The following is a 72,089-nucleotide window of genomic DNA, read 5'->3' on the forward strand; positions in this document are numbered from 1 at the left end:
GTTTGTTTTGCATTTTTTTTTCAATTATATAAAAAAACTGATATGCAAACAACATTTTCTCATTATTATATGTAATTTTCATTTTGATGGAGATTAGTTGTGAATTTTGTTTATTTTGGACCTTAAACGAATCGAGTCAAAATGAAATTAATATCGCCAGGTTTGAGTTCAATTGATTAGAATTGGAAATTCAAACTCAATTAACTTTTATTGTAGGTACTCATTGTTGATACAATTGCTGTAAAACTGAATATGATGAGGCTGAGTCGCGGACTAGGTCGCTCTCTTTTAGACGTTTCGCGGCACAGCTCGGTGGTGCAAAGCTGACTATCAACCACGGCGTCCCTAGGATAAAACAGCCGGAAATACTAATCACACTGCACTGTGAAATCAGCTCTAAAACACTTTCTTTGTATTGCTCTGTGTTTCTGTGTGTTTTCAAATGAAAAATGAAGCCAGTATTTATAGGCTAAGAAAACATAGCTGCTGAGTAAACAATTAATACAGAAAATGATTTCTGATTAATGAAGGAAACAGCAACAGTCAAAAAAACGTGGAGAGGAAATCAGAGAGTCATAACAGTTATAAAAGGATTGAATAAAAATTATTAATACTTTTGTATGCAAAAAATAAAGTGCTAGCCGAACCGAACCAACCACCCACCCAACCCAACCCAGACCAGACCAGGCCAGGCCAGGCCGGCCGACCGACCGGACGGACGGCGCGCGCGCGCGTGTGTGGTAAATCGGGTAGGATGTAACTCCTAGCCCGTTCACAAAATTGGGTACCCCTTGGGGCCCAAACCCATATGAGAAAAACCAAGTTTATAAACCCAATGTATTGAGTTCTCCTAAGCAATGTGGAAAAACCACAAAACTCTCTATCTTCTCATTTCAAGTTACAAGGCACTTTTTCTTTTTCTTTTTTTTTTTTAAATTCAATATCTTTTCAACAATTCCCCACTTTGAATTTTAAAAATAGTTTCTCGAGCAATTTCTGTTAAGATTGTGCATAAACAAAGGTATCTTTCGATTTGAACCTTTGCGTAGTGAGTAAGATTCTGATTCAACAAGAGTGACTCGTAGTCTTGAACTCTATCTCGGACATCAAACCACGCACGTTCTTTTCATAAGTGTTTTTCTAAAGCCCGTGCATTTATGGCCCTGCACGTCTATCCCAGTTTAGTGAACGCTCTAGAAATTTTGCCTCAAATTTCATAGGAAGCGGCCCCACTTCCACATTCACAAAGGTGAAGCTATCAAGAGTACTCCTATAGCTAGGTACTCCACTCCATATGGAGTATAGACTTCATTAAGAGATTCTATTAACTCATCCTCTTCTCGCTTTAGGAATCATGCATTAATTTTGCATGTTCTGACTCATATCATTCATAACTTGTTATTACCCATTGAACCTATTTCTTGGGATCTCCAGTCAGTTAGGTCGGGTTACCATTATGGATGATTCATTCAATAGGCAATAGTCCCATTCCTTTTGAGGTTTTATGGACTTTCTCTCTAGCTAATCCTTTCGTCAAAGGATCTGCTAAGTTATCATCAGTGCGTACATGATCCACTCTAACAGCCCCTGTTGAGATAAATTCTCTAACAGTGCTGTGCTTACGACGTATCTGTCGTTTCTTACCATTATAATAACGGTTCTCAATTTTTGCAATAGCCGCGGTACTATCGCAATGGATCAACACAGCTGGTATCGGTCTTTCCCATAAAGGAATCTCAGCTAGCAGGCTTCTTAGCCATCCTGCTTCTTCACTAGCAGCAGCTAGTGCTATCATTTCTGACTCCATCGTAGATTGAGCCAGAATCGTCTGTTTCTTTGATTTCCAAGAAACAGCTCCACCAGCTATACTGAAAATATAGCCGCTCGTGGCTTTGGAATCATCTGACAATGTATTCCAATCTGCATCACTATACCCTTCAAGTACAGCATGATGCTTCAGATAATGTAATCCAAGATTCATTGTTCTTTTAAGGTATCTCATAACCCTTTCAATAGCATGCCAATGCTCAATACTAGGTCTACTAGTAAACCTGCACAGTAATCCTACGACATATGCAATGTCGGGTCTAGTACAATCAGTGGCATACCGAAGGCTGCCAATGATGCTCGCATATTCAGACTGTCGTACACTATCACCAGTGTTCTTAAAAAGTTTTACACTTGGATCATAAGGTGTACATGCAGGTTTACAGTCGAAGTAGTTATATTTCTTTAGAATCTTCTCAACATAGTGAGATTGATCTAAAGAAATTCCTTTTTCAGATCTAGTTATCTTTATGCCAAGAATGACATTCGCTTCACCTAGATCTTTCATATCAAAGTTGGCACTCAACATTGATTTCACAGCATTCACAACATGAATATTTGATCCAAAAATCAGCAAGTCATCTACATAAAGACATATGAAAGTGCAAAGTTCCTTTTCAGATTTGTAGTAAATACATTTGTCACTTTCATTCACTTTAAAGCCATTTGAGATGACAAGATTATCAAATTTCTCATGCCATTGCTTAGGTGCTTGTTTTAGACCATACAAAGATTTGTCTAACTTGCACACCTTCTGTTCCAGACCATGTATTACAAAACCTTCAGGTTGATCCATGTAAATTTCTTCCTCCAGTTCACCATTTAAAAAAGCAGTTTTAACATCCATTTGGTGTACGACCAAATCATATAGCGCAGCGATCGAAATCAGCACTCTAATGGATGTTATTCTAGTAACAGGTGAATAGGTATCAAAGAAATCAACGTTTTCACGTTGTCTGTAACCCTTGGCTACAAGTCGAGCTTTGTATTTGTCTACAGTACCATCAGGTTTCAATTTCTTTTTTAAGATCCATTTACAACCTATGGTTTTGCAACCGGGAGGCAGATCAGTCAAATGCCATGTATGATTGGACTCTAATGAATCCATCTCATCATTTATGGCTTCTTGCCACAAATCAGAATCTAATGAAGTTAAAGCTTCCTGGAGGTTCGAAGGATCCTCCTCTAAAGAATAGACATGGAAATCAGTTCCAAAGTCTTTCGAAATTCTAGCTCTTTTACTTCTTCTGATCTCTGGTTCTTTATCATTAGTAATCTCATTATTCCTGACCACAGGAACATTACTAGATGATTCGCCCCCAGACTGCATACCCAATGAAAACACATTCATAGGCTCTGCTTGCTAATTTTATTCGTTTCGGATCAGGAATCCGAACATAGGCTAAACAGCCCCAAGTTCTCAAATAAGACAAATTTGGTTGTCTTTTCTTTAGGATTTCATAAGGTGAAATCTTCCTGTTTGATTTCGGGACTCTGTTGAGTACATAACAAACAGTCAACAGAATTTCACCCCACCAATAAGAAGCAGCTCCAGAATTCAATAAAATAGACACTATTGCTTCTGTAAGTGTTCTATTTTTTCTTTCGGCTTTACCGTTCATTTCAGGAGAATAAGGTGCTGTTCTTTCATGCACAATACCATGTGAGTTATAGAATTCTATAAACAAACTAGATTCATATTCAGTACCTCTATCACTGCGAAATCTCTTGATTTTCTTATTGAATTGATTTTCAATTTCTGTTACAAATAACTTGAACATGTCAAGTGCATCACTTTTATTTTTCATCAAATACACATGTGTAAAATCAGAACAATCATCAATAAAAGTGATAAAATATCTTTTACCATTTCTGGTCAAGGTACCGTCAAGTTCACATATATCAGAATGTATTAAATCTAAAGGTTCAGATTCTCTAATTACTGATTTATGTGAGTTTTTAGTTATCTTAGCTTGACTACAGAATTCACATTTTTCAAACTCAGTTTGGTTCATTTTAGGAATTAATCCTAGGGTGCTCATGTTGTTAATTATCCTTTTATTTACATAACAGAGTCTTGCATGCCAAGTATTAAAATCACAAACCATGTAAACAGAAGCAACATCTTTATTGATAATTTCAACATTCAACTTAAACATACCCTCACAAGCATAACCCTTTCCCACAAAAATACCATTTCTAGTAATGGTGTACATATCTCCACCAATAGTCTGAAAGAATCCAACCTTGTTGAGAAGATAGCCAGACACCAAGTTCTTCCTCATCATAGGAGTGTGCATCACATCCTTCAAGATTAGTGTTTTTCCTGAAGTAAATTTCAGTTCAACACTTCCAATTCCAGCGACAGTAGTGGTGTGAGTATCACCCAGTAATACTTTCTTATCGTCCACGGCAGTGTATGTTTTGAACATAGCACGATCGTGGCAAACATGGCGATTAGCGCCCGTGTCTACCCACCAACCACTTGATCCACCAACAAGGTTGATCTCAGCCATCATTTCTGTTATCATAGCCGTAAAAGGCTCTTCAGTCAAGTTAGCCTGTGGAGCAGTGCTTGGCTTGTTCCGACACTTGCGTGCCATATGACCCGGTTTTCCACAGTTAAAGCATAGAAATGGTGGCAGGTCATTCTTAACAGGTGGTGCCTGTTTCACAATATGGTTCCTTGAAGGATTACCATTCTGGTTCGCTTTGTTGCGATTCACATTTTGGTTTTGGTTCGAGTTGCGATTCTGATTCTTAAAATTCTTGCCATTAGGCTTCAGACTCATCGAACTAAACTTCCTTGTGTTGTTAGAAACAACCAGCACTTCATCTTTTAGATCTTGTTTTCTCGCCTCTTCCTCAATCCGAAGACGAGTGATCAAGCTTTCCAGCGAGAACTCTTTTGTTTTGTGCCTGAGAGAATTCTTAAAGTCCCTCCACGAAGGAGGTAATTTGTCAATTAAAACAGCAACTTGAAATTGTTCATCAAGAACCATACCTTCGGAGATGATCTCATGAGCTATTTTCTGCAATTCATGGGATTGCGCCTCGACAGATTTTTCATCAGTCATTTGATATTTGAGGTAGCGGCTGACTGCATATTTTTTAGTCCCCGCCTCCTCGGTATCATATTTCTTTTGCAGCGCCTCCCAAGTTTCCTTTGCAGTCTTTCCATCATTGTAGTAATCATAGAGATCATCACTTAGTGCATTGAGAATAAAATTCTTGCACAAGTAATCATTAGTCATCCACTGTTGAAGTTCACCATTCTGTTTTTCCTTTTCTTCTTCCTCGGCAGTTTCATCAACGACAGGTATTGCCATTGTCAAAACAGAAACCACCTTCTTGATGGTTAGGAAAAATTCAGTCTTCTGTTTCCATCTTTTGAAATGCAAGCCTTCAAACCGGAATGGTTTGTTGGCATCAACAGTAGAAGAACCGTAGGCAGCAACCTCATCGGTATTCATGGCAGCAATTGTAAAGGGACACGTCTAAAAATTGTTGATACAATTGCTGTAAAACTGAATATGATGAGGCTGAGTCGCGGACTAGGTCGCTCTCTTTTAGACGTTTCGCGGCACAGCTCGGTGGTGCAAAGCTGACTATCAACCACGGCGTCCCTAGGATAAAACAGCCGGAAATACTGATCACACTGCACTGTGAAATCAGCTCTAAAACACTTTCTTTGTATTGCTTTGTGTTTCTGTGTGTTTTCAAATGAAAAATGAAGCCAGTATTTATAGGCTAAGAAAACATAGCTGCTGAGTAAACAATTAATACAGAAAATGATTTCTGATTAATGAAGGAAACAGCAACAGTCAAAAAAACGTGGAGAGGAAATCAGAGAGTCATAACAGTTATAAAAGGATTGAATAAAAATTATTAATACTTTTGTATGCAAAAAATAAAGTGCTAGCCGAACCGAACCACCAACCCAGACCAGGCCAGGCCGGCCGACCGGACGGCGCGCGTGTGGTAAATCGGGTAGGATGTAACTCCTAGCCCGTTCACAAAATTGGGTACCCCTTGGGGCCCAAACCCATATGAGAAAAACCAAGTTTATAAACCCAATGTATTGAGTTCTCCTAAGCAATGTGGGAAAACCACAAAACTCTCTATCTTCTCATTTCAAGTTACAAGGCACTTTTTTTTTTTTTTTTTAAATTCAATATCTTTTCAACACTCAGTTTTATATTATAATTAAAAATCAAGATCGATTCAATTATTTGTTTAAAGTTTTAACAAATCAAATTTAAGTAAGATACTATTAACATAAATATATAAGTCAGAATGTTTTACTATATTCATAATTTTACTAGTTTGATAAATGTATTACTACTACAGAAAACATTTGGACAGTCTATTCTATTAATTTCACGATTGAGACAAATACATTAAGGCACCGTTTGAATTGAGGGTTTTTAAAATCCATAAATTATAGCAAAATCGATGGATTTTAAATCAATAGAATATAAATCCATAGATTTTAAAATTCCATCGTTTGGATTGAATATAAAATCAATGGATTTTAATATTATTTATGGAAAATAATAAATAGTATAACAATCCATCATCTATAAAAAAATGGTGGATTTGGACTTTCCCACCTAGTTGGTGGGAAATCAAAACCCTAAAAAATGATGGATTGTAAAAAATGAGGGAATTTATAAATACATGGATTCTATTAAATTTTTTTCTAGGCAAACGATATTTGTCCAAATCCATGAATTGTTTAGAATCCATCGTTTAGAATCCATCGTTTAGAATTCATCAATCCAAACGGTGCCTAAGAACGTGTATGGTCTGAGGTGAATTAATTACGTAAATTTACTTAATTGGTATGGATAAGAAAGAAAAACCTTGAATCTTTTATTGGATTCAGGTTTGGGTATAATCGTTCCAACCTGTTAAATTGACAGATCAAATTGTTAGAAAAATATTAACAAAAAAGTCCGAAGTTATGGATATATACAATTATTTTAATAGTATATAACTAAATTTTTTTTAAAAAAATAAAAATAATAACTTACACCTAAGCAAATTGCACCACTGAATGAGTGTCACGTAATGTATGAATTTGGAGAAAAAAAATGAAAGTTGGTATATTTTTATAAGAAGTTTTACAGACTGTGATTAAATTGAGAAAACGTGTAAAGTTAGCGAATTTTTATGACATTACCCCTAAATATAACATCTACCCCTCTAACTTAAGCATCGGAGTGATCTCGGGATCCAAAGCCCAAACCCTCCGGTCGCTTGCCTTTACATCCATCTCTTGTAGATTATTCAAACCGCATCTGCACTCCGAGCAGATCGGTTTAACCTTGAATAAATCCCAACCGTCTATCCAAATCCATCAAATATTAAAAAATATAATTTTATTCTTAAAGTTTAAGCTATATTAGTAATATTTTTTTTAAAAGAAATGAATTTTTAATATTTAATACTCAAAATTAAATTAAATTGATTTTTAAAAATAATAAATTTTGGATTATTTAATCCACTTTTATATGTTTAGGGATCAAATTGTCTTTATGAAAGGATAAATGTTGGTACATGGAGAAGGCAAAATTATATGACACAATCGTTGTGACATGTCATTTGTGAAACAAATTAATAGTACGTTAGTCATATGAAAAATGAACAAAGGATTTTCACCCCATTAACTTGACACAAAATATCAAATGATTCAATATCGCCGCTTTTGGTACAAACAGATCAAAAACTTGCATTTTCGTATTAAAAAGGCCCCTCTAACAGAAAAAGAGAGTGGGGGGTACCTAAATAAAAATAAATAACTATAATTAACTCTAATTAATCTTAATTAAAATTATTATTTAATCTAATTAATTAAAAATCTAATTAAAATTTGTTATGGATCTTTTCAGCTCTTTTTTTAAATTAACCTAATTAATCTAATTAAATCATAATTAGATCTAATTAATTAAATCTAATTAAACCTAAAAATCCTAATTAAAACCTAAAAATCTACAGGCAATACCAATTCTTCTTCTTCAATCTAGTTTTCCTGCCGCCGGCCACCAGACATCTTCCAATCTCAAAAACAAACCCGTTTGGATTCGTTTGCTTCTTTACCGACGAAGAAGCAGATGGACCCAGATGGGTTCATTTGCTGCGAGATGAAGCAGATGACCCATTTGGGTATGCTTGCTTCTTCATCGACGAAGAAGCAGACGGACCCAAATGGGTCGTCTACTTCGTCTGATCCGCTGGGTTGAAGAACGGATTTAGTGGCGTCAGCAGCGCTGAAGGCAAGTGCAGATGGTCGATGGCGGGGTGGTGCGAATGGAAGGTGAAGAAGAAATGAAAAAAATCCAGAGAAAATGGAGAACTGGGGAAGAAGTAGGGTGGACAAAAGGCAAAAACAATTCTTAAATTTTTATTTGAAAAATAAAATAAATTTTAAACTTTTAAAACTATAAACTTATAATTGAATATTATAAATGATAGTGTGTCAATTTGTATATTAAATTAAATGCTACGCATTTTTTTAAATATTTTTTATTTTAAAATGGAGAGTGTAATACACTCACCGGAATGCGACCAAACAAAGGCTATTGAGGGGTTTTTTAATATGAAAATGCAAATTTTAGGTCTGTTTGTATTAAAAGCGGCGAGATTAACTCATTTGATATTATGTGTCAAGTTGTGTGGGCGATTGTCCTTTGTTCCGTGAACAAGAAAATGATAACATTATTGACTTATTATAAAATTAACATAACGCAACAATAACGCAACAATGGTTGTATGAAATAAATACTCCTGGAGAAAGATATATGTCCCTTGTTAGGGGAACCATGAAAAATAGGCTAGAGCCTATAGTCTAAGGGTGGTGGTTAAAGGCATGACTTGTTCGTGTGTGTTGGTGTGTTTAAGTGGCTGTACAATTTGGGTCAGGACGCTAATCTTGGATTCTTATCCCATTGGGTTAAGAAATCTAGGTCTGGCATTTTTAAGATCTCTTAGCCCGACTCTAGAAGGGTAACACCTTCTTATCTATAGGTCTATAATTAAATTTTGATATTTTTAGAAGCAAACACATTTACAAAAAGTATTTTAATCTTTGAGACACCAATATATCATTTAAAGCATTTAGAAAAAACTAGAAATAAATACACCGAATTCAATAATTTCATTCTTAAATTTTGAATTTCGCACGTTGTGACTTAGTAAAATGTTTAATAAGAACAAGCATAATTGGTTAAGGTTGCTTCAAAGAAAGTGCGTTCTAAAATTTTAAACGACAATTGAAACTGACAAATTAAGAGACACCATAACTATATTGGCACTCATATTAATATATACTAAGTAGGTCCACTAACCTAGGTAGCCACTATGATTTTAATAATAAAAAATGAACAACTATCCATTTTTTATAATATTAAAAGTGATGTATAAATAGAAAGGGAGAAGAGAGTTGGATTATACACTAAATCAAAAAAAAACAGAAATGGTTCCAATTACAAGATTTTTCCTGTTTATAGTTTCATCATCAATTCATTTTCTAACTTCTCCTCACATAGTTTCATTTGATTTCAATGTCCAACAAAGTAATCAAGAATTGCCACCTCTTTCGGGATTTGCTTATGTTCCTCTGAATGTTCCCGTCTTTTCTTGATCGCTCGTCCTTTCGTACCTTTTCTATTAAGTCTTGTAAATAAGTTTTTAGTGACGGATTTGTGATGGATTGCAAAAATATTCATCTTCTTGGTTGTAATATTAGTTATGGCTTCCATTTATGTTTTTTTTTTTCAATTTGGAAGTGCTTTAATTTATTGAGATTTGAGAGCATTTTTTTTTTCCTGTAGCCTTGATACTCTTTGAATGGCAAAAACATTCTTATTTCCAAACCAATGAGAAATTTACATTTGCCTGCATTTTAGTTGTATATTTAGTGACCATTGAGTTTCTCCTTGGCGACTTTGCTAACAAGTTCACTTAACACGGACTGAACCGTGCATCCGCCCTACTTGGAGGTAGTCGGAAGCACAACTTTATTTAGAGAGTGTTTTGATTCTGAGCTCGGTTCTGAGTGGTATTAAAAACTAGCGGATTATGATTTTATGTTTTGAATCTTCTGACTACGCCAGTGTCCGCACACGAATGCATTGGACTTGAAGTATAAACAAATATGCTTATTCTGCCTTGTGCATTTAATTATTCAAGTGGAGCGTACGTAAATCTTTTTACCATAAGATTGTTATAAGTACAAATGTCCTCCAAATGAAGAAAAAGAAGAAAATAGTAAAATTTGTTTAAGGACAACCTTTTAAGTTTATTATGCCAAGAAAATAAACTTTTTCATAAAATTATTATTATGAAGATATGCAGATTGTTGTTTTATTGTGTTTTCGACGACTGAATTTGAATTCATTTTAATTTGTTTATTAAGTTTTAGTTTCATAAAGTTTTTCGGCCAAAATGTTAACATGACAGCAGGAGTTTAATTTGCCACATGAAATTCAATTGTCATGCATGTAAATATTTTTTTCTCTATTCAAATAAAATTAAAATTTAATAATCAAATTGAAAAAAAAAATTAATAACTAAATTTAAACGATTCAAATTTTGATCACAATAGTGCAAAAAAATGTAAATGTTTGGACATTAATTCAATAATCAATTACCTGTATATTTTGCATGTACGGTGGCCTTCTCTTTTTTCTTTGGGTGATGCTATCCGGATAGAATCTATCCGGATAGAAAACCTTTTTTATTTTAATTAATTATTTAATTAAAAATCATTTACTTTTTTAATCTTTTATAATTTTTTTAACCACTAGTTATTATTATTTACTTTTAGTAATTTATATCTCCACAGCTTATCCAAAAAAGGAAGTTATTTTGATGAAATCCTAACCAGAAACTCAAACACATTGTTTTAAAATAATTCAAAACTATTACTATAAACTCTGAAAGCATTTATTTTTCTATTTTAGGTGAAAGTGGTGTCATATTTACAGAACATGGTGTTATATTTACAGTTTATGCTGAATTCATTGAAAATTATGTAAAATTAAATGAAATGAGTTGAATTAACATCAAAATGAAAGTAAATAAAATTAAATTACTTGAAATGAACCGGTACCAAAGTAATAAAATAATAAAACATGAGATATTTGTTTGATACGCAAAAATGAGTAGCTATTTTTGTTGATTCTTTTCTTTTTCAAATTTATTCTACTAATAATTGTGTTTGCAGCGGTCTAAAACGTGCCGAGTACGAAGACCCCAATAAAATTGGTACGAAAAATTGAATTTATAGCAATTTTAAATAAAAATATATTTGTAAGTATACTCGTCATATTGAATTGGACAATTTGAATTGACCAGGGGCAGAACTAGTTATTGAATCTATCCAACCAGTAATTGGGCCATGAACCGAGTTCAATTTTAAATTTTTAAAAAAATATTTATTCAATCAATTCAACCTGCGGTTAAACCACTTGAACTGTGAGCTAGTGGCAACACAAGATTTGATTTCAAGATACTGCTTTAAACTATTTTTTTTATTATTAGCGCATACTTTCTTTGTGTCGAATTACGTTTCAAATTGAATTGGACAATTTGAATTATATCATATTGAATTGTGTCGAGTTGGATCATATTGAATTGGACAATTTGAATTAGATCATATTGAATTGTGTCGAGTTAGATCATATTGAATTGGACAATTTGAATTGACCAGGGGCAGAACTAGTTATTGAATCTATCCAACCAGTGATTGGGCCATGAACCGAGTTCAATTTTAAATTTTTTAAAAAACATTTATTCAATCAATTCAACATGCGGTTAAACCACTTGAACTGAGAGTTAGTGGCAATACAATATTTGATTTCAAGATACTGCTTTAAACTAATTTTTTTCATTAGCGTATACTTCCTCTGTGTCGAATTACGTTTCAAATTATAAACCGTCTTTTGGTTTTGATAAACAATTTAAAAATTAAAAATTTGTTTACCTCTAATAAATATATACATATCCCCAAAAAATTAATCGTTTCATATTTCAAATTTAAATTTTATTTGATGTTAATACAAAATAATTTGGACTAGACAAGTTATTTAATAAAAATAGTTATCTTATTTATTGTTTGGAATAAAATCATAACACATTGTTCATGTATATAGAAAATTATAAAATAAAATAAAATAAAAATAGATAAAAAATTAGATTACTAATTAAATTATAATTTGTTTAATTTATATGTTTGTCCAAATAATTACCGATTTGGAATGGAGAGAGTAATATTTATGTGTGTATGTGTGATTATATATATATATATAAATAATTTAACTATCATATTATAATTAAATTTTGTTTTAAATTTCTAGTAATCTTAACTGAAGTGAACTTAATTAAACATCAATATTAAATTCTGATTAGCCCATTAATAGATTTAATTAAACAAATTTAAGTATAATGTTTTTTACAGATTAGGCGGGTTAGATTAGACCGGTTAAACTCATTGAAGCTGCATTCATGTATTTTAATTTACTATAACATGTAAAGCTTTCTAAAATAAAATAAAATAAATTAATATTAATTATATTTTGAAAGATAATTCATAATGTAGTAGTATTTTTTTTTAATATTCATTATTAAACTTTACTAAAATTATAGCATTTTAATGAAAAAAATATATGTCATTTAATAAATTAAAAGTACATTCTTATAATTTGTTATATTTAGGAGATGGTTTGACAGCCGGTTCAAGGACATGAACCGGCTATCAAACCAGAAGAGAAACATGTACTCAATTCGTGCCATGGCATATCATGATTTCACTGCCAATAACATCACTGAACATTAACTTAACAGTTTTTTCATAAATATTAAATTAATTAGTAAATATTTTATTGTTTGTTATGTATGAGTTTGTTATGTGTTTGATTTTCAAAATACTAACTAATTCCAAAGTGTTATATTTATCTTATTTTGTTTCATTTGAATTCAAAATATTTATTTTTTACTGAAGGTTAAAGTTGTCTTTTAATTTTTATTTTTAAATAAAATTATTTAAATATCCTCCATATATATTTAAAAAGTACTAAAATAGGTCTTTCTATCCGGATAGATTCTATCCGGATAGCTTTGGGTGATGCTATCCGGATAGAATCTATCCGGATAGAAAACCTTTTTTATTTTAATTAATTATTTAATTAAAAATCATTTACTTTTTTAATCTTTTATAATTTTTTTAACCACTAGTTATTATTATTTACTTTTAGTAATTTATATCTCCACAGCTTATCCAAAAAAGGAAGTTATTTTGATGAAATCCTAACCAGAAACTCAAACACATTGTTTTAAAATAATTCAAAACTATTACTATAAACTCTGAAAGCATTTATTTTTCTATTTTAGGTGAAAGTGGTGTCATATTTACAGAACATGGTGTTATATTTACAGTTTATGCTGAATTCATTGAAAATTATGTAAAATTAAATGAAATGAGTTGAATTAACATCAAAATGAAAGTAAATAAAATTAAATTACTTGAAATGAACCGGTACCAAAGTAATAAAATAATAAAACATGAGATATTTGTTTGATACGCAAAAATGAGTAGCTATTTTTGTTGATTCTTTTCTTTTTCAAATTTATTCTACTAATAATTGTGTTTGCAGCGGTCTAAAACGTGCCGAGTACGAAGACCCCAATAAAATTGGTACGAAAAATTGAATTTATAGCAATTTTAAATAAAAATATATTTGTAAGTATACTCGTCATATTGAATTGGACAATTTGAATTGACCAGGGGCAGAACTAGTTATTGAATCTATCCAACCAGTAATTGGGCCATGAACCGAGTTCAATTTTAAATTTTTAAAAAAATATTTATTCAATCAATTCAACCTGCGGTTAAACCACTTGAACTGTGAGCTAGTGGCAACACAAGATTTGATTTCAAGATACTGCTTTAAACTATTTTTTTTATTATTAGCGCATACTTTCTTTGTGTCGAATTACGTTTCAAATTGAATTGGACAATTTGAATTATATCATATTGAATTGTGTCGAGTTGGATCATATTGAATTGGACAATTTGAATTAGATCATATTGAATTGTGTCGAGTTAGATCATATTGAATTGGACAATTTGAATTGACCAGGGGCAGAACTAGTTATTGAATCTATCCAACCAGTAATTGGGCCATGAACCGAGTTCAATTTTAAATTTTTTAAAAAAAATTTATTCAATCAATTCAACATGCGGTTAAACCACTTGAACTGAGAGTTAGTGGCAATACAATATTTGATTTCAAGATACTGCTTTAAACTAATTTTTTTCATTAGCGTATACTTCCTCTGTGTCGAATTACGTTTCAAATTATAAACCGTCTTTTGGTTTTGATAAACAATTTAAAAATTAAAAATTTGTTTACCTCTAATAAATATATACATATCCCCAAAAAATTAATCGTTTCATATTTCAAATTTAAATTTTATTTGATGTTAATACAAAATAATTTGGACTAGACAAGTTATTTAATAAAAATAGTTATCTTATTTATTGTTTGGAATAAAATCATAACACATTGTTCATGTATATAGAAAATTATAAAATAAAATAAAATAAAAATAGATAAAAAATTAGATTACTAATTAAATTATAATTTGTTTAATTTATATGTTTGTCCAAATAATTACCGATTTGGAATGGAGAGAGTAATATTTATGTGTGTATGTGTGATTATATATATATATATATATATAAATAATTTAACTATCATATTATAATTAAATTTTGTTTTAAATTTCTAGTAATCTTAACTGAAGTGAACTTAATTAAACATCAATATTAAATTCTGATTAACCCATTAATAGATTTAATTAAACAAATTTAAGTATAATGTTTTTTACAGATTAGGCGGGTTAGATTAGACCGGTTAAACTCATTGAAGCTGCATTCATGTATTTTAATTTACTATAACATGTAAAGCTTTCTAAAATAAAATAAAATAAATTAATATTAATTATATTTTGAAAGATAATTCATAATGTAGTAGTATTTTTTTTTAATATTCATTATTAAACTTTACTAAAATTATAGCATTTTAATGAAAAAAATATATGTCATTTAATAAATTAAAAGTACATTCTTATAATTTGTTATATTTAGGAGATGGTTTGACAGCCGGTTCAAGGACATGAACCGGCTATCAAACCAGAAGAGAAACCTGTACTCAATTCGTGCCATGGCATATCATGATTTCACTGCCAATAACATCACTGAACATTAACTTAACAGTTTTTTCATAAATATTAAATTAATTAGTAAATATTTTATTGTTTGTTATGTATGAGTTTGTTATGTGTTTGATTTTCAAAATACTAACTAATTCCAAAGTGTTATATTTATCTTATTTTGTTTCATTTGAATTCAAAATATTTATTTTTTACTGAAGGTTAAAGTTGTCTTTTAATTTTTATTTTTAAATAAAATTATTTAAATATCCTCCATATATATTTAAAAAGTACTAAAATAGGTCTTTCTATCCGGATAGATTCTATCCGGATAGCTTTGGGTGATGCTATCCGGATAGAATCTATCCGGATAGAAAACCTTTTTTATTTTAATTAATTATTTAATTAAAAATCATTTACTTTTTTAATCTTTTATAATTTTTTTAACCACTAGTTATTATTATTTACTTTTAGTAATTTATATCTCCACAGCTTATCCAAAAAAGGAAGTTATTTTGATGAAATCCTAACCAGAAACTCAAACACATTGTTTTAAAATAATTCAAAACTATTACTATAAACTCTGAAAGCATTTATTTTTCTATTTTAGGTGAAAGTGGTGTCATATTTACAGAACATGGTGTTATATTTACAGTTTATGCTGAATTCATTGAAAATTATGTAAAATTAAATGAAATGAGTTGAATTAACATCAAAATGAAAGTAAATAAAATTAAATTACTTGAAATGAACCGGTACCAAAGTAATAAAATAATAAAACATGAGATATTTGTTTGATACGCAAAAATGAGTAGCTATTTTTGTTGATTCTTTTCTTTTTCAAATTTATTCTACTAATAATTGTGTTTGCAGCGGTCTAAAACGTGCCGAGTACGAAGACCCCAATAAAATTGGTACGAAAAATTGAATTTATAGCAATTTTAAATAAAAATATATTTGTAAGTATACTCGTCATATTGAATTGGACAATTTGAATTGACCAGGGGCAGAACTAGTTATTGAATCTATCCAACCAGTAATTGGGCCATGAACCGAGTTCAATTTTAAATTTTTAAAAAAATATTTATTCAATCAATTCAACCTGCGGTTAAACCACTTGAACTGTGAGCTAGTGGCAACACAAGATTTGATTTCAAGATACTGCTTTAAACTATTTTTTTTATTATTAGCGCATACTTTCTTTGTGTCGAATTACGTTTCAAATTGAATTGGACAATTTGAATTATATCATATTGAATTGTGTCGAGTTGGATCATATTGAATTGGACAATTTGAATTAGATCATATTGAATTGTGTCGAGTTAGATCATATTGAATTGGACAATTTGAATTGACCAGGGGCAGAACTAGTTATTGAATCTATCCAACCAGTGATTGGGCCATGAACCGAGTTCAATTTTAAATTTTTTAAAAAACATTTATTCAATCAATTCAACATGCGGTTAAACCACTTGAACTGAGAGTTAGTGGCAATACAATATTTGATTTCAAGATACTGCTTTAAACTAATTTTTTTCATTAGCGTATACTTCCTCTGTGTCGAATTACGTTTCAAATTATAAACCGTCTTTTGGTTTTGATAAACAATTTAAAAATTAAAAATTTGTTTACCTCTAATAAATATATACATATCCCCAAAAAATTAATCGTTTCATATTTCAAATTTAAATTTTATTTGATGTTAATACAAAATAATTTGGACTAGACAAGTTATTTAATAAAAATAGTTATCTTATTTATTGTTTGGAATAAAATCATAACACATTGTTCATGTATATAGAAAATTATAAAATAAAATAAAATAAAAATAGATAAAAAATTAGATTACTAATTAAATTATAATTTGTTTAATTTATATGTTTGTCCAAATAATTACCGATTTGGAATGGAGAGAGTAATATTTATGTGTGTATGTGTGATTATATATATATATATATATATATAAATAATTTAACTATCATATTATAATTAAATTTTGTTTTAAATTTCTAGTAATCTTAACTGAAGTGAACTTAATTAAACATCAATATTAAATTCTGATTAACCCATTAATAGATTTAATTAAACAAATTTAAGTATAATGTTTTTTACAGATTAGGCGGGTTAGATTAGACCGGTTAAACTCATTGAAGCTGCATTCATGTATTTTAATTTACTATAACATGTAAAGCTTTCTAAAATAAAATAAAATAAATTAATATTAATTATATTTTGAAAGATAATTCATAATGTAGTAGTATTTTTTTTTAATATTCATTATTAAACTTTACTAAAATTATAGCATTTTAATGAAAAAAATATATGTCATTTAATAAATTAAAAGTACATTCTTATAATTTGTTATATTTAGGAGATGGTTTGACAGCCGGTTCAAGGACATGAACCGGCTATCAAACCAGAAGAGAAACCTGTACTCAATTCGTGCCATGGCATATCATGATTTCACTGCCAATAACATCACTGAACATTAACTTAACAGTTTTTTCATAAATATTAAATTAATTAGTAAATATTTTATTGTTTGTTATGTATGAGTTTGTTATGTGTTTGATTTTCAAAATACTAACTAATTCCAAAGTGTTATATTTATCTTATTTTGTTTCATTTGAATTCAAAATATTTATTTTTTACTGAAGGTTAAAGTTGTCTTTTAATTTTTATTTTTAAATAAAATTATTTAAATATCCTCCATATATATTTAAAAAGTACTAAAATAGGTCTTTCTATCCGGATAGATTCTATCCGGATAGCTTTGGGTGATGCTATCCGGATAGAATCTATCCGGATAGAAAACCTTTTTTATTTTAATTAATTATTTAATTAAAAATCATTTACTTTTTTAATCTTTTATAATTTTTTTAACCACTAGTTATTATTATTTACTTTTAGTAATTTATATCTCCACAGCTTATCCAAAAAAGGAAGTTATTTTGATGAAATCCTAACCAGAAACTCAAACACATTGTTTTAAAATAATTCAAAACTATTACTATAAACTCTGAAAGCATTTATTTTTCTATTTTAGGTGAAAGTGGTGTCATATTTACAGAACATGGTGTTATATTTACAGTTTATGCTGAATTCATTGAAAATTATGTAAAATTAAATGAAATGAGTTGAATTAACATCAAAATGAAAGTAAATAAAATTAAATTACTTGAAATGAACCGGTACCAAAGTAATAAAATAATAAAACATGAGATATTTGTTTGATACGCAAAAATGAGTAGCTATTTTTGTTGATTCTTTTCTTTTTCAAATTTATTCTACTAATAATTGTGTTTGCAGCGGTCTAAAACGTGCCGAGTACGAAGACCCCAATAAAATTGGTACGAAAAATTGAATTTATAGCAATTTTAAATAAAAATATATTTGTAAGTATACTCGTCATATTGAATTGGACAATTTGAATTGACCAGGGGCAGAACTAGTTATTGAATCTATCCAACCAGTAATTGGGCCATGAACCGAGTTCAATTTTAAATTTTTAAAAAAATATTTATTCAATCAATTCAACCTGCGGTTAAACCACTTGAACTGTGAGCTAGTGGCAACACAAGATTTGATTTCAAGATACTGCTTTAAACTATTTTTTTTATTATTAGCGCATACTTTCTTTGTGTCGAATTACGTTTCAAATTGAATTGGACAATTTGAATTATATCATATTGAATTGTGTCGAGTTGGATCATATTGAATTGGACAATTTGAATTAGATCATATTGAATTGTGTCGAGTTAGATCATATTGAATTGGACAATTTGAATTGACCAGGGGCAGAACTAGTTATTGAATCTATCCAACCAGTGATTGGGCCATGAACCGAGTTCAATTTTAAATTTTTTAAAAAACATTTATTCAATCAATTCAACATGCGGTTAAACCACTTGAACTGAGAGTTAGTGGCAATACAATATTTGATTTCAAGATACTGCTTTAAACTAATTTTTTTCATTAGCGTATACTTCCTCTGTGTCGAATTACGTTTCAAATTATAAACCGTCTTTTGGTTTTGATAAACAATTTAAAAATTAAAAATTTGTTTACCTCTAATAAATATATACATATCCCCAAAAAATTAATCGTTTCATATTTCAAATTTAAATTTTATTTGATGTTAATACAAAATAATTTGGACTAGACAAGTTATTTAATAAAAATAGTTATCTTATTTATTGTTTGGAATAAAATCATAACACATTGTTCATGTATATAGAAAATTATAAAATAAAATAAAATAAAAATAGATAAAAAATTAGATTACTAATTAAATTATAATTTGTTTAATTTATATGTTTGTCCAAATAATTACCGATTTGGAATGGAGAGAGTAATATTTATGTGTGTATGTGTGATTATATATATATATATATATATAAATAATTTAACTATCATATTATAATTAAATTTTGTTTTAAATTTCTAGTAATCTTAACTGAAGTGAACTTAATTAAACATCAATATTAAATTCTGATTAACCCATTAATAGATTTAATTAAACAAATTTAAGTATAATGTTTTTTACAGATTAGGCGGGTTAGATTAGACCGGTTAAACTCATTGAAGCTGCATTCATGTATTTTAATTTACTATAACATGTAAAGCTTTCTAAAATAAAATAAAATAAATTAATATTAATTATATTTTGAAAGATAATTCATAATGTAGTAGTATTTTTTTTTAATATTCATTATTAAACTTTACTAAAATTATAGCATTTTAATGAAAAAAATATATGTCATTTAATAAATTAAAAGTACATTCTTATAATTTGTTATATTTAGGAGATGGTTTGACAGCCGGTTCAAGGACATGAACCGGCTATCAAACCAGAAGAGAAACCTGTACTCAATTCGTGCCATGGCATATCATGATTTCACTGCCAATAACATCACTGAACATTAACTTAACAGTTTTTTCATAAATATTAAATTAATTAGTAAATATTTTATTGTTTGTTATGTATGAGTTTGTTATGTGTTTGATTTTCAAAATACTAACTAATTCCAAAGTGTTATATTTATCTTATTTTGTTTCATTTGAATTCAAAATATTTATTTTTTACTGAAGGTTAAAGTTGTCTTTTAATTTTTATTTTTAAATAAAATTATTTAAATATCCTCCATATATATTTAAAAAGTACTAAAATAGGTCTTTCTATCCGGATAGATTCTATCCGGATAGCTTTGGGTGATGCTATCCGGATAGAATCTATCCGGATAGAAAACCTTTTTTATTTTAATTAATTATTTAATTAAAAATCATTTACTTTTTTAATCTTTTATAATTTTTTTAACCACTAGTTATTATTATTTACTTTTAGTAATTTATATCTCCACAGCTTATCCAAAAAAGGAAGTTATTTTGATGAAATCCTAACCAGAAACTCAAACACATTGTTTTAAAATAATTCAAAACTATTACTATAAACTCTGAAAGCATTTATTTTTCTATTTTAGGTGAAAGTGGTGTCATATTTACAGAACATGGTGTTATATTTACAGTTTATGCTGAATTCATTGAAAATTATGTAAAATTAAATGAAATGAGTTGAATTAACATCAAAATGAAAGTAAATAAAATTAAATTACTTGAAATGAACCGGTACCAAAGTAATAAAATAATAAAACATGAGATATTTGTTTGATACGCAAAAATGAGTAGCTATTTTTGTTGATTCTTTTCTTTTTCAAATTTATTCTACTAATAATTGTGTTTGCAGCGGTCTAAAACGTGCCGAGTACGAAGACCCCAATAAAATTGGTACGAAAAATTGAATTTATAGCAATTTTAAATAAAAATATATTTGTAAGTATACTCGTCATATTGAATTGGACAATTTGAATTGACCAGGGGCAGAACTAGTTATTGAATCTATCCAACCAGTAATTGGGCCATGAACCGAGTTCAATTTTAAATTTTTAAAAAAATATTTATTCAATCAATTCAACCTGCGGTTAAACCACTTGAACTGTGAGCTAGTGGCAACACAAGATTTGATTTCAAGATACTGCTTTAAACTATTTTTTTTATTATTAGCGCATACTTTCTTTGTGTCGAATTACGTTTCAAATTGAATTGGACAATTTGAATTATATCATATTGAATTGTGTCGAGTTGGATCATATTGAATTGGACAATTTGAATTAGATCATATTGAATTGTGTCGAGTTAGATCATATTGAATTGGACAATTTGAATTGACCAGGGGCAGAACTAGTTATTGAATCTATCCAACCAGTGATTGGGCCATGAACCGAGTTCAATTTTAAATTTTTTAAAAAACATTTATTCAATCAATTCAACATGCGGTTAAACCACTTGAACTGAGAGTTAGTGGCAATACAATATTTGATTTCAAGATACTGCTTTAAACTAATTTTTTTCATTAGCGTATACTTCCTCTGTGTCGAATTACGTTTCAAATTATAAACCGTCTTTTGGTTTTGATAAACAATTTAAAAATTAAAAATTTGTTTACCTCTAATAAATATATACATATCCCCAAAAAATTAATCGTTTCATATTTCAAATTTAAATTTTATTTGATGTTAATACAAAATAATTTGGACTAGACAAGTTATTTAATAAAAATAGTTATCTTATTTATTGTTTGGAATAAAATCATAACACATTGTTCATGTATATAGAAAATTATAAAATAAAATAAAATAAAAATAGATAAAAAATTAGATTACTAATTAAATTATAATTTGTTTAATTTATATGTTTGTCCAAATAATTACCGATTTGGAATGGAGAGAGTAATATTTATGTGTGTATGTGTGATTATATATATATATATATATATATAAATAATTTAACTATCATATTATAATTAAATTTTGTTTTAAATTTCTAGTAATCTTAACTGAAGTGAACTTAATTAAACATCAATATTAAATTCTGATTAGCCCATTAATAGATTTAATTAAACAAATTTAAGTATAATGTTTTTTACAGATTAGGCGGGTTAGATTAGACCGGTTAAACTCATTGAAGCTGCATTCATGTATTTTAATTTACTATAACATGTAAAGCTTTCTAAAATAAAATAAAATAAATTAATATTAATTATATTTTGAAAGATAATTCATAATGTAGTAGTATTTTTTTTTAATATTCATTATTAAACTTTACTAAAATTATAGCATTTTAATGAAAAAAATATATGTCATTTAATAAATTAAAAGTACATTCTTATAATTTGTTATATTTAGGAGATGGTTTGACAGCCGGTTCAAGGACATGAACCGGCTATCAAACCAGAAGAGAAACATGTACTCAATTCGTGCCATGGCATATCATGATTTCACTGCCAATAACATCACTGAACATTAACTTAACAGTTTTTTCATAGATATTAAATTAATTAGTAAATATTTTATTGTTTGTTATGTATGAGTTTGTTATGTGTTTGATTTTCAAAATACTAACTAATTCCAAAGTGTTATATTTATCTTATTTTGTTTCATTTGAATTCAAAATATTTATTTTTTACTGAAGGTTAAAGTTGTCTTTTAATTTTTATTTTTAAATAAAATTATTTAAATATCCTCCATATATATTTAAAAAGTACTAAAATAGGTCTTTCTATCCGGATAGATTCTATCCGGATAGCTTTGGGTGATGCTATCCGGATAGAATCTATCCGGATAGAAAACCTTTTTTATTTTAATTAATTATTTAATTAAAAATCATTTACTTTTTTAATCTTTTATAATTTTTTTAACCACTAGTTATTATTATTTACTTTTAGTAATTTATATCTCCACAGCTTATCCAAAAAAGGAAGTTATTTTGATGAAATCCTAACCAGAAACTCAAACACATTGTTTTAAAATAATTCAAAACTATTACTATAAACTCTGAAAGCATTTATTTTTCTATTTTAGGTGAAAGTGGTGTCATATTTACAGAACATGGTGTTATATTTACAGTTTATGCTGAATTCATTGAAAATTATGTAAAATTAAATGAAATGAGTTGAATTAACATCAAAATGAAAGTAAATAAAATTAAATTACTTGAAATGAACCGGTACCAAAGTAATAAAATAATAAAACATGAGATATTTGTTTGATACGCAAAAATGAGTAGCTATTTTTGTTGATTCTTTTCTTTTTCAAATTTATTCTACTAATAATTGTGTTTGCAGCGGTCTAAAACGTGCCGAGTACGAAGACCCCAATAAAATTGGTACGAAAAATTGAATTTATAGCAATTTTAAATAAAAATATATTTGTAAGTATACTCGTCATATTGAATTGGACAATTTGAATTGACCAGGGGCAGAACTAGTTATTGAATCTATCCAACCAGTAATTGGGCCATGAACCGAGTTCAATTTTAAATTTTTAAAAAAATATTTATTCAATCAATTCAACCTGCGGTTAAACCACTTGAACTGTGAGCTAGTGGCAACACAAGATTTGATTTCAAGATACTGCTTTAAACTATTTTTTTTATTATTAGCGCATACTTTCTTTGTGTCGAATTACGTTTCAAATTGAATTGGACAATTTGAATTATATCATATTGAATTGTGTCGAGTTGGATCATATTGAATTGGACAATTTGAATTAGATCATATTGAATTGTGTCGAGTTAGATCATATTGAATTGGACAATTTGAATTGACCAGGGGCAGAACTAGTTATTGAATCTATCCAACCAGTGATTGGGCCATGAACCGAGTTCAATTTTAAATTTTTTAAAAAACATTTATTCAATCAATTCAACATGCGGTTAAACCACTTGAACTGAGAGTTAGTGGCAATACAATATTTGATTTCAAGATACTGCTTTAAACTAATTTTTTTCATTAGCGTATACTTCCTCTGTGTCGAATTACGTTTCAAATTATAAACCGTCTTTTGGTTTTGATAAACAATTTAAAAATTAAAAATTTGTTTACCTCTAATAAATATATACATATCCCCAAAAAATTAATCGTTTCATATTTCAAATTTAAATTTTATTTGATGTTAATACAAAATAATTTGGACTAGACAAGTTATTTAATAAAAATAGTTATCTTATTTATTGTTTGGAATAAAATCATAACACATTGTTCATGTATATAGAAAATTATAAAATAAAATAAAATAAAAATAGATAAAAAATTAGATTACTAATTAAATTATAATTTGTTTAATTTATATGTTTGTCCAAATAATTACCGATTTGGAATGGAGAGAGTAATATTTATGTGTGTATGTGTGATTATATATATATATATATATATATATAAATAATTTAACTATCATATTATAATTAAATTTTGTTTTAAATTTCTAGTAATCTTAACTGAAGTGAACTTAATTAAACATCAATATTAAATTCTGATTAACCCATTAATAGATTTAATTAAACAAATTTAAGTATAATGTTTTTTACAGATTAGGCGGGTTAGATTAGACCGGTTAAACTCATTGAAGCTGCATTCATGTATTTTAATTTACTATAACATGTAAAGCTTTCTAAAATAAAATAAAATAAATTAATATTAATTATATTTTGAAAGATAATTCATAATGTAGTAGTATTTTTTTTTAATATTCATTATTAAACTTTACTAAAATTATAGCATTTTAATGAAAAAAATATATGTCATTTAATAAATTAAAAGTACATTCTTATAATTTGTTATATTTAGGAGATGGTTTGACAGCCGGTTCAAGGACATGAACCGGCTATCAAACCAGAAGAGAAACCTGTACTCAATTCGTGCCATGGCATATCATGATTTCACTGCCAATAACATCACTGAACATTAACTTAACAGTTTTTTCATAAATATTAAATTAATTAGTAAATATTTTATTGTTTGTTATGTATGAGTTTGTTATGTGTTTGATTTTCAAAATACTAACTAATTCCAAAGTGTTATATTTATCTTATTTTGTTTCATTTGAATTCAAAATATTTATTTTTTACTGAAGGTTAAAGTTGTCTTTTAATTTTTATTTTTAAATAAAATTATTTAAATATCCTCCATATATATTTAAAAAGTACTAAAATAGGTCTTTCTATCCGGATAGATTCTATCCGGATAGCTTTGGGTGATGCTATCCGGATAGAATCTATCCGGATAGAAAACCTTTTTTATTTTAATTAATTATTTAATTAAAAATCATTTACTTTTTTAATCTTTTATAATTTTTTTAACCACTAGTTATTATTATTTACTTTTAGTAATTTATATCTCCACAGCTTATCCAAAAAAGGAAGTTATTTTGATGAAATCCTAACCAGAAACTCAAACACATTGTTTTAAAATAATTCAAAACTATTACTATAAACTCTGAAAGCATTTATTTTTCTATTTTAGGTGAAAGTGGTGTCATATTTACAGAACATGGTGTTATATTTACAGTTTATGCTGAATTCATTGAAAATTATGTAAAATTAAATGAAATGAGTTGAATTAACATCAAAATGAAAGTAAATAAAATTAAATTACTTGAAATGAACCGGTACCAAAGTAATAAAATAATAAAACATGAGATATTTGTTTGATACGCAAAAATGAGTAGCTATTTTTGTTGATTCTTTTCTTTTTCAAATTTATTCTACTAATAATTGTGTTTGCAGCGGTCTAAAACGTGCCGAGTACGAAGACCCCAATAAAATTGGTACGAAAAATTGAATTTATAGCAATTTTAAATAAAAATATATTTGTAAGTATACTCGTCATATTGAATTGGACAATTTGAATTGACCAGGGGCAGAACTAGTTATTGAATCTATCCAACCAGTAATTGGGCCATGAACCGAGTTCAATTTTAAATTTTTAAAAAAATATTTATTCAATCAATTCAACCTGCGGTTAAACCACTTGAACTGTGAGCTAGTGGCAACACAAGATTTGATTTCAAGATACTGCTTTAAACTATTTTTTTTATTATTAGCGCATACTTTCTTTGTGTCGAATTACGTTTCAAATTGAATTGGACAATTTGAATTATATCATATTGAATTGTGTCGAGTTGGATCATATTGAATTGGACAATTTGAATTAGATCATATTGAATTGTGTCGAGTTAGATCATATTGAATTGGACAATTTGAATTGACCAGGGGCAAAACTAGTTATTGAATCTATCCAACCAGTGATTGGGCCATGAACCGAGTTCAATTTTAAATTTTTTAAAAAACATTTATTCAATCAATTCAACATGCGGTTAAACCACTTGAACTGAGAGTTAGTGGCAATACAATATTTGATTTCAAGATACTGCTTTAAACTAATTTTTTTCATTAGCGTATACTTCCTCTGTGTCGAATTACGTTTCAAATTATAAACCGTCTTTTGGTTTTGATAAACAATTTAAAAATTAAAAATTTGTTTACCTCTAATAAATATATACATATCCCCAAAAAATTAATCGTTTCATATTTCAAATTTAAATTTTATTTGATGTTAATACAAAATAATTTGGACTAGACAAGTTATTTAATAAAAATAGTTATCTTATTTATTGTTTGGAATAAAATCATAACACATTGTTCATGTATATAGAAAATTATAAAATAAAATAAAATAAAAATAGATAAAAAATTAGATTACTAATTAAATTATAATTTGTTTAATTTATATGTTTGTCCAAATAATTACCGATTTGGAATGGAGAGAGTAATATTTATGTGTGTATGTGTGATTATATATATATATATATATATATAAATAATTTAACTATCATATTATAATTAAATTTTGTTTTAAATTTCTAGTAATCTTAACTGAAGTGAACTTAATTAAACATCAATATTAAATTCTGATTAACCCATTAATAGATTTAATTAAACAAATTTAAGTATAATGTTTTTTACAGATTAGGCGGGTTAGATTAGACCGGTTAAACTCATTGAAGCTGCATTCATGTATTTTAATTTACTATAACATGTAAAGCTTTCTAAAATAAAATAAAATAAATTAATATTAATTATATTTTGAAAGATAATTCATAATGTAGTAGTATTTTTTTTTAATATTCATTATTAAACTTTACTAAAATTATAGCATTTTAATGAAAAAAATATATGTCATTTAATAAATTAAAAGTACATTCTTATAATTTGTTATATTTAGGAGATGGTTTGACAGCCGGTTCAAGGACATGAACCGGCTATCAAACCAGAAGAGAAACCTGTACTCAATTCGTGCCATGGCATATCATGATTTCACTGCCAATAACATCACTGAACATTAACTTAACAGTTTTTTCATAAATATTAAATTAATTAGTAAATATTTTATTGTTTGTTATGTATGAGTTTGTTATGTGTTTGATTTTCAAAATACTAACTAATTCCAAAGTGTTATATTTATCTTATTTTGTTTCATTTGAATTCAAAATATTTATTTTTTACTGAAGGTTAAAGTTGTCTTTTAATTTTTATTTTTAAATAAAATTATTTAAATATCCTCCATATATATTTAAAAAGTACTAAAATAGGTCTTTCTATCCGGATAGATTCTATCCGGATAGCTTTTTCCTATTTAAATATCCTCCATATATATTTAAAAAGTACTAAAATAGGTCTTTCTATCCGGATAGATTCTATCCGGATAGCTTTTTCCTTTTTCTTTTTCTTGCTATTTAGGAAAAGAGCACACATAATATAAATAATTAAAATTTCTTAAATATTAGACATAGGTATAGAAACCAATGAGGCGTTAGTTTAATGATAAAAAAATAAATAATAAATAAAAAGTTTCTATCGTAAATAATTATTAGCTTCTTGTAAAAATGACGTTGCACATTCGTTGTGTGGGATAAACACTTATAGAGTAATCAAGCTATCAAATATAACTTTCAATATATTTTTTTCATGTTTCATTTTTTATTTATAATTTTCTATTGCTCGATTTAGTTTTGTGTTGGATTCTTGCTAGTGTCATTATGCTACAAAATGCTTGTTTATCTGTAGATAAGTATACAGCTGTATACTTAATTTTTAAAGAATATATTCACAAAGATTGTAGTGAGTGGAAGCGAAGATTGAGACACCTGCCTTCCACTATTCTTGTCTTCCCATGCTCGGATGGGACCTAGTTGTCAAATCTTGATTCGAATCAAAAATCAAAATATTTGATTAGCGAACGATAATTGGGAATTAAATTAATTTTTGGAAATAATTATACTTACATAAATATATCTATAAAAAATTCTTAATAAATAAAATTCAAGTACTTCTATTTGGTCCAAATTGAGCGCAATGTATGGGAGAATACATTCATGAGCCCCAGAATGTGAAGCATATAACCGTGTACCGGACACCACATTAAACCCAAAATCCTAAGGTAATGGATTAGGTAGTCCCACTTATATATTCCACATTCTACTCATATCTTTCCAATGTGGGATTTCCATCACACTTAATATTCAACAATCTCCCCCTTAAGTGTGCCCTTCCACATTGGACCGCTCAACTTACCTCGGAACTAGACTCCAACCCTTTCGGGATAGAAGACCCGAAGTCACCAAATTCCACCCAGCCGAACCGGGCTCTAATACCAATTGTTGGTCCAAATTGAGCACAATGTATGGGAGAATACATTCATGAGCCCCAGAATGTGAAGCATATAACCGTGGACCGGACACCACATTAACCCAAAACCCTAAGATAATGAGTTAGGTAGTCCATCCCACTTATATATTTCACATTCTACTCATATCTTTGCAATGTGGGATTTCCATCACACTTAATATTCAACATTCTACTAGTACAAATACTCGACAAACTAAGTATTCCCTCCGTCCCAATAGAGTTGTCCACTTTGCGTTTATCACACATTTTAAGAAAACATAATTATTGTTATGGAACTCATAATTTTTTCTTGTTATATACCCTTATTTAATATAGGGTGTACTTTCAATTTATTTTATTAGTGGAATTTAAATAGTGATAGAATACGAAGATTGATTTGTAAAATTGTTACTTTTTGGAAGTGGACAAGAATTTTGGAACAATTTTTTTACCAAAATGGACAACTCTACTGGGACGGAGGGAGTATTGTTTAGCCATCATTTTAAAAATAATTTTTTTTGAGTAAAATTATAGTCGAAAAATTAATAAACGCATCCAAGTATTTCAACTATGTTGACACATTCTTATCATATGCATTATTTTTTTCGCTATCTAAAATTAATAATAATTAAAAAACCAATACAATATTCAAGAACACACTCCTCAAGTAAAAACAATTAAAAAACTCTAAAACAAATGAGCTATTAATAAATTAGAAGGAAAATCTTTATAAATTTAGCTTTATTAGTCTTTTGGAGATTTTTTTGAAAGATTCACCTTAAATTTCTTTTGATTTGCCAAAGTTTTTCTTTAAACCGTGTTCCATTTTTCTTCTTCTAACATATTTGTCTAATTTTGAGAGGAATTTGCTTCAAAATATTTGTCATCATCTCTGTTATCCATTCAAGAATTTGAATATATCAAATCTGGCCATCCCTCAGAACCATTGCAACAATATCTAACTGTTCTCGAAAATGTATCGGAAATTAATATCTGCATCAATCTTATTAGAGTTTTTTAGACAAATACACCTAAAACGGCTAAATAATCTCACGGCTACCACAACAATTTAATGCTAACCATAATACCGTTTGTCATAAGTTTCTTATAATAAATAAGCTTCCTGATTTGCCAAATTACGACTCTCTTAAATAGGAGCTGTTCTCTTCCAAAATTGAATCAATCTCCATGTCGCAAGATTCTCTCAAGATCAAACTTACAGTTTCCATTCATAATCAGTAATTCAGAGACGATTCCAACAAAATCAAACGTAGTACGCGATTCAAGATAAAAATCGAGGAATCACAGCTGATATGAGTTTACTAAGTGATTCAGGTTAGTCTCTGATCAATCGCGACTCGAATTCAACAAATTCTTTTTCAATTTTGAAATTGATCAATCGCGACTCAAATTCAACTCATTCTTTATCAATTTTGAAATTGATAAATCGCGACTCAAATTCAACTGTTATATCTGATATATCGCATAAATAGGTTTCTGTTTTCAAATTTAAATTGAATGATTTTATAACTGGATACATTGAATTTTTTTTTTTGCAGTTCTTAATTGATAATTCATTCAATTTTGTGATAGTTAGTGATTTTTGAATTTACTAAAGCTGTTATTGTAGTTTTAATGATTATTGATGTGTTATAGTTTGCTAAATGGTTAATAAGGTTCTACTAATAGTTTGAATGAACATTCATTCAATTATGTGATACTTAGTGTATTTTTAGTTTGATAAAGCTGTTATTGTAGTTTTAATGTTTAATGATATGTTATAGTTTGCTAAATGGTTAATAAGGTTCTACTAATTGTTTGAATGAATATTCATTCAATTTTGTGATAGTTAGTGTATTTTTAGGTTGATAAAGGAGTTATTGTAGTTTTAATGTTTAATGATGTGTTATAGTTTACTAAATAGTAAATAAGGCTCTACTAATAGATTGAATGAATATACATTCAAGTTTGTGATAGTTAGTGTACTTTTAGTTTTATAAAGCTGTTATAGTAGTATTAATGGTTATTCTGTTTATAGTTTACTAATGGTTTAATATGTGTTACTAATGTTAAATCATTAAAATGCAGCAAAAGGAACACTGAAGGCTCTTGTGCACTATGATGGAGTATGGGATGAGCATTTTAATTACTCCAACTACAAGATGAAAGGAATACTGATAAGGGAAAACACAACCTTTGAAGAAATTAAGGAATTGATAGCAGGTAAACTAGAGGTAAACAGTTGGGAAACCAAAATGGAAATCAGATTTCAGTTAGAAAGCAACTACCAAACTTTACAAATTGAAGATAATGTCAGCCTGCAATTCTACATTGAAATGAAAAAAGATGAACCGCGAGTAACCAGTTTTCCATTATGTGTTACAACAAACAAATTTGAAGGTCAGCCACAAATACAAAATATCAACAGTGAAGCTTCTATTGGAATTATTAAAGAACAATTTGTGGATACAACGTCTAGTAGTGGCACTGCAATTGATATTATAAAATATGCAGAAATATTATACAACCAGACAAGAAAAGAAGATGAGGAAGCTGAAAGTAAACCACAAGAAATCAACATCGTCACTGATCCAAAAATAACAGAAATCTATGTTGGACAGATCTTCAAAGACAAAGAAACTATGAAGACAAGTTTCTGTTTCTACACGATTGCTAACCAATTTCAGTATAAAGTTAGTAAGTCTTGCAAAAGAGAATATATAGTCATTTGCATTGATGAAGATTGCAGGTGGACAGTGAGAGCTTCAAGAGATGGAAAGACAAATATGTTTGTGATTAGAAGAATGATAAACATCCACACATGCCCACCAAATATAAGAATGGATGACAAAAGGCAAGCAACAGCTTCAATAATAGGGGAACATATAAAAATGAAGTTCTTGGATATAAAAACAATCTATACTCCAGCTGATATTATTGCAGATATTCAGAGAGATTTTGGGATTGTTTTGAGTTACAATAGGGCATGGAGGTCAAAAGTAAAGGCACTAAACCAAATTAGAGGTAGTCCGCGCGACTCGTATTCAATTTTGCCTGGATATTTGCACATGCTTCTACAAACTAATCCAGGGTCAGTTGTAGATCTTCATACAACTGATGAAAACAAATTTGAATATATGTTTATGGCTCTAGATGCTTCTATTAAAGGTTGGAGATACTGTAGACCAATAATTGTAGTAGATGGAACATTTTTGAAGTCGAACTACGGTGGAACATTAATAACAGCAAGTACACAGGACGGAAATGGTAAGATTTTCCCCCTTGCTTTTGCAGTTGTTGATTCCGAAAATGATGATTCCTGGGAATATTTTTTTTTAAAATTGAAAGAAGCATTTGGTGGAAGAAATGGGCTGTGTATTGTTTCAGATAGGCATTTGAGTATATTGAATGGGGTCAAAAAGGTTTTTCCTGAAGCAAGTCATGCAATATGTATGTACCATTTGCTAAGTAATATCAAATCAAAGTTCAAACACGATCCGGATATATTGAGAGACTGTTTCTATGGAGCTGCAAGATCATACACAACTAAGGGATTTGACTACTACATGAAAGAGCTTGATGCCATTAATGCCGGAATTCGAAAGTACCTAACAAATATTGGGATCGAGAAGTGGGCAAGAGCACATTGTAAAGCTAATAGGTATGACTAAAAAAAAATTATATTAGTTAACTGATAATTCTTTATAAGTTTGATATGACTATTCTTTATATAGTTAACTGACAGTTTCCTTTATATTTACTGTATGTTTGTTATATAAATTACAACAAGTTTGATCATAATTTATAAAATATTAGGTACTCGACAATGACATCGAATATCGCCGAGTCTTTGAATGCAGCAATCAAAGCAGCTAGGGAATTACCAATAACAACGCTCCTTGAAAGTTTGAGGCGTTTGATGCAAGAATGGAGTTATGCTAACAGAAATATTGCAATTTGTACATTTACTAAGCTGACAAACAAAGCAGAACATGAACTCAGAAATCACTATGCATCATCTTTAAGAATGAAGGTAAATTTTCAATTACAGTACATTTTAATTTCAACTATACTATATTAGCTAACTGTTTTCTAAGAGTTGCCTAATGGTAAGTTAACTGTCAAATATATGTTTTTCACAACAGGCTTCAACATCTGTTAGAGGTTTGCACAGTGTGGAAGATGGTGATAAAACCTTTATAGTAAAACTTAATGAAAGAACATGCACATGCTGCAGATTTCAATTGGATGAAATGCCATGTCCACATGCTATTGCTATATTAAGCAAACTACACCAAGAACCATATCAATACTGCTCAGACTTTTTCACTAAAGAAAATATGCTTGCCACATATGAAGGAGTTGTCTATCCAATGCCTAGCCAAAATAATTGGGATTTACCTGCCAATGTTGAAAGTATGGAAGTTCTTCCGCCAATAGGAGCTATTCCAGCAGGAAGACCAAAGAAAAGAAGAATCACGGCACCAAATGAAATAAAGAAGACAAATCAGTGTGGAAGATGCAAACAAAGAGGACATAATAAAAAGACATGTAAAAATATACCAAAATAATAAAATTTAGTTTTCAAATACATTTCCTAAATACATTGATTAAATGATTTGTAATTCATTGAATTTTGGCTCAATTAAAGGATTTCCTTCTTTTTTTTATTTGTTTCTTATAATTTTAACCATTTACCAATTATTTACTACTGTGTTACCAGAGATATATCAAAAAATTATATGTCGCTACATATTAAGACAGTGATAAATAATAAATTACTTACATATTAAGACAGTGATAAATAATAAATTACTAAACTATTACTACATGTTTTATAAATTACTAGAGGTTTACTAATATGTTGCTTAACATATATTTATAAAGTTACTATAGGTTTCCTAATAGGTTACTAATAAGTTACGTAGCATCTATTTATAAAGTTTTATTAAAAAGTTTTATTTATAATTTATTTTCTTTACTTAAATATTAATAATATTTATAATCTCATTTAAATCTATCAACTTTTTTAATATATTTAATTTGATATTTAAAATGATATAATCTTAAAAATTTCTTTATAGACTACTAACTATAAAGCACTACCTTACTATTAATTTACCAAAACAATATCAAAAGTATACTACAACATACAACTGATAAAGGAAATTTAGTTAATATCTATAAAATTATAAAAAATATTATAAGTTTACTAACCAGTTACCAAGACATTACTAACAGTATAAGTCAATTACCATTTACTAAAACTAAAACAGTAGCCATTACAAACAAAGTCATACAAACAAAGTCATAATAGGAAAAAAAACAATATTGTTCAGATCTTGTTCAGACAAAACACTAAAAAACTTAAAAGTACTAAGCTAAAATGATAAGCTTCAGATCTTGTTCTTCCCTTTCCTCTTTGGATTTGGGACCTCCTCTTCAATCTCTTCATCGCTAACAATATTTCTCTCTATCTTCATATTGCCATAGCGGTACAGAAGAAATGCAACACGCTCACGATAATTCTCAATATTAAATTCAGAAGGTATTTCTTTACGCAGACACAAAAACTCCGCAAAAGCAAGCAAAAACGCACCACAATCGCTGAATAAAAAACATAAAAATGAATTATTCAACAAAACTGCATAATTTTACAAATAGTAAATTTGAAAACATACCAATCCTTTTGATTTGGAAGATCATCCACAATTTCAATACGGAAAGCATCAGTTGAATTCTTATTCAAATAAGGCTGAGAAGTCAGATCAATGTCACTGCGCAACTCATAAAAATTCATCTGAGATAAAAAAAGTGGAATTAGAACAGAATATTTTGTAGTTGCTTCAACTGCAGACTTCTTCGCCACATTTGAACTCATAGAGTTATACACATATATGCATCTTTCTTTGAAGACCAAACGCCCCAAAATCCAGTGCTTCTGCTTCTTCATGTTCATTGGAAACAACACCTCATCTACATTCTCCCAATGTGTATTGCAAAGCATCTTGTATCCACAAATATACTTTGCAATAAGACTATGATCAGTAACTGAAGTAGATTCAGGCTTCTTCCTCTTCAAGTATGCCACATAGTATGAAGTCATTCTATCATCGAAGAGGCAGTCAGTTGTCGTAATTCGCACACCACCAACAGGTCTATACTTGGCTCTTTTACGAATGTAGTACATAACAATGTTGATATGCTGTAAAAAAAAGTAGAATTATAAATAACTATAACAGTTAGTAAACATTTAGTAGATAAGTAGAACATAACATCAAATGGTAAAAATAGAAATACTTACACGACACTGTAATAATTCACCCGAGTAATTAAGCGAATGAAACCAATTTTTGTTATCCACCTGATCCACGCCATAATTGAACGGAGTTTCGATAATGTCGAAACCTGCTTCATAAGCATTTCGACTACAAAAAAAGAACAAATAGGAGGTAAAAAAACATTCAAGCAATCCTTCTAGCAAAAAATGGTAAATATAACATATCACAATTATAGTCTTACTTAAACTTTTCGTCAACCCAGTTATTAAACTCCATCTGTCCCGCATAACCTGTATCTTTACAAATATCATCATCAAGAGGAAACAATCCCTTTTTAAGAACCACATCCGGCTTAGCCTTAACAAATGCTAGAGGCACCACATCAGCAACTTTGAATTTAGAGGCAATCTTTTCAATTTGCTGTAATTGAGAAGAAAAAGAAAAATGCAATGAATAAATGATAGTTACTATTATTAAAATAAATATGATAATAATTAGTAAACCATTAGCAAACAATTAGAGAAAATATGAAAAGTAAAACTGTTCGAAAACACTTAGAAAAATAACTGTTAACTACATAGTAAACAACTAGTAAACTCTTAGAAAATAAAAAGTAAAACAAAAACATGAAAAATTCTATAGAAGTACTATAAAGGTAATTTTTATTTATATTTATATTTACAAAATAAATATGGTAATGATTAGTAAACCATTAGCAAACAAATTAGAGAAAAAAATGAAAATTAAACTGTTAAAAAACAATTAGAAAAATAGTAAACCACTAGTAAACACTTAGAAAATAAAAAGTAAAACAACAACATAAAAAAATCTATAGAAGTACTACCTCAGATGGACTGCCTCGATACACAGCAATTTCTTTCAAAGCTGCCTTCTTTATCTATATAAAAAGCATTAAAAAATGTATTGGTAAAGTACTAATATGCAAATAATAAAAAAACAAAAATTTTAAAAAAGTAAGATAAAAAATATACCTCAGATTCTTGTTTTTCAACAGAACCAGCAGCTTCCTTTTTCAACAAAGCATCAGTAGCTTCCTTTTCAATCTTATTGACCATATCAGTCAGTAAGGACTCATCATATCCGACATCCTCATCAACGCCATGGCCCAACATCTTATCAGCAGCTTCTTTCTCAGCAAGCTCTACAGCTTTTGTAAGGGCATTAAGTTCGCTAGAATTGAATGTAGAGCAGGTTTCTGCCCCAACGGTACTTTGACTACTTAATTCATCGAACTTAAAACTTGGACCGCTATCAAAACAGAAACCCTGAAGAAAAAAAATTAATAACAATATAGAAAACGCAGCAGACAATTTACATTAAAAACTTAAAAAGTAAAAGTACCCTTCCACTATATTTCACAGCTGTGTCAACCACTTTAGAAACTATATGACCCTCATCATATTTCTTCTCGCCCCTATCAACATCATCCTGCTGCTCATGTCCACTATCATCAGCGACATTTCCATGACTTGAACCATCGTTCTTCTCATTATCCTCGTCTTCATCCGGTTTCTTACCATCTTCTTTAGTCTTACCGTCATCATTCTCATTATCATCGTCATTACCGTCACTATCTTTATCGTCATCTTCAGAATCTTCATTTTTATTGTTGTCGTCAGCAACATCTTTCTTTGCATCTTTCCCACAAGACTGATTAAAAATACAAAATTAGTTAACCATTAGAAAACTACAAGTAAATTATTGGTAAACTAAAACATAAAATAATAAATTCAAAAACTAGTAAAGCATTAGCAAACAGCTGGTAAACTACAAGTAAATTGCTAATAGTGTAAAAACCTCAGCAGGAGGAACAGCAGCTTCTTTTTCAGATTCCATTTTCAGAACAGCAGCTTCCTCAAGGGCACTAAGATCGATGGAATCAAACGTCGAAGAAGTCGCTACACCTATAGTACTTTGAGTGTTGACTTCTTCAACATTGGAAGTTGAACCATCATGCAGTGAAAATGCCTTAAAAAAATAAAGTTTATTAGTAAAAATATAGATATTAGACCTTTTACTTAAAAATATAAATTAAAATTAAAATTACCTTGATATTATCTTTTGTAACATTGTGACCCTCATCATCATTTTTTTCACCACTACCAACAGCATCATCATCTTCCAACTTATATTCATAATTGAACCTCTCACTCAAAACAGAATCAGAAGCGAAATTACCAGCACCATCGTCCTCTTCATCATCGTCATTTTCTTCTTTCTTATTATCTTCGTCTTTGTTATTATCCTCCTCTTTCTCGTTGTCATCATTACGATGAAAATCATTCACACCATTATCATCATCTTCAACCTGAAAAACATTTCAATAAAAAACAAGTAAATACACAATTAAAACTAAATGAACAAATTTGGTATACTAACTGTATACAACATAGTAACTAAGTGATTACCTGAATAGGTTGTCCACCAACACCATTTTTTATCAAATCTTTCAGTTCACCAAACTGAGTATTAATACCAGAGAACTGATTCTCTACAAATATCTTGAAATTCTGAAACTCATGGTAAAACTTAGATTGATCCCAAAACAATTTATGAATTTTAGTTTTCATTGAAATCCCTTCACTTGCTTCTGGCTCATTCTCAACTTTCCGCTTTCCTTTGACAAACAAACCTTCTAAATCCAGCGCTGACCTCTCCTCGCCAGTGGGATGTAAATTGCTTAATTTCAACTAAATATAAATGATAAAACTGAGTCAGTTAACTTAATGGTTACTAAAAGTGAACCACCAGTTTACCAGAACTATATTGCACAAATAGATATTTAATGAATAGTTAGACTAATATATTAAAATACCTGGTCAGCAGTTTTATCAAATAGGTTTCGCAAGAAATACGAGCGTTCTTGGACCTCTAACACCTCCCAACGCAGTATACGAGGAATTTCATTTCCTGAACTAGTAGCAACTGCGCTTTCAATTGTAGGGCAACACTCAAAAAACCAAGTTTGGAAAGCCAAAGGAAATCCATCATATCGAGAGGAATTAGGATGACCAGTTTTTGAACTTTTTCTCTTTAAAAAATCACAATTTTTCCAAGTACTGAGTTTACTTTTCAAATACTCCACTGTAAAATGAAACAAATCCTTCCCCCAAGGAAAATTTTCAAATTCCCCACTACAAACAAGATCAAAATTCTTATCACGAACATTTGACTCATCTTTGTTGTTATATAGAAAATTCTCAATAAAATACAAAACAGCCATTTGAAAAGCCTCTTCCTCATTATTCCAACGCTTAGAAACAAAGCTATCCTCCAAAAACTTTTTTGAAACTTTTTTTACATTTCCAAAACAGTTTTTTCTAAAGTCAGAAGACACAGTATTCTGAGACTTAAAATCAACACTGCCATTAACTTTCAAACCGGTTATTAAAGCAAATTCGTCGATTGAAAACTTAAGAAACTTTCCTGACACCTTAATCCACAACTCATATTTAACAGGCTGTTTAACTTCTCTAAGCAGTAAACAGTGAATCAACTGCCCTTGAAGTTTATACTCTTTCATGCGTAAAAAATATCCAAAAACAGATTTTGAAAACCTTTCTAAAGTTTCAGGTTGTAAAAGTTTTTTGATATTAGAAATGACAGAAACACCAGCATTATGAAGAATCTTGTGGGGAAAATGCTCATGAGGCCTAATGAAATAGTCTCAATCCTGAAAAGTAAAATTAAAACTGATAAACATATGAATAGTAAAATATATAATATAGCAAAAAGAAAAAACATCATTAGAAAACATATAGAAAACCATATAAATATTACAATAATATAAAGTAAAAACTAGATTCCCATTAACAACCATTAGGTAAACTATGATTAAAACTAAATTTAAACAAAACATTTGTAATAAAAAAATGAATGAAAAACAAGCTCTTAACTAACACATAGTAACACAAAAACAAACCTATATACAAATATATGTATATTATAACAAAATTAGAAAACAAAAAAAAAAACAGATAACCATTAGAAACTAGTAAGATAATTATAATATAAATTAACAATATTAAATAAACGAGTAAATTAACCACATAAGCATTTATAAACTGATTAAAAATTCCAAATCACACAATAATCACATTATTAACTAATAAATAACAAATAAAATGCAATTAATAAAAAAATGTAACAAACAAAATAATTAAAATACCTTAACATTTCTAATAGCTTTAGAACTTTCACCAACAGAAAAGTTTGGTTTCATTTTTTTCTTAACTTGCATCGGAACTTCCTGAAAATCGTCGTCATCGTCATCATGATCATCTGAAACTCTCATTTCAGTCTCCACAAAATCAATCTTCCGTTTCATCGCTGGATTCTTTCGTTTAGGGATTTTAGAGGGAGATTTAGGATTTTTTTTCGAAACTGAGCGAGTAGTAACCATTTTGTGAAGAGTATGAAATTAAAAAACTGAACGCAAAGAACACTAAGTAATCGTGGTTGAGCAGTTAAGAAAACACAAAGTCAGTAAGGAAATGGAGCGGTTAAAAGAGAAAAAGAAGGAAATTTAAACATGCAATGACAGACAAAACACCTAGATTATAGCGAAGGATTAATAGCTGAGAGATAATTGAAATGAGATTAACGGTAAAATAAGAAACGAAAAGTACTAATCTGCAATACAAAAACAATAAGATCGTAAAAAAGATGGAGGATGGGCCGCGCGGTGCTGATGAGATTATTTAGGCCTTTTAACGTGCTGGGCCTAATTTCCACATCTTATTAATATCACTAATCGTCTAAGTATGACTATCAGTTAAGGGACCCTTTGGAACGCTATAATGGCCATTTTAAAAATAAAATTACTCAGTTAATAATTTATGTTATATGAATCTCCAAAAAAGATGTTTCTCCATTCAAAATTGTTTCTCCGATGTTTTTATTATCCTAAATTCTAAATTATGAATTCAATATTTTAATTTAAAAGAGTTATTTTGATTTGATTTAAAAAAGATAAACGGTAAGGCATTTTTAAAATCTTTCAATTTAATTATACTGTTCTATTTTTCTTCCTATTTTAGTATATGAACAGGTTCAGTTTTTCTACCTCCAAACTAAAAGTTCGGTTCGGTTTGAAAATTTTCCAAACTTCAGTTGGTCGGTCTTAGAAAATTTCAAACCAAACCAACCGAACCAAACCGATGCTCAACCCTATTAAGGGTACAATTGAAATGAGAAAATGTAAAATAGGGTGAAATTGACTATTTTTCAACGTTAGGGTGGTTCAAAAAGGTGCTAAAAGGTCGAGCGTTTTTAAGACATTAGGCCTTTGAACAATTTCTTATTTAATTTTATTCTTTTCTAATTAATATTTATTTTGTTTAATAAATTAAAGTGAATCGCACGAATCATAGATTTACTATAATTTAATGTCTAAATAAATTCAATAGATTCATCACCTATTAAATTGTGATCGACTCAGAAATTTGAAGGTGAGTCGAATTGAGTTGTAAAATTCAGATCGTAAACCGTGCGATTTTGATAACAGTGGGATGAGCCAACTCCAAAACAGCATTTTATTTTTAGAATTGTGGTGTGTAAATTTCTGGTATTTATAGCTGTTAATAATCTGCCTAAGCCTTCAATTTGGATCTTAGGAAAATGTAGTGTTTCTGTTCCCTCTATTGTTCGTATTCATCAGCAACATATTAGTTTTGAGGTTAATATTGGTCTTTTTTTGCATAAAATTTCTTTTATTTATGCAAGTGTTTGGAAAAATAGGCGATTAGACCTATGGTCTGATTTAGCTATCTTTGCTAATAATTCTTCTTCTAGCTGGTGTGCCATTGGTGATTTTAATTCGATTCTTGGTGTGCATGAAAATTCGGGAACTCCTCCAGCTCTCGGTCCATGCAGGGAGTTTTGGAGCTTCATGGAAGATTGCTCTCTTTCGGATATTCCTTCTAGAGGATCCATTTATACTTGGTCTAATAGCAGACGCGGGGGTGCAAGAATTGAAAGCCGGATTGATAGAGCAATGGCCAGTTGAATTTCTTGATTATTGGGATAATTGTTCTTGCATAGTGCTCCCAGGGCATCATTTTGATCATGCTCCTCTTTTGTTGCAATGTACTCCCAAAGATAGGATTTCTCCCAGATTTCGTTTCCAGTCCATGTGATCGCTTAAACTATTGTCTTGTGTTTTAATTATAACGTGAGAGAGTTGAATCGAAATAGACCTTTTAATCAATAACGTAGGAGTTAATAACACGAAAGTGATTAATGAGTGTGCGTCCTTAGGGTTCTCTTAATAAACATCAATTGAATAGTTAATTAGATTGATTATAACACGAGAGTGAGTTATTTGCCTATTAATTGTTTATTGCCCGTTTTTACCTATATCGGCTTGAAAGAGAGCTATAGGTGCTTTCAATTAGTCTGAACCGTAACTTGACATCGAAATTCATAACCCATGAGATTAATAGCATAATGATAATTAATAATCCCTTATCTTTCCCGTTATTGTTTAAACCCCATTTTAATTATAGTTTGAATTTATTTTAATCATAATTGCTCTCTTAGTTTTAATTAATTTAATGACAACATTAAAATATCCTTTTGCTTATTGAAATTGAATATTATAACTGGGCGTATCTAGTAGTTTTTTCTGTGGATACGATTCTGAACTTCACAGTCTGTATTAATAGTTGGCATCTGTATGCTTGCGTAGTTTCACCAACAACACTTGGCGGGAGAGTTCCCACCAAGAAAATGGAAAATTTCTCGACAGAGTGTGATATCCGCCAAAAAATTTGGTATTCTTTGGCGACAGATTTTAATATAAATGTTTTCTTACATGAAACATAACGTTTCATTTAAAACACACCGAAGGATCGCAATCCATTGGTAAGCATTACAAATTAAAAGCCAAGCGCTTCTTCATCCTCTTCTTTTCATTTTTTTTTTAAAACCTAAATTCCTAAAACCGATTTTCTTTCTCTCCTTTCTAATCTCCAGCGACCACCTCTTCATGGGTTTCCTAATTTCTTTACCCATTGTTTGAATCTTTGTGTTTAGTTTAATTCTAGTTAATTACTTGTATTTAATTACTTTTTTTGCATTGCTACATTTTAGATTTTTCAATACAAAAACCTTTGATTCGCTAGACAAATCAAAGTTGTTTGAATATAGTGATTAGAACTTGCTTTCCTCGTGGGATCGACAATTCGAAATTAATAGTCCCTTTATTACTTGCAAATCGTATACTTGCGGAAATTGACCAACAAGTTTTTGGCGCCATTGCCGAGAAAAGCATAGATTCTTTTTTTAACACTAGAATTAAGATACTTTGGCTTTATTTAGAATTTTATTTTTGTTTTTTTATTCCATTTTATTCGTGGGTATTTTTTGTTTTATTGCAGGTACTTTTTTTATGGTGAATCTATTTAGATAGGCGTAATGCCCTAGTGTCAGAAGTGTGAGATTTGTGGGAATTTTGGCAACAGTGGAAGCGAATGCCCCCGGTTTAATCATGCTCTGAATGAGGAGAACTTCAATGCATATCTTGAGTACCACATTGAACAAGAGCTTGCCACCAAAGTCAGATAAGTAGATGCATTTCCAAACACATGTGATATTTGTTGGGAATTTAGCCATTACCAAAGACGAATGCCCTATACTTGGTCAAGCTTTGAATGAGCACATCAATTTGGTGTGTGACCAATGAAAAAACTGACCCTTATTACAAAACGCACAATACGAGATGGCACAACCATCAGAATCTTGGTTGGAACAATAATGAGGAGGACTTCAATGAAAACTCGAACTTCTATTCATTCAATCATTAACATCAAGAGCAGTGGAACTTCAATTCCAACTTTAGTACTGAACCATAATATTCATCGTGAAGTATGGATCAAAGGCTATGGAATAATAATTTTGAGAACCCATACTTTAAAAATGAGGTGATAGATCAAGGAATTCATGATTTCCGACAGCTCCAGACTCAAGATTATCTAGCAATGGAAGATAAAATCGACTTATGGATGGAGAGGTCATCAATTCAAACAAGATATGATTGCCATATCTACAAAGGATCTTGTTGATGAAGTGTCAAGTGAAGTGTAGTGTTGGAGGCATAAGGAAGTTCTTTTATAAGCTTTCATCTCAAAATTAGGGCTTCCATAATAATAGACTATGTTTCCCTTAAGTGTATAGGAAAAAGGGGACCTAAAAACATCATTTTTTGGCTGAAAGTACGAAGTGGTCCGGTTAGACCAAGAGTAGTCCGGCCAGACCACCTTTTAACAAAATACATTAATCTACGCGGAAACTTTCGTCCGGCAGGACCAATCATGGTCCGGCTGGACCTCCCTTCAACACTGCTATGCTGTCACGACCCGAAATCTCGAGTCGAGACCGGCGCTAGGAAATGGGAGTGGTTGCTCCGAAACCCGTAGCAAGCCTGAAAAACACTATAAATTTTTCGCTTTGAAAATAGAAATGTATGAAACATTTATTAACTAACTGATGAGACAAAACATCAGAGTTTAAATGCGCTTTAAAACATTTGAATATAATAAGACTATACTAGTCTACTGCGGACAACTAGAACTTAAAATCTTCTTTACAGTCTTTTACCAAAATAGACTTCCGAAAAATAAACTTTCGGAAGCCTCCTTCAAAATCGGACCAGCTTTCCCTGAAAATGTTTGGAGGAGTGGGTCAGTATAAAACTGAGTGAGTTCATGCTGTTACAAATAAATAACACATAAAGTGATAACCGTTTTATATTTAAAATAACTTTATGTATTTTCGAAATCCTTTGAAAACGTCTTAAAAACAATTGAAGGCTGAGCTCACACATAACATATTTTGACAAGTCATTCCATATCAATAAAAGTCAACCATTCGCCTAGACTTTTAAATCGAAAACACATTTCTCAATTCCATCCATCTATCATTGATGGCAAAACTAACAGGTGTAATATACACACATATTACTATGGGATCGATAGCATAGCTAACCGATCAACCATATTCACCTGACATCGATAGCACAGCCAACCGATGTAACACACACAAATAAACTGACTTCAATAGCACTGCCAACCGATGTAATATACAATCCTAACATCGATAGCACATCCAACCGATGTGATACACACACAATATTATGAGACCGATAGCACATCCAACCGATCAACCATATTCACCTGAGACCGATAGCACAGCCAACCGAACTTTCCTAATCGCCTGAGACCGATAGCACAGCCAACCGATCTTTCCTAATCTCCTGAGACCGATACCACAGCCAACCGATCTTTCCTAATCGTCTGAGACCGATAGCACAGCCAACCGATCTTTCCTAATCGCCTGAGACCGATAGCACCGCTAACCGATCTTTCCTAATCGCCTGAGACCGATAGCACAGCCAACCGATCTTTCCTAATCGCCTGACATCGATAACGAAGCCAACCGATGTAATACACACACAATCCTGACATCGATAGCGAAGCCAACCGATGTAACACACACACATAACCTGACATCGATAGCGAAGCCAACCGATGTAACACACACACACACAATCCTGACATCGATAGCGAAGCCAACCGAAGTAACACACACATAACCTGACATCGATAGCGAAGTCAACCGATGTAACACACACATAAACTGACATCGATAGCGAAGCCAACCGATGTAACACACACACATAACCTGACATCGATAGCGAAGCCAACCGATGTAACACACACACACAATCCTGACATCGATAGCGAAGCCAACCGATGTAACACACACACATAACCTGACATTGATAGGGAAGCCAACCGATGTAACACACACACACAATCCTGACATCGATAGCGAAGCCAACCGATGTAACACACACACATAACCTGACATCGATAGCGAAGCCAACCGATGTAACACACACATAAACTGACATCGATAGCGAAGCCAACCGATGTAACACACACATAAACTGACATCGATAACGAAGCCAACCGATGTAACACACATTCAAGCATAAGAAAATGCATAATAATTCTCAAAACTATGTGTGTACCTTTCTATATCAAAATAATATATACATATAGTATATACATAAAACATACATCCATTCAAGGCATGTAAACATATAACACCGCAACACGTATATCACACAGTATATTAAAATATGAGACTTTACGAATACCGAAATATAAAAACATGTACTCACAAAAACCGTTTAACTACGGTATTACTCCGTCAATACTCCGTTATACAACTCCATTAATTCCCATGGTCCTCCGATCCGATAGCTCGACAACTTGTCGAATCTAGTTAGGATCAAAATATTAATTCTCTTAATTAATAAAATCCTAACTCTAGAATTAACTCTATACCATCTTAATTTAATTTAATTAATTAATTCTAACCTCCAAATAATTTTCTTATTTAATAAGTTCATAACTTATTTTATCCCTGTAATTTTTCTTTACTTATCTCTTTTTACACATAAAACCATTTTTCAGAAATATTCATTGTATTTCATTTTTCATAAATATACTTTATTATATAAAATTTATTTCTTTATATCAAATAATACTTTCCATTTCAAGGTTATTTATTTAAATTTATTAAAACAGCCCCGTATTATCTTAAATTCCACTTTTGGTCAAAATATCAAAATACCCTCAAACTTTTCAAAATTAACCGTTTAGGTCCTTTCATAAATCAATAAATTTCAAAATTGACAAAATCATTTTATCTCAGATTATTAACTTACATAATTTGGAATATTTGCTAACATACCATGTAATCCCTCAATTTTAGAAAAAGTACAATTTAACTCAAAAACTCTAGTTTTCGGCAAACATATCCAATTCTTTCCAAAAATCATCAAGCTCATCTAAAATTCTAAAAATCATTTCACATCAGATTATATACATCAATAATCTGGAAATATGGTTAAATTACAGTTTGGTCCTTTATTTTTACAAAAATTACATTTTAAACCCTAAACTTTAAATTTTGACAATCAAGTCCAAATCCAACCAAATTTAATAAATCATCAAATCTCAAACTCAGAATCCCAACTATGGTTTGATCACTCCGGTCACCAAGTTCCGGATTCCGGTCAAGTTCCGATGAGCTTTAAAACCGTTAAAACGTTCAAGAATCATTTTTTTACACAATTCTAATCACCCAAAAATCAACCAATACATATTTTAATATTTTAAAAACAGCAGCCTCTAAATCAAAATAAATTATTTTTCATGGTTTTAATAATTTAAAACCGATTAAACAATTAATAATCAAAACCGATTATTAAACCACCAAACCTCATCACTTTAACACTTTAATCTCATGAAAATTTAACCAATAAATATATTTAATTTATCAAAAATATAGATCATCTCAGAAATTAAATTTAACTTAAATACCCATATATTAATAATTTTTGAGCTTTAAAACTATTAAAAACCGAAACCCATCTCTTTAAACTAATTACCCACCATTTTTAACACTCCTAATCCATGAAAATCAACCATTAAAGCATATTTTAAATCAATATTTAACATCAGCCCATAATTTTTAAAATAAATTAATTAATATCATTTAAAATTATAAACCCGAAACTATATACTAAAACCGAATTAAACACAATTAAACCACAAATTTCTACAATTAAAACACATACTTTAAGCTTATTAAACATCAGAAAATAAACACAAAGTTTTGAGCTAGCAATTATACCTTGATCCTATATGCAATTGTAGATTAGGTATCTACGGAAAATGCTTAACGTTTTTCGTTAAGAAACTTTTGTGAGAAAAGTTAGAAATCTAGGACTTGTGTTTTATTTTTTTATTTGAAAGCTTTGGCACCCACACAACAATGGAGAATAGAATTATGCTAGAGAAATGAAGAAGAAGAAGGTGATAAGTAAATATCTAGATATTTTGTTAAGTTCCACTTAATTACAAGTTTTCCATAGGGGCAAATTCGTAAATAAAATTAACTTTTGCAATTTTTGAAATTAAACTTTCTCAATAATTTCTAGATATTATTTCATGAATAATAACCTCCAAATTATTATCTCGGAACGTCTATTTTATTTTATAATGAATTTTTTTAATTCATTCTGCAGTCTATTTGCAGTCTGGCTAAAATATACGTTTTCGTCCAAAAATTCCCAAATTTATTCCTTGGGCTCCAAATATTTTTATAAGCTTCCTCAAGTATTTAAATTCTCAATTTGAATTTAAATAATACGTTTCCTTAGTTCTGGTTACCTAAATCCTGACGAACCCAGCGGTTCGATTTGAGCTGCATTGTTCTTTAAATTTCTGCACTGTTTCTCATTCAAATTTTATGAAATAAAATTCATAAAATCGAAGAGGACGTTGATAGCTTCGATTTGACATATAGATCATCGAATTCCGATGTCGGAATAGAAAGATATGAATTTTGGAAGTTCGTCGTTCCAAAATTGTCATATCATTATACTTATCCACAAATCTTCAAAATAATTTCTTATGATTCCAAAATTTTTATGGGCTTCCCTAAATATTTAAATTCTCCATTTGAATTTAAATACCACTTCTTATAATCCCAATCACCCAAATTACGACATATAGCTTAATTTAATAATTTAAAAATTCGGGTTATTACATATGCGGTCGGACATGAACTTGGTCCGACCGCACAAAAATTCATATGCTAGTATTAATTTTAAAACTCCATAAGTCCTTAAAGACACCTTGAAATGAGTCGGTTCTTGATTTTATGAAAATTTTAGGATATCTATTTTATTTCTGATGAAGAACCTAAATTTAATGTAGGTCTCTAAACCTTTTAAATTGCAATTAGTTCGAAGGGGTCAAAATTGCAAGTATAAACTTGTGCTTTCTTCAAAAGTATATAACTTGTTGAAAAATATCCCTCTTATAAACCATATGGCTACGCCACTAATTGCTATTAGTGTCATATAATTATTCATTATTGAAAAATATCTCATTTTTGACCTCTTTTGTTTATGGTCGGAATGAGTCTTTAATTTGAATCTATTTTTTATTTTTAATTTTAATTATTTATTAAATTGTAATAATTTTTTTTTTCAAATATATCTTTCACATTGTTTCGTGTTTTGAGCTTTTGATGGAAAAAAGACATTGGGACATTATGCCCCTCTTTCAGATTTGATATTTTGACCTATAAATAGATCCTTAACTCGACCTAACCTAATTTTTCACTTTTCTAAAACCCTAGAGCCGCCCTAACATCTGAGATACTCTATTTTCCTTCATTCCCTTTGGTTTAATCATTCGATAAGCGATTCTAATACTCTTTTCTTCGATTAATCTATTCCTTATCGCGTAAATCGGCTCTTAACTTATTCAAACCCTTTTCCAGCGCATTGTGGATATTGATTTACTGTTTCCTTTCGATTCTTACGCCGATCTCGATTCATTACGGTATGTGTGCAATCCTTTAAGTTTTTGCGTAGAGATTCGCGTGCTAATTCGATAGATTGTGTTCTATTGTGTTGTACCTATGTTGTGGCTGATTTGATCTCTGAAACGCTTAGCCTAATCTGTAATAGGGTGTTTACAATTGAATTATCATGCTATAACATTTAGATTTAAATGTTGATTATTGGGTTAAGGTGCTAGGTTGTTCGTATGATTATGGCTTGGTTAATTCGCTGTTTTATCAATGTAAAAGAGGGCTGGAAATTCTTATAAAAGGTTGATCTTATGTGTTTGAATCAATGTGACATCTTTTGGCATGCTTAGTAAATCATAGGATGATTGGTTGGCTTGTAAATGCATGATTTCACCTTGTTTATATGTTGAGTACACTTCAATGATACAGTTGATGTCCATAATCGTATTGGGACTATTTTGCATCATTATTGGCATGTTGGCATTGCTTGGTTGTGAACTACTTTATTTGTGTTGTTTCACTTTAGTAGTCAAGTTCATGTTGTGGTTAAGTTGTGGTTTGTATCTTGTTTCAAATCTGAGTTTAACGTTTAAATGTATGATTTAATCTTTTTTGGTTCATTTAAAAGAAGTTTAACATACTTGTGTTAGTATGGTGTGATTTGCCAATTGTTGGCTAAACGATGGATTGTGTTATTTCTTTTAAAAGACTATACTTTTCATTCAAGTTATTCAGAATGTAAACTTGGGTTTTATTTTGATTTAACTTTCGGTTGGGTTTGATTATGGTCGCCCAACAAGTGGGAAGAAGTTTGGAAGTTTTGATAAATCGGCTGACTCACTGGTATGGATTTAAACTTGGGTTATTTAAAACTGTTTTCTGAATTATTCAAATTGTGTTTTGAAATGGAAACTTATATGGTTTGTATTCTATAACTTGGGTTATGGTTTGGATGCGTATGAACCTTATGTGTTCGGTTATACGTTAGCTTGTTATTACGTGTGCTAGTCCTACATGGTGTCTAGTACTCCCTAGAGTTAGGGTATGTTTTTAATTATTATTTATACCTTGTCTAGACTCATCGACCAAATTGCTTGCCAGGTTATCACGTGGATTAGCAAGCAGTGAGTTTATATCGCTATTTACCGCTTTATTAAGTAAATTGTATTTTTGCATATATATATATATATATATATATATATTGTATATACAGCTTTCGAACTGTTTTCGACATTATGGATCTGAATTGGAACGGGCTACTCGATGGGCATCATCGAGACTGCGTGCGCACCGGTATATGATCATATGGTATTGAGGTAGGTTTGAAATACGTCTCGCCTTAGTGAGGGCGCCGGTGGAAGATACGTCTCCTGGGACTCACATATTTTATTTGAGTGATAGTCGGGGATCGGTTGTGGAGATACGTCTCACCGACACGACAACTGGATTTAGATATTTGTGGTTTAGGGTTTCAATGCTTATCAATAATGATAAAATGCTTTAAATGTTTTAAAAATTTTCACTTAATAAATGTAAATAGTTGTATGAACTCATCTCAGTATATCTGACCCCGTTGTTTTTCCAATTTTTCCAGGGTTATGATTTGAGCGAGTCAGCTAGTCTTCGATTCTTTATTTCCTCGGAGGTCTTACTTTATTTTAATAAAGTTATTGAACTGATTTTATTCTTAGACCGCAGTAGTAATTAGAAGTCTTACTTGTTATAGTACTTGTTGTCAGATTAATTCAATTGGATTATTTGTTGATTGGCATTATTATATTAACTTATGTTATTTTAATATTTAAGTCATGTTAGAGACTCGGAGTTGACCGAACATTTATTATATATATGTTGTACATATAAACTGCTAGACTAGGTTGGAGTCTCGGTTGCCCCCGAGCATGTGGTTTTATGCAGGTACAATGTTGTTAATGATAAAAGTTTGTTATCCGCAAGACTAGCTACGGGTTTCGGTACAACCATACCCATACCCTAGCGCCGGTCGCGATTCATGAAAATGGGTCGTGACAATTGTAGTATTATTTCAAAATTATGTGGAAATGAAAAAAATTTAATGTTTAATGAAAAAGACAGATTATCCTACTAAATTTCCTAATAATTAACATTGGCATTAAGCCATTATTGCAGAATACATCCAACAACCGTATGATTTTTTTCTTCTAAAATTTATTTTGGACCAACTCATGTTTCATTCCTGCTTTCTTTTATATAATATTATTGGTGTCATCATGATCTATTTATAGTACAATCATGATGCTTAATTACATACAGATTCAATTATATTATCATAGGATTTAATTACTAAGACCAGATAAATTAAAAAGAGAGTCGAAATGGAAGTAGTGAAAAATTGTAATTTATCAGAAGCATATACAATGAATGGTGGATATGGTCCACATAGTTATGCCAATAACTCTACTTATCAGGTAAAACTTTCAATTGTTTGGAATTTGATAACAAAAATTCCATTTCGATTTGAATAAATAGTTATAATTAAAATTAAAAAATTAAAAATAAACTAAATATTGATGATTTGATAAAACTTTTTCCATTCCAATACATCAACTACCGTATGATACTCTTCATTCTCATTTTTTTTCTAATGTGGCATACCATCTCTTGGGATCTTGCCTCCTCGACATGGCTAACAAGGTATTTTTACGCTTTTTCTTTCGAAAGGGATCATTGATCCCGTGGGTATGCGAACTATCGTTTTTTTTATTTCGATAACCAAAATGTATTTTTTCTATTTAATTAATAAACTTTAATTTTATTTAAACATGATGTTTTCTGCCCAAAATTGTCCATGTGGCAGTCAAATTTTATTCATTGTTTACTTGAAAACTTGTCATTTATGTATCATTTGAGTAAAAAAAACTCTCCTCTAAGATGGAATTATGGTAAGACATGTTTCCAAGGTAAAACTAGCAAAATTCGATTGTCACATGTCAAAATCCGGCTACCACGTATGTATTCGCCGAAAAAACATCATTTGAATTAAAATTTAATTTTAGTAACCAAATTGAAAAAAATTAAAGTTTGATCATAAAAATAAAAAAGATACAATTAAATTTAGCAACCAAAATGATAAAAAATTTGGTCACAAAAATAAAAAGAACCGACAGTTTGGGTACCCTCAGAATTGATTACCCTGTACTATTCGCCTTTTTTTTTATTTTGAGTTCCAAACTTGCTATTGTTTTGCTTCATGGAGAATTTAATTTTTTTTTTGAGTTAAAAGTTCAATTCTACAATTTAAAAAAAAATGAATTTTACTAATTATAAAGTTAATATAGAAATTCAAATAAAAATTATGGCAATTACATTGATTATAATTATAGATAGAATTTACGAAATAATCAAATTGTGATAGATTTAAATTTTTTGAATGTTTCGGACAAATTTTTTAAAACAGTAAAAATAATTTAATATTTTTGACACCATAAAGCTATAAATTTATTTTCTCAAAAAGTAAAGCTATAAATTTATATTCTTACAAATTAATTTCTTTTTAAATTTTGTGGTATAGGAGGAAATAAGTGATGACAAAGTTGATAATTTCAATATATCAATATATTTTAGGCCAAACTCATCTAGAGATTCTTGTACTTTACATTTTTTTTCCGGAGATTTTTATATTTCATTTTTGTATTATCTGATCCCTCTACTTACCTATTTTTTATTTTTTAGGTCCTTTTTGAGTGTTTTCCAGTCCTTCTATGTGGCTGGAGGAAAAAACATTGTAAGCAGGGGGACTAAAAAAACTCAAAAAAGATCTGAAAATCGAATATAGGTAAGTAGAGGGATTAGATAATACAAAAATGAAGTATAAGGACTTTCGGGAAAAAAAAGTGTAAAATATAGAGATCTCTAGTAGCCTAATTTTTTTATTAAAGATAGTATTATACTAGATTAGCTGTTAGTATTTTTAGAAATTCATTTTTCAGTCCACTGGCTAGCAGAGGGGTGGGTCGAACCCACACCCTCTAAAGATGCAAAGTGCAGTGTTGCCATCCGGGCCAACACTCACTTGCGGTTAAGCCTATATTTTACTTCTCCAAAAGAAGTAGAAGAAGCAGTAAAACGCAATGGATGTTTCACTTCAAAAAGTGTCAACAAAGTGTTTCAAAAAAGGCAAAGGCAATTTCTTCTCACATAAGAGCTGGTGTGGAACCATTATTGACAAATTACTTTAAGCCTGAGAGCATGGATGCCCATATTGATTCTTTGACTTTGGAGTGGCATTTACTTTGTTTTTCTTACTCAAACGCAAAATGTAATTATATATATAAATATAGTTTGTATGTGCAAATCCAATAAAAATAACACCATCTAATTTAACTCTATGTATTTTATTTTAGCAGTTAAACTATCGTAATCAAACTTCTTTCGCATACTATCATTTCAATTAGTGTAGTGTTTGAGTACTTTCGAATCAATCAAAAAATTTGAAATTACTCTGATTAAGAAGTCAGTTACTCTCTGGCACGTCCGCATTTAACATTTTTATTGAAATTTCTTAAATATATGAAAGTAATTTTGGTACGCAGAGTGGGGCCATGTGTTATGCTGATGAATATAAGAAGAGAAAAATATAGTTGTGTCTCCATATGCAGCAAATAAGGCTTAATATATCATTTGACCCCTAAAGTATACCATTTTATTCTCTGCGATCTCTAAATTAATTTGGTATTTTTTTGGACCTCTTAACTCTCTTTTTTATTCTATTTAACCCCTCATTCGGAATGTGCACACCACGCGTGATGACGTAGATAAAATTGCTGACATGGCTTTGCTAACATGGGGTTGAATAGAATAAAAAAAATAGTTAAGAGGTCCAATGGAACACTAAAATAGTTTAGAGGTTATAGGGAATAAAAGGGTAAGCATTAGGGGTCAAACAATATATTAAGCCTAATTTATTTTAATTTAAAATAAAAAGTGATGTACTTTACATATTATTTGAAAAAATCATTTAAGGCTTTAAAAATCATGAAATTTAGCGTGTTTTCCAATTTTAACACAGAGTTTAAAAATTCAGAATTGATTTGAAAAGTTTGAAATTGCAAAAAATTAAAAGCTGGTGTATTAAATTTTTAAAATTGTAAATTCATGAAACACTCTAAAAATTATAATTATTTAAAAAATTTAGTCTTTTTTTAATATTATCACAGTATAGTAAATTTATATATTTTATAATATCGTTAAAAACAGACAAACTTTATTTATCATTATTGACATGTAAACAAATATTTACATGTAGAAGAAGTTATATTATGTAATTATTTGATTAAATTTTAATATTTTTTTATTTTTTTAGAAGATTAAATGGACAAAAATTAAATAATTGTATTTTTGAGAAGGTTAAATGGGTAAAAATTAAAAGTTTGAAGATGCAATAGGAAAATAAAATAAGTTCAGGGGTCAAATAGAATAAAATAGTGTAGTTCGGGGGTTCAATAGAACAATTTATGTATTTTAATTATCCTTCACGCGCTTCAAAATGTTTGCAAATACGCGCTTTTGCCACGTTGAAGGAAAAATGTCAGATCGGTAAAAAAGTTGCAGTTGACGGGTTAATAGAACAAAAAATAAAGTTAAGAGTTCCAATAGAATATCAAATTAGTTTAACAGTCTCAGAGAATAAAAGTGTATAATTTAGGGGTCAAATGATGTATTAAGCCCAGCAAATAATGATCCTATGATAGCAGAACATGAACATACACAATGTTGGAAAACAACATGCTTCTTGTTAATCTAAAGGCCTAATGTCTTAAAAAACCCCGACTTTTAGCCCCTTTTCAATCATACCCTGACGTTGAAAATTTGTCAATTTTACTCTATTTTGCATTTTTGTTTTTCAATTGTACCCTGAAAAATTAAATTAACGTCTTTTGTGTTTGGAAATTTGTTTAAAACATTCTCCATGTCTCGCATATATTAATTGTATATTTTTAAAATTTATTTAAATTTAGTTAAATTAATTAAGAATTTAAATTAGTGTTAATTTGATTATGGTTTTTGGTTAGTTTTTAAAAATAAAGAACTTATTTGTACTTTTTTGAATAAAAAAGAATTTAATTTCATGTTTAGACTTAATTAATTGAATGATTTCATCATTTAAGTAAAAAAATTAACAAAAATTAAAATATTGGGGTACAATTGAAAACGGAAAATTCAAAAATGGGTAAAATTGACAAATTTTCAACGTCGGGGTGGAATTAAAAAAAAAATGTAAAGGTGAGGGTTTTTTGAGTGATTAGGCCTAATCTAAATTTAGTAAACATAGAAATTGGGGGTTTTGCTAGGGTTACTTTGTTTTTAAACAAAGTAACATACTTTGTTTTTTAATCCAATAAAAAAATTACATGTGGTTTGATTTTTTTAAAAGTAACTTGTTGACCTGTTTAATAGGTTTTGTACCGGTAAATAATCTATTTATATCACTCTTTTTTCATATAAGATTTATTTATATTTTTGAATTTATTTTTAATAGTACAAAAGTTTAAATAAGTATATAATATAAAATTAAAATTTATGTAAGATGTTATCATAAATTATAATTTTATCATGCCATAAAATTAAAATCTTATATATAATGTCAAAAACACTATTTGCAAAAATATAATCTAAATATTTATGTTAAAAAAATTAATTGGATTTTTGTATTTAAATCCGATCGTCAAAAATTCCGGAAATATTATAACTTAGCTCATTTTAATAATTTTTATATAAATTAAACATTCAATAGTAAAATCTAAAACTTTGGCTAACAAGTTAGAAAAAAATTAAATTTACGTGAAATATGTCCCAATTTACGTGAAATATGCTCCAATTTCCATGAAATATACCATAATTTCTGTGAAGTTGATTTATGAGCAAAAAATTACAAATAACCCAATGTTTTGTCAAAAAAACATCGTTAATCTGTTTTTCATATTTCAATCCGATCGTGAACAATTGCTGAAATATTACAAACTTAGCTCTTTCTAATAATTTTTATGGAGTTAAGGCATTTAATAATGAAATTTTAAAGTTTGGGTAACGAATTAGAAAACAATTCAAATTTACGTAAAATCTGCCCCGATTTACGTGAAATATGCCCTAATTTACGTGAAATGTGCTATAATTTTCGTGAAGTCGATTTATGGAATCAGAAAGAACTCAATGCTTTGTAATGCGTTTTTTATATTTCAATATGATCGAATAGCAATGTGACAACTTAGACTTCGGGTAACTAAATAGGAAGTTTTTAAGTTTACGTGAAAAGTGCCCATATTTACGTGAAACATGCCTATTTTTACGCGCAATATGCCTATTTTTACGCGCATTTGATTTTTCGCCAAAAAAAAAACTCACGGTTTATAATAAATCATGAGCAATAGTGGAAATATTACTAAATAAAATCATTTTAATGATTTTTAAATAGTTAAAACATTCAATAATAAACATCTTCGACTCCAGATAACTAAATAGGAAGTTTTAAAATTTACGTGAAAAGTGCACATATTTACGTGGAATATGTCTATTTTTATGCGAAATATGCCTATTTTTACGAGTATTTGATTTTTCGCCAAAAAAAACTCACGGTCTCGAATGAATCATGAGAAATAGCGGGAATATTGTAAATAAAATAATTTTAATGATTTTTAAATAGTTAAAACATTCAATAATAAACATCTTAGTCTCCGGATAACTAAATAGGAAGTTTTAAAGTTTACGTAAAAAGTGCACATATTTACGTGGAATATGCCTATTTTTATGCGAATTTGATTTTTCGCCTAAAAAAACTCATGGTCTATAATAAATCATGAACAATAGTGGAAATATTAAAAAATAATATTATTTTAATGATTTTTAAATATTTAAAACATTCAATTATAACAACTTAGATTTCGGGTAACTGAATAGGAAGTTTTTAAGTTTACGTGAAAAGTGCCCATATTTACGTGAAACATGCCTATTTTTACGCGCAATATGCCTATTTTTACGCGCATTTGATTTTTCGCCAAAAAGAATTCACGGTCTCGAATGAATCATGAGAACTAGCGGGAATATTGTAAATAAAATAATTTTAATGATTTTTAAATAGTTAAAACATTCAATAATAAACATCTTAGACTCCGGATAACTAAATAGGAAGTTTTAAAATTTACGTGAAAAGTGCACATATTTATGTGGAATCTGTCTATTTTTACGCGAAATATGCCTATTTTTACGCGAATTTGATTTTTCGCCTAAAAAAGCTCACGGTCTATAATAAATCATGAGCAATAGTGGAAATATTAAAAAATAAAATTATTTTAATAATTTTTAAATATTTAAAACATTCAATTATAACAATTTAGATTTCGGGTAACTTAATAGGAAGTTTTTAAGTTTACGTGAAAAGTGCCCATATTTACGTGAAACATGCCTATTTTTACGCGCAATATGCCTATTTTTACGCGCATTTGATTTTTCGCCAAAAAAAACTCACGGTCTCGAATGAATCATGAGAAATAGCGGGAATATTGTAAATAAAATAATATTAATGATTTTTAAATAGTTAAAACATTCAATAATAAACATCTTAAACTCCGGATAACTAAATAGGAAGTTTTAAAGTTTACGTGAAAAGTGCACATATTTACGTGGAATATGTCTATTTTTACTCGAAATATGCCTATTTTTACGCGAATTTGATTTTTCGCCTAAAAAAACTCACGGTCTATAATAAATCATGAGCATTAGTGGAAATATTAAAAAATAAAATCATTTTAATAATTTTTAAATATTTAAAACATTCAATTATAATAACTTAGATTTCGGGTAACTAAATAGGAAGTTTTTAAGTTTACTTGAAAAGTACACATATTTACGTGAAACATGCCTATTTTTACGCGCAATATGCCTATTTTTACGCGCATTTAATTTTTCGCCAAAAAAAACTCACGGTCTCGAATGAATCATGAGAAATAGCGGGAATATTGTAAATAAAATAATTTTAATAATTCTTAAATAGTTAAAACATTCAATAATAAACATCTTAGACTCCAGATAATTAAATAGGAAGTTTTAAAGTTTACGTGAAAAGTGCACACATTTACGTGGAATATGTCTATTTTTACGCGAAATATGCATATTTTTACGCGAATTTGATTTTTCGCCTAAAACAATTCACGGTCTATAATAAATCATGAGCAATAGTGGAAATATTAAAAAATAAAATTATTTTAATGATTTTTAAATATTTAAAACATTCAATTATAACAACTTAGATTTCGGGTAATTAAATAGGAAGTTTTTAAGTTTACGTGAAAAGTGCCCATATTTACGTGAAACATGCCTATTTTTACGCGCAATATGCCTATTTTTACGCGCATTTGATTTTTCGCCAAAAAAAACTCACGGTCTCGAATGAATCATGAGAAATAGCGGGAATATTGTAAAAAAAATAATTTTAATGATTTTTAAATAGGAAATTTTTTAGAATCCGGGTAACTAAATAGGAAATTTTTTAGTTTACGTGAAAAGTGAAACTTGTTACGTGAAATATGCCTTTTAGCTAGGAAAATATGCTTAATTTTACGCGAATTTGATTTTTTACGTGAAATATGTCCCAATTAATTCCAATTTAGTTACTTTAACTCTTCAAGAGATATATAGATTTTTGAAGACATCGTAATCACAAGCTCCTAAGTATTCACAAACATCTAGGCATCTCGAAGATAACCCTAAAGATCGTTCAACATAATCTGTGGTGATTTTTATTCTATTGTTATGCACAGATAATTCGTATGTTTTCACATTAAACCTAAATGCAAGACCTTCAATTAAGCTATTTTTTAAATTTTGACTCTGAATGTCTAAAAGCCCACCAAATCCAAGATCTTTAACATTCTTGATCTTGGCATCATCAAATTTTTCCACAACATTACAAAACTTGCGCACTGCACAACGTGTCTCCAAATAACCCTGAAATATTTTATAAGCACATTAAAATTTAATTGCTTATGATGTTATATTTTTATAAATTAATTATAATAAGAACAATAAAACAAACAACATCCAAACATAACAAATATTCGTCAAAATTGATATAACAAAAAATAATATTTAAAAAACATTAAAAATTAAAAATATACACTATTTAGTTTACAAAAAAATTCAATTAAAAATATACATATTTAGTTCAAAATGAGTATACCTTGGATGATGTCATATGCTCCATCTTTATTTTAGAAGTTAATTCAACGACTTCCTTAGTTCTGTGTAATAAATACATTCATAATTAACTCAACAAATTAAAATTAATCAAATATATGTAAAAATTCTACACTTCCATCACCACATTACCAAAAAAAATAATATGTCATAATAATAAAGTTAAAAAAAAACTAAATAATGATAAGTCATAATAATATGGTTTAAAAAAACTTAGTACTATGATCCTAATACACATGAAAATCATGATTATCATGTATTTTTGAATTTACTATTAGACAATGGATTACCAAATCTTATGAAATAAAATTCTTTTACAAATCTAACTAATAAAACTGCAGTAGTTTATACTCGAGGTAACGTTTCTAACTCGACGAGTGATGAATCTTACCTCGAGTACAAACATCTGCAGATATGTTCCTACTCGAGGTAACCAGTTTACTCGCAGAGTATTCCAGTTACTCGAGTAAAAACATATCTGTGTAAGTTTTTACTCGTGATAAGGTTACATACTCGTCGAGTGTTACAACTTACCTCAAGTGCGAACCTCTATAGATAACTGAGAGACATTAAGATTTAACAACATAGTTACAGTAATAATGTACCTTAATTGAAGACCAAGAATCTTCAAAGCCAAATTTGAAATTTATTTGATAAATTTCTGCAACTCTATGACATTGAATTTAAAGAAGAATAAGAAAAATTTAAAGTTTCAGCAATATGTTTTCAGTAATAAAAAATTAAAACAATTTACCTAGGCAACAAATGGAGGAGGGGAAAATTATGGTTGTCGGTAGAATCGGTGAAAAGGTTGAAAAGGATGGCGCATCAAAGCAAACAAATCAAATACATAATCTGAGAATTAGGTAATATAATATCCTTTATGAAGTTAAATAGCAAAAAAAGAAAACACAAATTGATCAAAATTTAATTACTAAAAACGTAGTGTATCAAACACTGAAATCCAATCAACAAAAGTAATGTTATCGCTCAAACGATTACAAGAAGATCCAGTTGTTGTAATTTTATTCAAAATACTGATATATGTATAGCTTTTTCTATGCAAAATATTTTTGATTATAATCACTTTGATTGTAATTAAAAGCAATACCTGATGATTATATGAAACGTAAACTGATTAAATGTCAAGTTGCTGAGAATTGTTCATGATCAAATAAAAAATAGTTGTTGAAATTTTTTGGAATGAAAAAGCTGAGTTGATTAAGAACGATATAGAGTTTTGATATCGTGATTAAGCGGTTATTTGAATACCAGTTTAATAGGTAGTAGGTCACTTTTTTTATTTTTATTTTAACGGTGTAGATTAGATTTGTTAGATCGATGGCTAATATTAAAAACAAGTAAGATATTTTGTTAAAAAACAAAGTATCTGTAGAAAGACCCTAGAAATTGGAGAGCAAATTGCTCCAAGTTCTACTAACAGTGATGAGGCATTTCGTGGCGGTCCATGGTCCCAAATTCTTTTGTCCCTCTTCTTTGTTGTAGATTTTGCCTGAGGTACATTTCTATGGCCATGTTTGGTTTATGGAATGAAATAACATGAAATAGAATAGTTATTTTTTGAGGAATGGAATAACTATTCTTTACTTTTTGAGAGAAATAATTATTCCATAAAATTTTGGAATAACAATTCCATGGAGTTACAATTCCATGAACCAAAGTGAGGGATAATTATTTAATGCGGAATAGCTATTTTATTCCAGATCTATTCCATGAACCAAACATGGCCTATGAATTTTTCTTTTTTGGTAGATGTTTCAATAGCTAATATGCTCGAAACTTGCTCGAAAATGGATTGGGCCCGTCAAAAAATACTTCGAGGAGTGGAAATAAAGTGGTGCTGGCGCTACTGCACTATGCACTAGCGCCGCCGCCACTATGCACTGGCGGTTGCACTAGTGCACTTCTTGTGCTACATCTCTAGCTTATTTTTTTTGCTATTTTGGCCTACTTTTAGCGATCCGATATTGATAGTTTTGAGTTTTCAGGGCAGGGATCCGTTCCGCACTTCGGGAAACTTTGTTAATGCTCGGACTTTGTATTACTCTCTGTTCAAGCAATGAGATTGAGAAATAAAGAAATATGATCAAGTCAAGTTAGTAGTGAGTTCTTGCATAAAATATTTTAAAAGGCCTTTAGAAATTCAGGAAGTGTTGTTAAAACGTTTTTTGCTTTATGTTATATTTATTTGTAATAATGTGAAACCACTCGGTTACTGACTCCGCTGTTTTTTCAATTTTTTTTAAAAAAGCGAAATCGATTTTAAATTTAGAGAGAGATAAATTTGGAAGATAATAACTAATGTTATTTTTAATGGATTAATGCCTAGGTTTAATAATTTAATGGACAAAACCCCAAAAAGAATGTTATATGGATTAATGCCTAACGTTTATACTATTTAAAATATAATTGATTGATTATAGTTTTATCAAACTTGAATCAGTGTAGATGTCTTTATAGATTGTATTCTTTATAACAGAAAGGTTTAAATATAAAATGTTAAGCTTAATCATAAAAAAAACTCATCTTTTAGTCCCTTTTCAATCTCACTTCGACGTTGAAATTCTGTGCAATTCGCACCTTTCGATTTCAATTCCATCCTTAAATACTAAATTTATCTCTTCTCCATTTGGAAAAAGTTCAAATAAATCATTCAAATTTAATTTTTTGTGTGGAAAAGAGTTCAAATTAGTATTTTATAAATTATAAGGCTTTTTATGGAATTTGTTATGAGTGAAAAAAAGTCCAATTTAATTTTGAGGGTGGAATTGAAAACCATAAATGAAAATTTGAGTGAATTTGACAAAATTATAACGTCGGAATGCAATTGAAAAGAGGAAAGGTGGAGGTTTTTTTAGTCATCAGGCCAAAATGTTAAATTGAATCAGACTCAACTTAAATGAACTTTTATGGTCTAACATTTGTGTTAATTTATAATTATCATTATGTTTGAAATTGCAGTTCTAATGATAAGGTAAGTGAGGTATTGTTTGATTTAATTTTATAATAATATTTATTTTATTTCTAAATTAATTCTGTTAAAAAATTATTCTTAAATAAATTTTGGAATCTAATTTCATAAAATAAAAGAAAAAATTCATTATAAATTCATTATAAATTCATTTTAAATAAAATAAATTAAATATCGTATTTTTTTATAATTAAAATAAAATATACCAATTATATTTTAAAATATAATTTTAAAAAACTTTATATTTATAAATTTTCATATAAATGACGGTTTATTTTAATTATTCATTATACTTCCCTCTCTAAAATTGTTTCTTTCTAATATTTTCTTTCTCTAAAACTTTATATCTCCAAATCTAGAACTTTTTCACTAAAACCTTATGATTTTCTCTCCAAAATTTATAGGTTTTCTCTCAAAAGTTTATAGATTTTCGGCCTAATTACTTAAAAACCACCCACCGTAAGTTTTTTTCATTTATATCATGACCTAGGAAAATTTTCAATTGTACCCTATTTTTGATTTTTATGTTTCATCTCTACCCTAATGAGTTAAATTGACCTATTTTTTTTGGGAAAAGAGTTTAAATTAGTCCTTTATTTTTAATTTATATTCTAATAAAACGTTAATGTTAATCATTTATGTATCTTGTTTTTAATATTTTCATCTTTAAATTAATTAAATTATGAATTTTTTTAATTTTGGAGTACAAATGAAACATAAAAATTAAAAATAGGGTACAATTGAAAATTTTCCTAGACGATGGTATAAATGAAAAAAAAGTTACAAGATGGGTGGTTTTTAAATAATTAAGCATAAATTTTCTATCTCTAAACCAATGATTAGTTAACTATACCGAATCGACTGCTTCAATTGGATGAATCAAGAATTGGTCAGTTGTCCGGTTTCCAGCTATCCAATCGGAGTGGAACAAAAGAACCGATGATTAAATTGATTGAATATAAGATTAGATTATGAACCACACAAGCTAGGTCTAATTTTTTTTATTTTGCTCAATCGTTCAACCGATAATTGAATTAATTGAATCGGGAATCAGTGGTCATGCTTGTTCAATCACTAGTTCGGGTTTTAAAATTATGATTATCTTTTGAAAATTTATGAACTTTTTCCATGTACAATTTTATCTCTTTAAAGTTTGTTATTATTTATCTCTAAAAATTTATTTAGTTTTCAAATTTATGTAATTTTTCTGTTTAAAATTTGTAAGTTTTCCTTCTTTAATATTTATGAAATGTCTATTGTTAAATTTTTATCTCTTTAAAATTTATAATTCTGTCTCTCTAAAATTTATATATTTTCATATTTAAAATTTTCTATGTTTAAAATTTATAGATTTTGTGAGAGGGTATGTTGGACAAATCTAAATTATACATAAATTTTGCTATATTCTTTAAAATTATTCAAAATATTTTATTTAATTATAATAAAATATGTTTCAGCTCTTAGAATTTATTTGCAAATTTTATTAATTCTATCATAACTTCAACAGTTTTATGAAATTAGATTATAGAATTTCAGATGGATTTCTTCCAAAATATGAAATCCTTTGAACAAAACACATTCCAAAATACTAGTATTTATTTGTTTCCTAACTAATTTCTTCAAATTAAATTGGATAATTTATTTATGCTCATCTCTCTTTCTATAGTAATAAAATTTATTTATATATCTACAATTTTCTCCGTTTGTCAAGTCTATCATAAGTTTTAAATTTTGTCAGTTTGATCCATCATCTTTTTAATTTTTATCAGATATATCCAACACTAAAACAAAAGTTATCTATTGTGACATCAAATAAATGTTACTTAATGCTAAAAAAACTGTTGTTTAAAGATAATGGTGCAATGTTGCATATGTCAATTGGCAAGATAAATACTATACGCATAATATTTTTCCATGTTAGCCTCAAAACAACAGTGGATACAAATGTTAAAACCAAACAGATGATGAACCAAATTAAATAAAATTTAAATATTATGGTATATTTATTAACACCAGATAGTTTTTGATATATAATTTCATTTTATCTTTCATATTTATAAGTTGTTAAAATACTTATTTAGTTCGACGGATACAACCTATATATGCAAGAATTTTTGCTTGTTTGTTTGAGTAGACGCAACTTTACACCAATTGATTCTCTTGTCATAAATCATGTGGCGAACTGGCAAACAAGTGCGATCATGTGGGTACTACAATCATTAAGTAAGAGCAATCGTCAAAGTTAAGTTCATTCACTTTCAATAAACCATAACATAAATATAAAAACCAAAAAAGGAAAAATAATTTTAAAATGCAATAGAAAATAACTGGAGACGCAATATACAAACATTACTATAATCAACATATTTTTTGCTGAATAATAATTATATTAAAAACCATGGTGGTAAAAACTTTAACTCAAATCTTTCGCACAATAAGTGGCACACTCAAGGAGGCACGCTAGAGGCTACGACTCTGAGACAAGAAAAAAATATCACAATCCTTGAGAAAAAGATACAAGCGGTATTTATGAATAAGTCAAATCCCGAATAAGTAAAATCCTATTACGAATTTTAAATAAAAAAACTGGATGAGAAAAACTCTTGTAGATAACGGACTCAACATTCTTCTCTATATTCTGAAAAACTCTTCCATTCCTACATTTTCATATCTCCCAAATCATGATAAACCATAGAAGTCTCCACAATTTCGAATAAGGCCCGGAAGGAATAATTTGAAACCATTGAATCATGAAATCTCTGAACGAATAAGTACAACACCACGTTACATCAACCCTCTGAATGACGTTAATCCATAATTTCCAAGCAAAAACACAATGGAGAAGAATATGATCATGTGTTTCCAACTAACCACATAACAAACAAAGAGAGTTATCCAAGTTGAAGTGGGAAATCCCACATTATTTGTGTGTATGAATGAACTTGTGTTTATATATTAGTTGGGCACCTCCACTTAACACCATTTAGTTTTAAGATCAATTAACATTGCGAGAATCCAGTTCGCTCATGGAGAACTGGATTCGTAGAAATGTTAATTTCACTTGTATTGTCTCCAAAGAGAGTGATTGGTTGAGGACAATCAATACCATCGAGGTGGATTGCCATTATATTTGTGAGCTAGTTCATGACAAGCTTATCAATCTTGTTCATGTTCCTTCTCATGACCAAATTGCCGATCTTTTCACCAAGGTCATGTCATCTGTGCGTCATAAATATTTTATGGACAAACTGATGCTTGTGGATAAAAACCATCACTGTAAGGGGGTATGTTAATATGAAATAATATTATACTTCCTGATTTGTGTTATATTCCTACTCTAATTAGTATATGTTTCATTAGTTTTCCTTTTCCTAATTAGAATAGGAATCTATGTATATAATACATGTACAACTTGTTTATGATTAATAAGAAGAATACAAATTCTCTCTAAGTTTTACAATCCAAAGAGATAATTGAACGGTACACAAGAAAAGCTAACGAAGGCAGCCTATTGTGAACAGCTAACCAAGTAAAAATTTAACTCGAGGGGGAGCTAGAGATTTCCAAACTTTCAAAAAAAATGTTGTTAGCATATTTTGCTCTATTAAACTCGGGATCCATCTCTGTCTCTGAAATAAACTCACCATGCAAAAAACAACCTGTGAACAGTGCCATGCAACTCTACGCAAGACTCATCTGCTGCAACTGCAACAGCTCCTCTCTCAGCATCAGCTCTCCCATTCAACGCCGAAGAAGCCCACTTGATATCCCTCGCTTCAATAACAACAGTCATAGCAGCATCGCTCGCCTCTAAAACAAAAACTTTTTAAATTCACTTTGAATTATTAAAATATTATTGCAATTATTAGCATAGTAACTTCTGTGGCTTATTAATTTTAGGTTAAAAGCAAGAATAGAACGAGTTCTTAGAGGCTTGGGTATAGTAAATTTTGAGGTTGTAGACTCAAGAGGGATGAGCGGTGGTCTGATTACGGGGTGGACTCATAATGTAGTGGTTACAGTTCGACCATCTTTAAATAACCACATCGATCTGGACGTCAACAATAGATTTGGAGATAAAACAAATGGAGAGTGGCATGGTTCTATGGGTTTCCAACGCAGGAAAAAAAACATTAAGAACTGATGGAGAGTGGCAAGGTTCTATGGGTTTCCAAAGCACGAAAAAAAAACATTAAGAACTTATGGAATAGCATAAAACAAAGTAGTAGACTATGAAAGAGAAATCTCACATCGCCCAGGAAAAGAGAGACATGCTGGAAAGTCTACCAATAGGGCACAGACTCATTCGCCCGGCGATACGACAATTGTAACTAACTCATATAACTTTCTTCCTAATAATGATAATTGACTTAAGCATCGGAGTGGGTACGGGGTCTTGAGACCCGCCCTCACCCGTTTCTCCTTGTGTTGTCCGCTCAACAGAATCTGGAGACTTGCATCCAATATCTTAGATCCATCATTTGGCACCGTATTTGGGAACCAACTCCCAAACAAAAATATAATTTACTGACTAGATCTTGAGATGTCAGATGTCAGTAAAGATGCTCAAGGTCCTATGACCAAAGAAAAAACCGCACTACTATCCGGTCTCGGAGGAACCACTAGGCATACCCCACGAATGCCCATAACCCCAACAGCAGTAGGAAGGTTCAAAATTTTCTGTTAAGGGGTTGGTAGTCCTAACCCGATTTCAGGAGAAGGTTCGGACAAACCCTTCCAGGGAGAAATAGACCTAACGATGGATGGCGCTCTGAGACGCTTCCGAGAAGACATGGAAACGGTAGTCAAGGAAACAACGAAAATCATCCTATCTCAAACGCCAACGAGTAAATATCGAGATGGAATTAGAGGACGAGCTAAGGACGGAAGGAAAACAACCCAAACTGTGTGTACTCCTGAAGATAAGGAACAAGAGATACTCATATTGTAAGATAAGGAGAGGAAAGAAACATACCCGACCATCAAGAGACAATCAGAAATAGGAATAAAAAGTGTGGACATGGTAGAAGTGCAGAGATTGATAGCAGAAGCAATGCAAAATGCGACCGAGGAAAAGTTAAGAGAACATGTTCAGGCAAGCAGCTTGACCAGCGAGAAGTCACCTTTGGCCGTAAGTGTGCTATCGGAAAAGTGGCTTGAAAGACTCAGTATTGCCAAGCTTCATAATTTTGACGGAACTAGCTACCTAGAGAGTCACTCACGAATTTCTACAACAAGATTATTCTCATGGACGTCACTGACGTGATGCTCTACAAGACGTTCCAAACCACGCTCAGCGGCACAGCACAACGATGGTACTACGACTCGAAAGCTGGCTCAATCACAACATGAAAACAGCTAAACCAGGAATTTGTGATAAGGTTCTTCAAAAACATCCCACCAAAAGGAGCTCAGAGGAATTCTACATATGTCGGTAGGGAGAAGGAGAAATACTAAGAGCGTACACAGAAAGATTCAATAATGAAGCAATGAAGATCAAAGACCTAAACAACGATACAGTAGTTGATAGGAGTAGAAATACTCCTATTTTCTAGATACTTTCAGGTCTTTTTAATGCGTATTTAATGTCAAATTCATGTTATTTGTGGTTCTTATTGTTATGTCCAAGTTTTTCAGGTATATGCATGAAAACAGATGATTTCGGAGCTTATTAGAGTGATTTTGGACTTGCGGAGGACTCGGGAAGCATTTGAAGCGAGAATCGGAGGTTTGGAGCCAAAACCTGTAAGTGCATGTCGTGCACGTTGGGAGCACGTTGGGAGCACGTCAGGGTCCAGTGTCCAGAACTTTGGAGATGGGAGAGCACGTCGTTGAGCACGACGTGCTTGAAGAAAACTGGGACCGCACGACGTGCGGTCTTGCTGTGCACGTCGTGCGGTGTGGAATGAAGAAGGGCACGACGTGCCCTTGACTCCTGCACGTCGTGCCCCCTTCGATAGCAGCCGGCGAAATTGACGTTTTAGCCCGTATTTGACTATTAAAGACCTGGGTATTTTGGTCACATAGCTCGAAGATTACAAGAAAACATAGTATAAATACCATTCTTAATCATTGTATTAGGGGTCGCGACTTTGTTTTTGAGATTATACCTTAGTTTAGTACAATTTTAGTTTCGTTCTTCATTATTATCGCTGGATTTTCATTGTTCTTTATTAGTTTACTTCAACCAAGGTACGATTGATATTAATTTCATACTTCAGTATTTATTTAATCGCAGAATGAATTCGTTAATTATTGCTTTAAGTCTTTTTATTATTATGTCTAGCTAAACCCTTCATTGGGGATTATTAATCTAAATTATGTCTGTTTAATTGAATTGAATTTATGGGTTTTTGTTCTTGATGGGTTTTAATTATTGTGCTTAATGCTTAGCCTAAACTGATCACTTAGTCTACGCCGTTTGTTTCAGTTTTAGCTCGAGAGAGTAAAATTGGAATAGAACAATATAATTAAGAACGCAGGAGTTAATTGTGCGAGAGTGAATTAATGAGTGCGGGTTCATTGAATTTGCTTAACAACCATTAAATTGATTTATACATAGGTTAATCATTGTGCGAGAGTGAATAATTAATCTAGTATTAGTGAGTTTAATGCTTTTGCCTGTAATTGCTCGAGAGAGAATTTTAGGTGCTCTAGATTAGTTCGAACATCATCAGAACAATACAATCCATAACCCAAATCAAGTAAACAGTATATCGAAGATTAATAATCCCTGCCTTTCCCATTATTGTTAAAACACCGTTTGAATTACAGCTTTAGTTACTTTAAATCACAATTGTTAATTTCTGTCTTTTAATTACAAAACAAACAAAAACTATCTTTTCGGCTATTCGAATCGAGTTCCTTAACTGGTTGTCTTTAGAAGCTTTCTCTGTGGGTACGATATCCGGACTTCGCAGTCTGTATTACAAGTTGGCATACGTACGCTTGCGTATTTTCACCAACAAGTTTTTGGCGCCGTTGCCGGGGAAAGTTTTTCTTTAACAACTAAGTTGAGATTGCTTGGCTTGTTTTAGTCTTTATTTTTCTTGTTTTACGCGTGTGGTTTGTTGATTTTGTTGTTTTAGGTACCCTTCTCTTAGTGTATGCATAATACACGACGCAAAGGACTACCGTTAGAACCGTTTCAACAAGACCTCACTACCTTTGAGCGCAGCGTCAGGAAAGCAACACACTCAACTCAAAGGAATCTCAACATGGAGAACGAAAACGATGCTCCTCCTGGATTCAACAATGCGGGTGATAATCGAGTGATCCCGCAGAATCAAAATCAGCAGAATCCGCAGAATGCTCAAGGACAGAACAATGAAGGGCCTCGAGTGAAAACACTGATGGAGATATTTCAGCCGAATGTGGGAAACAACACCCATGGCTATTTTGCACATCCTGTGCCGACTACCCATTATGAGATCAAAACGAGTGTCATTCAGCTGTTGAAGGATAACTGCCAGTTCTATGGGTTGCCCAGGGAAGATCCTAACGCACATCTTGCAAACTTCTTGGAAGTATGCAGCACATTCAAGATGAACAACATGACTGACGACGAGGTATGGCTTCGCCTGTTCCCATTTTCTCTGAGGGATAAGGCGAAACAATGGCTTCACGTTCTACCTAGCGCAGGAATTAACACTTGGTCTGATTTGGCGAAAGCGTTCTTGCACAAGTATTTCTCCATGGAAAAGACTGCAAAGCTGACTAGGGATATTATGCTCTATCAGCAACTTGATGGGGAATCAGTTCATGAAGCGTGGGAGCGCTATAAGGAGATGCAGAGGCAAGTTCCGCATCATAACATCACTCGGGAGAATCTGATCCAAACCTTTTATAATGGAGCAACTGAACTGGGGAGAAGCACGATTGACGCAGGTGCAGGAGGGTCTCTGATGAGAAAAACGGCGGATGAAGCATTCGATCTGTTAGATGAGATGGCAGTAAATGGCTGTTTTTGGCCATCGGAAAGGGCGAAGGCACCTGCGCAGAGAGGAGTTATGTCAGTTACTGCTGATTCTGCAATGGAGGCTTTAAAATCGAAGACTGCAGCATTGCAAAATCAAGTGGATTTTCTTACACGGCAGGCTGCAGGAGTTAATATTAACAGTGTAGCTGCCATTCAGAGTAACTGCGAGGTATGTGGGGAGCATGGTCATATGTCGAATGAATGTTCTGTATGGGGTCAGCCTAACAATGAACAAGTTAATTTTGTGGGAGGGCAAAGACAGGGCAATGATCCATACGCTTCCACTTACAACCCAGGATGGAGGAATCACCCGAACTTCTCATGGAAGGACAATGGGGGTAATGCCAACAATCAGGCAGGTCCGAGCTTTCAGGGCGGACAGAGGCCACAACACAATCAGGGCAACTACCAGAATCAAGGGAACTTTCAGAATCAAGGGAATTTCCAACATCAGAACAACCGACCGCAGCATCCTCCTGGCTTCCAACAAAGAGAGCAAGGCGAGTCTCTCCACAGCAAGTTTGATAAATTGATGGAGATGATGATGAAGAAGGATGCCGAGACGCAGCAAACATTTAAAAATCATGCTGCCACAATTCATAACCTTGAGGTGCAGAATCAGCAGATGGCTAAAGCACTGCAAAGCAGAAGTCAGGGGAGTTTACCATCCACTACTGAGGAAAACCCTAGAGAGCATCTCAAGGCTATTAAGTTGAGAAGTGGGAAAGCACTGGATGATCCACATGCAGGACGTGCTACAGTTGGGGCGGAAAAGGAACAGTGTGAGGGTGGTGAGCCTGAAAAGGTAGTTGCTAAACCACCTCCACCACCTCCTTTTGTGCCAAAGGTGCCATTCCCACACAGAGTGAAGAAGCCGCAGGACACTTGGAAGTTTCACAAATTTCTTGAAACTTTCAAGAAGCTACAGATTAACATCAGTCTGGCAGACGCTTTGAGAGAGATGCCGCACTATGCAAAGTTTCTCAAGGAGATCATCACCAACAAGCGGAGTTGGGATGCAGAGGGACCAGTACCGATGACAGAAAACTGCAGCTCAATCATATTGAGCAGTCTACCGACCAAGCTTAAGGATCCAGGAAGTTTCACTATCCCTTGTACTATCGGTAACATGCAGTCTGTTAATTGCCTTTGCGATTTAGGTGCTAGTATTAATTTGATGCCCTTATCCCTTTTTCGTAGTATGTTTGGTGATCAACAGGTACAGGCTACGCCGATGATGTTGCAGCTAGCGGATCACTCTCTCAAAAAGCCACATGGGATTGTGGAAGATGTCCTAGTGAAGGTCAACAAATTCATATTCCCTGTGGATTTTGTTGTCCTTGACTACGCAGCGGACAAGGAGTGCCCGATGATATTGGGGCGGCCATTCATGAACACTGGCAGAGCTCTTATCGATGTTCATGATGGAAAGCTGACTCTGAGAATTGGGGATGAGAGAGTTGAGTTTGACATGAGAAAGATCACACGCCATCCCAATTCTGGAGGTGAATGCATGCGGGTAGACATGGTGGATGAGTTAGTGGAAGAACAACTGGCAGAAAACAATGCCATCCTGCAGTCTATACCGAATGAAAGGGAGGAATACTTAGAGGAACCAGTCCTCGAACCGCTGTTGAAGAGCAAGCACATCACTCCTCCCTCCTCTGAGAAGCCACCAAAAGTGGAACTCAAGACTTTGCCTGCACACTTACGATATGCCTTCTTGGGAACTGATGGCACTTTGCCTATTATCATCAGCAACAAGCTCACCAAGAAGCAAGAGCAGAGGGTCATTGATGTGGTCAAGGGACGTATCTTGGCTATTGGGTGGCAGATTTCAGATATCAGAGGGATCAGCCCTTCAGTAGTGATGCATCGGATTCATTTGGAGGATGAGTCTAAGGCATCTGCGCAGAGACAGAGACGGCTGAACCCTAACATGAAAGAGGTGGTTCACAAGGAGATTGTGAAGCTACTGGATGCGGGCATCATCTATCCCATTTCTGATAGTTCATGGGTGAGCCCAATTCAGTGTGTGCCGAAGAAAGGCGGGATGACAGTTGTAGAGAATGAGAAAGGGGAACAGATTTCTACTCGCACGGTTACTGGGTGGCGAGTGTGCATTGACTACAGGAAGCTGAATGCCGAAACTAGGAAGGATCACTTCCCGCTTCCTTTTATTGATCAGATGCTAGAGCGAGTGGCAGGACATGCATTTTACTGTTTTTTGGATGGTTACTCTGGGTACAATCAGATCATTATCTTCCCAGAGGACCAAGAGAAGACTACCTTTACTTGTCCATATGGCACTTTCGCCTACCGCCGCATGCCGTTCGGCCTTTGCAATGCGCCTGCTACGTTTCAGAGGTGCATGACTTCGATCTTTAATGATATGATCGAAGACATCATGGAAGTATTCATGGACGACTTTTCAGTCTTTGGAGACTCCTTCGAGTGTTGTCTTCGTAATTTAGACCGGGTCCTGCAGAGATGCGAGGAGACAAATCTAGTGCTGAACTGGGAAAAATGCCACTTCATGGTTGAGGAGGGCATTGTTTTGGGGCACAAGATATCCAGAGAGGGTATCGAG

At 30.6% G+C, this 72,089-nt stretch overlaps 2 protein-coding genes across 2 annotated transcripts; one reads left to right on the forward strand and one right to left on the reverse strand.

The window, feature by feature from the left end:
- Positions 1-29,915: 29,915 nt before the first annotated feature.
- LOC126661986 (uncharacterized) lies at positions 29,916-33,173 on the forward strand. The gene is made up of 4 exons (XM_050355871.2): positions 29,916-29,937; positions 30,691-32,263; positions 32,419-32,635; positions 32,748-33,173. Exons 1-4 carry the CDS (start codon positions 29,916-29,918, stop codon positions 33,171-33,173), a joined length of 2,238 nt encoding a protein of 745 aa, XP_050211828.1.
- A 1,161-nt stretch (positions 33,174-34,334) lies between these two features.
- Positions 34,335-39,306, reverse strand: LOC126661408 (adoMet-dependent rRNA methyltransferase SPB1-like). Its single transcript, XM_056104171.1, has 12 exons — positions 39,073-39,306; positions 39,002-39,009; positions 38,047-38,557; positions 37,720-37,935; positions 37,313-37,594; positions 36,952-37,212; positions 36,702-36,872; positions 36,246-36,554; positions 35,876-36,169; positions 35,728-35,781; positions 34,907-35,303; positions 34,335-34,807 (listed from the first exon to the last, which is right to left on the reverse strand). Exons 1-11 carry the CDS (start codon positions 39,304-39,306, stop codon positions 35,121-35,123), a joined length of 2,523 nt encoding a protein of 840 aa, XP_055960146.1. The 3' UTR covers positions 34,335-34,807; positions 34,907-35,120.
- Between the last annotated feature and the right edge of the window lie 32,783 nt (positions 39,307-72,089).

The sequence above is a fragment of the Mercurialis annua genome, linkage group LG8, assembly GCF_937616625.2.
Source record: "Mercurialis annua linkage group LG8, ddMerAnnu1.2, whole genome shotgun sequence".
NCBI classification, from domain to species: Eukaryota; Viridiplantae; Streptophyta; class Magnoliopsida; order Malpighiales; family Euphorbiaceae; genus Mercurialis; species Mercurialis annua.

Coding starts and splice junctions, on each gene's coding strand:
- LOC126661408 (XM_056104171.1), bottom strand. CDS start 39,306: ATGGTTACTACTCGCTCAGTTTCGAAAAAAAATCCTAAATCTCCCTCT. Junction 36,555..36,701: donor CTGCTGTTCCTCCTGCTGAG/GTTTTTACACTA, acceptor ATTTTTAATCAG/TCTTGTGGGAAAGATGCAAA. Junction 36,170..36,245: donor CTGTGAAATATAGTGGAAGG/GTACTTTTACTT, acceptor TTTTTTCTTCAG/GGTTTCTGTTTTGATAGCGG.
- LOC126661986 (XM_050355871.2), top strand. CDS start 29,916: ATGAGTTTACTAAGTGATTCAG. Junction 29,938..30,690: donor GAGTTTACTAAGTGATTCAG/GTTAGTCTCTGA, acceptor ATTAAAATGCAG/CAAAAGGAACACTGAAGGCT. Junction 32,264..32,418: donor GCACATTGTAAAGCTAATAG/GTATGACTAAAA, acceptor ATAAAATATTAG/GTACTCGACAATGACATCGA.